Source organism: Syzygium oleosum, unplaced genomic scaffold, assembly GCF_021117445.2.
Source record: "Syzygium oleosum isolate NSW1041296 unplaced genomic scaffold, Sole_v2.1 Sole_v2.13, whole genome shotgun sequence".
Taxonomy (NCBI): Eukaryota; Viridiplantae; Streptophyta; class Magnoliopsida; order Myrtales; family Myrtaceae; genus Syzygium; species Syzygium oleosum.
Genome location: NW_026607497.1, coordinates 7,733,906 through 7,805,994, shown reverse-complemented (window position 1 = coordinate 7,805,994; position 72,089 = coordinate 7,733,906). Strand labels below are relative to the sequence as shown.

The following is a 72,089-nucleotide window of genomic DNA, read 5'->3' as shown; positions in this document are numbered from 1 at the left end:
GGAAGTTGTTGGTTGATTATTGTTGCTGGTTGAAGTTGTGGGTGTTGCATCTTCCTGCACTAGCAAATACAAGTACTGGTGTAAGAACAAGATGCACTAGCACAGCACTAGTGCAATTGTGGCTGTTGATGCATCCTGTTGGACCAACACAGCTCTCGGTGCAACTCTGGGTGCTGGTGTGTCTTCTTCCACCAACACTTGTATGAGCTGGTACAAGAACAAGATGCACCAGCAACTTAACTAGTGCAACAACATGCACCACGACTGGTGCGAGCCAATGGAAACATAGTTGAAACTGACTTGTTCTTTTTTTTAAACTCCTGCAACACGAGTGATCACTTTTTCATCGCGATTGACACTAAAATGATCACTTTCAGAAAAACTTGGCACTGAAACGATCACTATTTACAACTTATGACACTGAAATAGTTACTCGTGAATTGTCACCACCCCTTAATTTCTTCATGGTTTGTAGTAATGGTTGCAGCAAACCATTACATCTGATGCAAAAACCAAGCAAACCAATATATACAATACAGAACCAAGCAAAAAAAATTTGAAGTGCTCACAACCAATGAATTCCAACTCCAACCTTCCATTTCCACCATAGATTGGAACAAAACCTTTTGTTCCATACAATTTGCAGCAAACCAGTAACACACTTTACTTACAAATGACCCAATACAAGTAAATATTCCACATCTTCGACTATGGTAGACATACAAACTTCTTCTCATTACTCACTTCAAATTTGAATATACTACACAAGAGAACAACAACACAATCAATGCTCGATAATAATTTCTTTCAATTTTCAGCCTTGAAACTTCCCTCTTCAAATGGTCAATATTAAAGATGTTAAACCCTTCATTTGAGCTTGCATTGAGTCAACATCATCTAACTCGTCCATTAATGTAGGTTGAGGTTGATGTCGTCCTTCAAGTAGCTGCAAGATCACTTCTGTGGTTCGACAGGAGAATTTGTCATCAACCCATTTGAAATATTTGCACTTTGAGCCTTCTCTATACCTACCGCATCCATGGAATCTTCTCCCGGGATTTAACTGAGTCCAAGATGTTCTTCTCGGACTCGGTAACCCACAAAAACAGTAACACTCACCATCTAATTCTCTTTTTTTAATCGAATGTGAGCCGCTGCTGAAGCTTCCGCCCTCCATCTGCAAGCGCAAGTTGATAATTGGGGATTGAAGGTTCTGCTTTTCGCGGGTTAGGTATCCCGAATGTGAGCCGCTGCTGAGCTTCCGCCCTCCATCTTTCAATTTGGGGATTAGGGTTCTTATTTTGGGGAGAAGAAGCTAAATAAAACGGCGCCGTGTAGGTATGGTGAATAAAGCGGCGTCGTTTTATTGTTTGCACGCTGACTGTACTCTCCGGCGAGCCACGTCGGCTTCAAATACTAATAAAAAATTGCCATGTCAGATTTCCGACCAATCAGATCGGAATCGGCACTTAAAAGATCGTTTTTTAAATTTTTTGGCACTAAAGTGATCCAAATGAAACTTTTGGCACCAAAGTGGCCTCCGTACATAACTTTTGGCACCAATGCTGTTTTTACCCCCATGGAATAGGGACTGAGAAGTAGCGCGGGACTGATTGTAGTCAACTCCTATTCTGCCGAAACAGAAGCAACTAAGAGCAAAATCACCCTAGTCTAGCCCTGCTTTCTGTTACAATATAGTAATTGCCAAATTAAAAAAAAACAACATAAATGCTTTTTAATCTAATTTCTCTATTGGATGGATCTCCAAATCAGTCCAAATAATTATTCTCAAGTCATATGGCCAAGATAGTGGCAAATGGGGCTTTTGCCGCTAATTACCTCCATTGAATATAACGGGTTCTTTTCACATAAAAAAATAGATCTAATAAATTTACCAAAAGAAATATTAGAGATAATTGGAGATTTTATTTTATAATTTTGTTGATTATTCAAGATTGCACGTATATTGCACGAACATTGCACCATGCAATACTGTTCGTGCAATATACGTGCAATAAACGTGCAACTTATGTGCATATATTAACCTATCTTTTTTTTTCGCCCAGTATCATGCCTTCATTGGTCCTTCCGAGGAAATGCTCTCATAAGAAATATTAATTGAGTTTGTATATTCACAGCTGTATTCATCAATAACGCTAGATAGAGCATACATATATCTTTCTTTACCTAATTAATAGTTACTTCAGCACATCGGATGTTTTGGGAAATTTATAATCGAGGTATTATCGTAATGTTTTGGAAGAGGTGTGAAGTTTTGGAACTAGTCTTGTCAAAAAGGGGCTTCAATCAAACATGGACCGGTTGGATCATGCTTTGTGTTGTATCAGTTTACTACGAGCGCTTGGTTAATGAAAAGAAAGCACGCAACTTAATCCAACTAAAGGACATTCGTTGTTCTATTTGAGAGAACAAGTCGTCAAAAGACGGGGCAACCATCAACAGAAATACCCTTCGCTGTCGGGCAGGTCGCGAGCCCACAGTGCTCAGGATCGACATCAGGGTTGGAGCCCCACCAGTGCAGGTTCCGGTCCTCTATCCCGAAGGCGAAGTAAATGAAAACGGCCATGAACGCGACACCGGCATCTAGGGCAGCCGAGAGGATGTAATTGTATCTCTGCCACCATATTTTCCGGTACCTGAAAACGAAGAAGTTGAAGATCGTCCCCACTAGAATCCACGAGTTGTAGTTCAGAGCCGTCGCGGGAGGCATAGCAGCGGTGGCGCCAAGAAGGACCGGGAGATTGATGAGGGAAATCCATGACTGCTTGGGGAACGACTTGTGCAGCAACCACACCACAACTGGACCCAGCAAGCCGCCAAGGAAGAACCAATTAAGGGCCCCATAGTTCCCTTCGGAGCCAAAGATCCTCTTTGGACCCACCAAGCCCCAGATCACAGATGCGTCGAAGAAGACACGGTCGCCCGGGCATGTCCAAGGGCTGTTCGCTGGGAGGAGGTTCTTGTGGCAAATGTTGTGGATGGAGTCGAGGAGCCACCATGCCACGCCAAGGTTGATCGTACCAGCAATAATGGTTCCAATGAACTAGAACACACGAAAAGAAAAATACATGATTATTGGAATTGCTGTACTAATTTACAGGAAAGGCTGTCTCCATGGAAGCTGACTACTCATGCTCGGTTGGTACGAGGGATGGACGACATACCTGAACCAAAAACATTGACCTTGGAGGGATTTTCATGTAGTGGCCCAACTTGAAGTCACTAAGGAAGGATATTGCCTGAGCCATGCTCATGTAACCATAGGTCTTGAAGCAGACATTGGCGATCGGATGTCCGGGCAATATCACTCCCATTACGTACTCCGTGATGATATTGAGCCCCGGAGTCTGCAAAAACAATAGAATAGGCATCAGGGACTCTTTGAACAGAGAGTAACTCAGTCTGCTAAATCGATTAGATCATGGAAAACTAGATCAAGGCTTTCACCTGATTCGTGGTGGCTGTTATAATGCTGATTGGAAGGGTGAAAATGAAGGCGAGAGCAGCCGCAAAGAGCAGACCCCACCACGGCATTTGGACATCCTTTTTAAGAAGGGTACAAAGTATCAGAGAGACGATGATCGTCGCTGCGAGTAGCACGTGGAACCACCATTGCGGAATGTCTTTGTAGTTCCTCATCAGTTTCGTGTGAATATCCTCTTTTCCTTCCGAAGATGCTCGATAACGATCATATATCTCTCTAAACCGAAAATACTTACAAGTCATTAAATCATGCTATAAAAAAGAATTCCGATACAAGCAATTCATACCACACGTGGAAAGGAAAAACATCTACAAAAGCCAAGCTAATTACAGCATACATTATCTATGGAAGAGGATTTTTACCTTCCATAGAACAGGGCCACATGAGAGAGGGTCGAAGCAATAGTTGCGAATCCAAAGCCATATGTGAGCGCGAAGAACATGCTCAAATGAATCCTCCCTAGCTGCGCGTACTCTGCCTCATCTAATTGAAATTTCTTATTAACGATCAGCGAGATGTTATACTCTTGGCCTTGTGCGGTGAACAAATCCGACGAGAATATCGGGAACGTCTTGGCGTTGTACGAGTTCAACCGCCAGTAGGCGATCGGTATGACAACATACACTATCAGTGCAAAGCCAACAAAGACGTTCACTATGGCAAAGAAGGGGCATATCAGTGGACTGAACAAGAAGGAAGCCACTGCTGTCCAGTCCAAAGTGAGGGCTCCGACGCCGAGCCCGTTAAGGCCCGACCCGATCTGTTGTGCCGTGACGGAGTTAGGGAAGGCCCAGCAAACCCACGAGATGCTCGACAGGGACTGGAACAGGTACCCCGGGACCAAGTACCACAAGAAGCTAAAGACCATTGCAATCACAAAGAACTTGGCCCTCGAGACTTTGTATCCTGCCTTGTCTTCCTCCGTCTCCTTCTCGTGTAGCGTCCTGCAAATTTTTGCATATCATGAAAAGAGCTCTTTGAAATTGTATGGATTTTGGCAAATGTAACACACTCATCGGTGTGAAGCTCATTACCTGAAGAGGGAGATTTGAACGAGGGTGCTGGGCCACCACATATGCGCCGGCTCCACCACGTACTTCCTCAAAAGCCCGGCCCAACCGTACCCCAAAACCTGCCAAAATATGAAATATTAGAAAATTTCAGTTTAGCAAATATGTTTGAAAACTTGAAAATTCAAAAAAAAAAAAAGATTCACGATTAAATTCCCAAAGTTTTACGGGACTCGCAATTAAATATCATGAAAATTATATTAATATTATAATTGGTTTCCACGTCATTTATGAAAAGTTTTGTTCAGCATTGTTTTTGGACGAAGAGAGAATTAAAGAACAAGAACCTGAGTCGTTATGATGAGAATCCAGGCGGCGCCGAAGGAGATGCCCCGCCCGTAGAACGCCTTGATGATGTTGACGATCCCGACGGCGTAGGCTGTGCCGCCGCCGAAGGCGCTCCCGGCATTGGCAAAGATCGAGATCAGCACGTGTTCCTTCACGTTGAAGGGCCCCGGGTTGAGGGAGAACTCCCTGCCGCCGAGCCCCGGGAGGTGGAACTTGGCGGTCGGGAGGACGGAGGCCATGAGCCGCCCGAGCGGGAGGGTCGCCACCTGGACGGTGATCTGGGTTATGATGAGGGGCTCCCTCCGGTAGGAGAAGAACTGGTTGAGGAAGGAGAGGAGGGCGCAGGAGAAGAGGCCGAGCGTCCACATCCTGAACGTCCATACTGGCAGGTTCGGGTCATCCGTGATGGGCACCGTCAGCCGGACCTCCTCCACCGGCGAGAGCTCCGACATGTCGACGGGTGGGTCCTCCGGTGGCAGCTTGGGCGGCCCTTGGACATCCATCGCAGTCCCCATATTTTGGTGCTAGTGTTGTTGAAGAGAGGGTCGTTTGCGGAGTGAGAAAGTAGAGCAACTGAATCGGCTTTATAAAGCCTTGCTAGCAAAGAAAATAAAAGAAAAACATTCCCTTTTAACCATACTTTTTTCATCATTAAAAAACTTAATACTAAATTCCACGTGGAGTCCACACAGTCTTATTTTTTTCCGAATAAGTTAGGTAAGCAGTGATTTGGTTTGAGAATGAGAAATTTTGAGGAAGGTGGAATCCTAAGAAAAGCCATAATTCTGTCCTAATTTCGCTTAACATAGTCATTACCATCATCGTGAGCCTCATTTGTCATTTGATTCTCCTCGATGCCCATGGGGATGTGGGTATGGAGATTTCCCATTTTCATTTCCTAACATTTCACGTCACCACTCACCGGAGACATCAAAGGGTGACCATGGTACTTGCATTCTCAGCAAACAAATGAGTCGTGCCAGGCTAGCCGCTACTATCGAAAGTGACAGATTTCTTCTGCATTTTGGGGCACGGCGTTGTAATCGGGACCATTCTTTTGGTGTTGGCGGAGAAATTTCTTGTTTGGGAGCAACTCAACGAGATGAATACCATGAACTTCGCTCCATTAGCCCAATTTCGACAAAAATAATGAAACATAAAGAAATTTTGATTGGTCCTTGTCTTGGCTTTTATTGATGCGGATCCATTCACTAGAGAAGATGAGTCTCCTAAGTTGATGTGACGACGAAATTAGATTAAAGAGCATTTATATGTTTTTTTTATTTGGCAATTACTATATTGTAACAGAAAGCAATTACTATATTGTAACAGAAAGCAGCAGGCTGGACGAGGATGACTTTGCTCTTGGTCGTTTGTGTTTTAGCGGATTCCGGGGAGGGAGTTGACTACCATCTGCCTCGCTCTACTTCTCAATCCCTATTCCATGCTTTGTCTCCGCGTGTTTTCTTCCCCTTATGAACTTTCATGCACAATGAAATCTAATTTGTACATGAGACAGAAAGAAGGAATGGACTTAGATGGATTGATGCATCTTCAAGCATTCCATCAGGTGTATCGGGTCTCCACGACGTCTCGTCCGAATCTAGCGATGTGTGTGATGGGAAATTCAAAAATATTTAATCGGTCGACCTAATCTCCACGACGTCTCTCCCAAATCTAGCGATGCGCGTTGTAGGACACTTGTATATTGCACGTAAATTGCACTTTTATAGTTCGCATTTTGGTAACTTCGTGGCTACTAGCTTGTGATCTTAGATAGGTACGATCACCAAATAAAAAAAAACTCATTTTTCATGTCATCTGCAACTGCAGACCTAATACGGTTTTGAAGTAGAAAGACTTCCATACTCATTTACAATCTTAATCTTCGTTCAGTTGCTCGTAAGAGGAATATATCTGATGGAATGGTACCAAGTACATTGCAATTCAAGCTGTTATTCGCAATCTCTGGGTTTGCATTTGATCAATGATTTCGTCAAATGGCATGGTAGCACTACTGCTTTTGTTTTTTTTCCTTCTGGTATGCTCCTGAGACCTGGTGCTTGGAACTGTATTAGGAAGGCCGGCACAGATGAAGTCAACTGTTCTTTGTAATCGTAACATAGATCATCTCTTCCCGAAAGTCCGTGCTCTTGATTCAAGTACTATAAGTTTTTTGCCGACAACAATTTCGTTTGTTTCGGAATGTACATCGACGAAATGTGTCGCGTTGAAGAGAATCCAATCATTGCAAGCTATTTAACACACTTGAACCATTGAGCAGTAGTACTATTCTACTTTAGTTCACGAAGAATCTGCCATCATCTCCTGATCTGATTCATCCTCTCATACTTTGAGACAGATAGAGAGGGTCAAGTTAGGCTTCCACGGATCAACCTTCAGATTGTCGGCGCATGCAAAATTGAAAAAAATAAAGAAGACTTCGGGGAAAGAACACTAGACGTGCCAAAACTTGTGTACGGCGCTCACTTTAGTGCCAAATTTTTTTCGGATCACTTTAATGAGCAGGCGAAAACTTTTTAGCACTAAAGTGAGGACCGCTCTTAGTAATATACGAAACGAAAATTATAAGATGCGAGAAATGGATGAATACCGTGCTTTCCTTTAAGGTGGGACAAGAGCACTGGAGATCTTTTTGAGGATGATCCGCTCTGGCCTGAAGCCTGATCTTTTCACGTTTTCATGTGTCTTGACTTTATTCAGTAAATTGGTAGAACTAGAGCAAGGGGAGCAGATTCAAGCGCAGGCTGCTATCAAAACCGGGTTTTTATCAGATGTGACGATGGGAACTGCCCTGGTTAACATGTGCAGTAAATGTGGGAGCATTAGAAGAGCGAGTAAAGCTTTTGTGGAGATGTCTACCAGAACTTTGACATCATGGACTACCATACCATGATCACAAATTTTGCCCCTTCACGGTAAAACTCAGCAAGCCCGGCAACCCTTTGAGGACATGAGACTTGTGGGTGTCAGACCCAATCAAAATTCATTTTATGAGATAAGTATGCTAGAAGTCTTAAAACTTATCACGAAAGTATAATCAGTCCTAACACTTTCAAAAAAGTGCAATCAAGTCCTAAAATCTTTTCCTAACAAGATATGACATTGATCTTTTCCCCATCTTCAGCACAAGATGAATATTTCTTGAAGTGTATATATCAAAACAAGATATGATCTTGATTTTGTCCTCATCTTCAGCACAGGATACGATCTTTTCCTCATCTTCAGCACAAGTATGAATATCTCTTGAAGTGTATATATAAAGAGACTCACTTTGTAAAATAGTGTAAGGCAGGAAAGGATCAATACTAAAAACTACTCTTTCACATTTCTCACCTCTGCAATCTATTTATTTTCCTGCTATCTCTTTAATCACATTTTATCATATTCTCTGTCAAACTTGTTCGGGTGGTTTTGGGCATCTCTTACCAAAAGCTAGTTCAAAGGTGAGACTTTCCCTCATACTTGTAAACTGACTAACAACCCATTCCATAACCGATATGGAATAACCCCAATGATCTCCTCTTCACACATTAGGCTATGGGTCCGAGCAACGACAACCCCTATCTTTCTCACGTGGCAGTTGGGTCTAGACTTGTTGGTAACTTAAACTCTAATACCATGTGAGAGGAAAAATTAATTATTGTATTATTCAGTAGAGTTCAATATATATACATCAAAATAAACCTTAAAGGTCCTAAAGACCACTTTACCCTTCATACTTCTAACATTTGCCATGAAAATACAATCGAGTCCTAAAACTTTCAAAAAATGCAATTGAGTCCTAAAACTTGTCAAATTGATCCAAACAAGTTCTTCTGTTGATTACACTTTTTGAAAGTTTTAGGACTCAACTGCACTTTGTGATAAGTTTTAGGACTTAATTGCAGCTTTTAAAAGTTTTAGGACTCAATTATATTTTTGTAACAAATTTTAGGACTTCCAATGTACTTATCGCTACTTTTATTGGCATCCTCGCGGCTTGTGGTCATACTCTAATGGTAGATGAGGCCCTGACCTACTTTGAGATGATGCAGAAGGAATATAGAATTAAGCCTGTGATGGACCACTTTGAGTTGCTGGTTGACATGTTTGTGATGTCGGATAGGTTAGGCGCGGCGTTTGATTTAATCAAGAAAATGGAATATGAGCCGAATAAGTTTATCTGGTTGGCTTTAATTACTGGAGCTAGAATTCAAGGAAATCCGGAATTAGGGCTTTATGCAGCCGAGCAGTTAATCAAGCTAGAGCCAAGAGACACTGAGACTTGCGTATCATTATTGAGGATGTATGGAGCAGCAGAGAGGTGGATGGACATGTCGAATGTGGAAAAACTGATGAGGGAGGATCAGTCCTGTCCTGGTAATAATAATTTGGGGATGCGCATACTGTTGGAAGACTTGCTTGGCCAAGCAAAGACACTTGGATATGAATTTTTGGGGAGTTCAGAGCTAATGGATAACGAGGACGCAAATGGATCCTCTAGGAATTCACCAGATCGAAGAATCTACTCTTGCTTTTGGATTATCGAACACACCAACTGCGGCACGGGAAAAGTGTTAGAAAAATCCTAAACCTATTTCAGTTGAATCAATTTAGTTCTTAACCTTTTAATGGTGCCAATTTAATTATAAACATTTTGATGTAGTGCTAATTCAGTTCTTCCGGTTAATTTTGGCCCAATATTACTGACGTGGACATCGGTTGGCTTATGTGGTACAGCATTTGCTGACGTAGATAATTTTTACTAATGTTTTGATATTTTTTATTTTTTATTGTTATTTCTATTTTTTTCCTTTTTGTCTTTCTTTTCTTTTTGCCCTTTCCTTTTCCTTTTTTCCGGTGACCGATCCCCGGCCACAGGCAATGGCAAGGCGAGTTGGCCTTCCCTGGGCGAGGATCGCCGTCACCTGCCACAGGCGAGGCCTGGCCACACGAGGGCAAGCCCCGACGAGAGCTCCCCTTGCTAGATCTGGCTTGGGCAAGGCCAAATCCAAGAAATACATAAACTCGAGAGATAGATGAATTAAATAGATACACGAATCCAAGAGATACATGAATTAATGGGATACATAAACTAACGAGATACATGAACTGAAGAGATACATTTCGTTTTGCTCACATTCATTTATCTAATAATCCACCATAATTACAACGGTATGTAGATATTTAAAGCCTTGCATAACAATCTATTAGAAATATAAGGATGCTGGCTTTAGAATAACTCAGAAATGGCCATATGCTTCTCTTGGATAGAGTGACTGACTGAGAACCTAACCTGCACAAATTGTAATTAAACCTTTTTGTTTGTTCCACTTTTTGAACATGATTCTATTGTCCGTGCTTCAATATTATATCTATTTTTATATGTAAAAGCAAGCTACATATTTGATGGGAGATACTTAATGGCAAGATCCGCTTTTATATAGAACATATACAATTAGTAATTATACCATTTTCTTTTGGTAAATATATCAGATCTATTTTTTATATATGAAAAAAAAATCCTTTGTATTCAATGGAGGTAATTAGTGGCAAAAGCCCACTTTCCCACTATTTTAGCCATGTGGCTTGGTATAGAGTTGAGGAATGCGAACAGATGAAGGTAATTATTAGACCTTCTTGTTTTGGTGGATATTAGATCTATATTCTTATGTGAGAAAACAATTTACATATTTAATGAAGGCGTTTGATGGCAAAAATCATTTTCGTATTGAACCTATACAAGCAGAAATTAGACATTATTCCATTGGTAGATATTCGATCTACTTTTATACATAAAAAGAAACATGCATATAAAAATACTTTCTTACACGAGAATCAAACTTCTCCGAATAATATGCTTTTCATATTCAAAAAGAGAAGTTCTCGACGATGATTTAGTTGATATTACATCCCGGGGCCTTCCATGAACCAATTGGGAATTAATCGTTGTAATGGGTCATGGATTGTCCAACTTTTGAGCACATGTTCTTGCATGCAAAACAAAAACGTTCAAAATTAAGGATTGTAATTGTCTCTTGTTTGATTCATCAGCCTTCAAATGCTGAACATCGATGATTCTCTTATAAGAATTGGTGATTCTCTTTGCCTTTTGCGGGAGTTTCCTTCCACAGGAGGTTGGCATAGTTACCTAGCAATGAAATGGTACAAAATCATATGTGAGCTGGCTGAGGCTATGGTAAGCTATCTCCGTTAAGAAAATGATCAAAATCGACATCTGACAAATTGACCGCCAATCTTTTGTTGGTAAGATTGAATCAATTTCAAATGGGAATCGATACTTTCAAATTTCCTGTAATACCCATCATTAAATTTGAACGTTGTGTAGATTAAAATTTTTGAATTTTCTATAACGCGCATCACCAGATTTAGATAAACTGTCGTGGAGATCTGAACGATCGATTATAATTTTCAAATTTCCGATAACTCACATCACTAAATTTGGAGGAGACATCGTGGAACGCTTGTGGATATGCATAATCCATTTAGTCCAATCGTTCTTTTACAAATTAGATTTTATCATGCATGAAAATTTAGAGGGGAAGAAAACACACAAAGACAAAGCATAGAAGAGAGACTGAGAACTAAAATGGAGCTCATTGTGAATTGCTCTCTCCGCGAATTCTGCCAAAATAGAAGCAACTAAGCCTATGTTTATTTCACGAAAAATATAATTTGAAAAATATTTTTCTAAATAATGACCGTTTGTAAGGAAAGAGTAGGACCAACAAACATGTTACCTTTCAATTAACTTTAAATTCCTACAAAGTAATTATAGTTTCCATATTCGTGTGGTCAATTAAATTTTGGGTGTGTGTCTTTGCTATATATTATGGGTGACTTGTCGTAGATTAAAGTTCGCTTTTAATCTTTACATTCTCAAACTTTGTCGTCGATTAAATTTCGGCATAATTTGCGTATGTTTGGTTTGTTTGAAGTGCTAATCGTCGATTAAATTCTGACATAGTTTGCATACGTTTGACTCCGTTTGAAGTGTTTACGTTCTCAGACTTTGCCGTCGATTAAATTCTGATTAGTTTGTGTATGTTCAGTTCTGTTTTAAGTGAAGTTACCGATTCTCTTGTCTATTTGTGATATTTCCTGTCCGGAGTCGCCACTGAACATTTCTCCTTTTATCTAATACGATATGATTCCTATTCTTATTATAGGAAATATTAATTTCATTAAAAATTTTGGGCGATACCTTCGGGGTAGAATTTGCCTAATATGGAGAGGGGATCTCCATATACCCGCATCCCCATGGGCATCAGAATCGAGGCTAATGAGGATGACTATGATTAAGGGAAATTGGGACAGAATTATTGCTTTCGTAGGATATCACCTTTCTTAAAATTTCTCATTCTCATCCAAAAGTAATTGCTTACCAAACTTGTTAACAAAAAATAATGAAAAGTTTTTCATTTTCCAAATTTGGACTCCACCTGGAATTTAGTATCAAATTTTTTTAATGATAAGAAAAGAAATTGTTTTAAGGGAAATTCTTTATTATTATCTTTGCTAAAAAGGCTTTATATAGAGGATTCAGTTTGCTCCGCTTCCTCACTCCACACAAAACCTCTCTTCAACACTCGCACCAGCGATGGATGTACAAGGGCCGGCCAAGCTGCTGCCACCGGAGGATCCACCCATCGACGAGTCGGAGCTCTCTCCGGTGGAGGAGGTCCGGCTGACGGTGCCCAACACCGACGACCCGAACCTGCCGGTATGGACGTTCCGGATGTGGACGCTGGGCCTCGTCTCCTGCGCCCTCCTCTCCTTCCTCAACCAGTTCTTCTCCTACCGGAGGGAGCCCCTCGTCATAACCCAGATCACCGTCCAGGTGGCGACCCTCCCGCTTGGACGGCTCATGGCCTCGGTCCTCCCGACCGCCAAGTTCCGCCTCCCGGGGCTCGGCAGCAGGGAGTTCTCGCTCAACCCGGGGCCCTTCAACGTGAAGGAACACGTGCTGATCTCGATCTTCGCCAATGCCGGCTGCGCCTTCGGTAGCGGCTCGGCCTACGCCGTCGGGATCGTCAACATCATCAAGGCGTTCTACGGGCGGGGCATCTCCTTCGGCGCCGCCTGGATTCTCATCATCACTACTCAGGTTCTTGTTCCTTAATTCTCTCTTCGCCGTTTAGACAATGCCGAACAAAACTCTTTATGAATGACGTGAAATCTAATTATAATATTAATATAATTTTCATGATTTTTATTGCGAGTCTCGTAAAAATTTGGGAATTTATTCTTGAATCTCAATTGGCGATAGTTATTTTCTTAGTAATTTGGATACACAATAGATTTTTGTTAGATGTGATTCGGAAGAGTCATCATATCTATCAAATTATAGATCAAGTCTATCATATTTAGAGTTTTTTTTTTCAAATTTATGATTATTTTATTTATGCAAAAGACTCGAAAGATTCCAAAAGGTAGGACAATGTAATTTCTTTTCTTTCTTTTTTGTTTTCAAGTTTTCAAACATATTTGCTAAACTGAAATTTTCTAATTTTTCATATATATTTTGGCAGGTTTTGGGGTACGGTTGGGCCGGGCTCTTGAGGAAGTACGTGGTGGAGCCAGCGCATATGTGGTGGCCCAGCACCCTCGTTCAAATCTCCCTCTTCAGGTAAGGTGCTTCACACCGATGAGTGTGTTACATTTGCCAAAATCCATGCAATTTCACAGAGCTCTTTTCATGATATGCAAAAATTTGCAGGACGCTACACGAGAAGGAGACGGAGGAAGACAAGGCAGGATACAAAGTCTCAAGGGCCAAGTTCTTTATGATTGCAATGGTCATTAGCTTCCTGTGGTACTTGGTCCCGGGGTACTTGTTTCAGTCCCTGTCGAGCATCTCGTGGGTTTGCTGGGCCTTCCCTAACTCCGTCATGGCGCAACAGATCGGGTCGGGCCTTAACGGGCTCGGCGTCGGAGCCCTCACCTTGGACTGGTCAGCGGTGGCTTCCTTCTTGTTCAGTCCACTGATATGCCCCTTCTTTGCCATTCTGAATGTCTTTGTTGGCTTTGCACTGATCATGTATGTTGTCATACCGATCGCCTACTGGGGGTTGAACTCATACAATGCCAAGACGTTCCCGATATTCTCGTCGGATTTGTTCACGGCGCAAGGGCAAGAGTATAACATCACGCTGATCGTTAATAAGAACTTTCAACTGGATGAGGTGGAGTACGCGAAGCTTGGGAGGATTCATTTGAGCATGTTCTTCGCTCTCACGTATGGCTTTGGATTTGCAACTATTGCTTCTACCCTCTCTCATGTGGCCCTGTTCTATGGAAGGTAAAAATCCTCTTCCATAGATAATGTGTGTTGTAATTAGCTTGGCTTTTGTAGATGTTTTTCCTTTCCACGTGTGATATGAATTGCTTGTATCGGAATTCTTTTTATAGCATGATTTAATGACTTGTAAGAATTTTCGGTTTAGAGAGATATATGATCGTTATCGAGCATCTTCGGAAGGAAAAGAGGATATTCACACGAAACTGATGAGGAACTACAAAGACATTCCGCAATGGTGGTTCCACGTGCTACTTGTAGTGACGATCATCGTCTCTCTGATACTCTGTACCGTTCTTAAAAAGGATGTCCAAATGCCGTGGTGGGGTCTGCTCTTTGCGGCGGCTCTCGCCTTCATTTTCACCCTTCCAATCAGCATTATAACAGCCACCACGAATCAGGTGAAAGCCATAATCTAGTTTTCCATGATTTAATCGATTTAGCAGACTGGGCTGCTCTCTGTTCAAAGAGTCCCTAATGCCTATTCTATTGTTTTTGCAGACTCCGGGGCTCAATATCATCACGGAGTACATAATGGGAGTGATATTGCCCGGACATCCGATCGCCAATGTCTGTTTCAAGACTTATGGTTACATGAGCATGGCTCAGGCAATATCTTTCCTTAGTGACTTCAAGTTGGGCCACTACATGAAAATCCCTCCAAGGTCAATGTTTTTGGTTCAGGTATGTCGTCCATCCCTCGTACCAACCGAGCATGAATAGTCAGCTTCCATGGAGACAGCCTTTCCTGTAAATTAGTACAGCTATTCCAATAATCATGTATTTTTCTTTTCACCTGTTTTAGTTCATTGGAACCATTATTGCTGGTACGATCAACCTTGGTGTGGCATGGTGGCTCCTCGACTCCATCCACAACATTTGCCACAAGAACCTCCTCCCAGCGAACAGCCCTTGGACATGCCCTGGCGACCGTGTCTTCTTCGATGCATCTGTGATCTGGGGCTTAGTAGGCCCGAAGAGGATCTTTGGCTCTGAAGGAGTATATGGGGCCCTTAATTGGTTCTTCCTTGGCGGCTTGCTGGGTCCGGTTGCGGTGTGGTTGCTGCACAAGTCGTTCCCCAAGCAGTCGTGGATTCCCCTTGTCAATCTCCCGGTCCTTCTTGGCGCCACCGCTGGTATGCCTCCAGCGACGGCTCTGAACTACAACTCGTGGATTATCATGGGGACGATCTTCAACTTCTTTGTTTTTAGGTACCGGAAGAGGTGGTGGCAGAGGTACAATTACATCCTCTCGGCTGCCCTAGATGCTGGAGTTGCATTCATGGCTGTTTTCATTTACTTTGCCTTCGGGATAGAGGACCGGAACCTGCACTGGTGGGGCTCCAACCCAGATGTCGATCCCGAGCACTGCGGGCTCGCAACCTGCCCAACAAAGAAGGGTATTTCTGTAGATGGTTGCCCCGTCTTTTGACGAGTTATGCTCTTGAATAGAACTATGAATGTCCTTACAAACAGCTGCAGCATCCATCTCAATGCACAAATTCCTCCGTTGTTGCTCCCTTGCTAGCTGAACAGAATGCCAACCAGCAAGACCATCTTGATAATGCCAGGCTCTAGGGCTTTTCAATCCACCTTGTTTTTATCCTTTCCTTTGTTTAGGTATAGGGGCTTTTCCTTGAAATAGGTTTCCATGTGAACCAGGCAGTGTAAGCATTATTCTTTCTCAACAAAGCTTGTTTTCTGATTTGGACCCGAAGCCTGGCAATGTAAATAAATTTTCTTTAAAGTCCTAAGTTGAGGATAGTAAAGTGATTCATGTATTATATATATATATATATATATATATATATATATATATATAATTAAGATATGCACAATCAAAAAGAGGTATATGTTCAATATTGAGAGAGACAAATAATCAACATAATTATGAAATTATAAGAAAAATTTTCCTAGTTATCTTTAACAAGAGAAATCAAGGAATCATCAACAAAGAATAAACACAAAAGCACATGATAATCTCTCTTAAGCCTCCCATTGAACATGGACATCAGTTTATCTTGGTAGTCATTTCTTATTTCACCTTTTGGATCGAGGCACCAAACATCCTACAACACTAGGTAAGGAGAAAGAAGATCTCCTTTGCCTATTCTCCCTTGCCTAATTCCTCTAGTTGGATTAAATTGCGTGCTTTTTTTTAATCAATCGAGAGCTCATAGGAAATTGATCTAACTTATCTAATCGGTCCATGTTTGATTGAAGCCCCTTTTTGACAAGACTAGTTCCAAAATTTTGCACCTCTTCCAATACACTACAAGTAGTACCACGACTAAAAACTTCGCAAAACATCTGATGTTCTGAAGTAACTGGGGACTAGGTAAAGAAAAAATAAATAAATATAATGCATGATCTTGGCGTCATTGATGAACAGAGCTATGAATATACAAACTCAGTTATAATTTCTTATGAGATCATTTCTTCAGAAGGACCGACGAAGGCATGATATTGAGCGAAAATAGAAGGATATGTCAATATATGGTCTATGTGTTATAGTTCGCATTTTGGTAACTTCATGGCTACTTGCTTGTGATCTCAGATAGGTACCATCACCAAATGAAAGAACTCATTTTTCATGTCATCTGCGACTATAAACCTTATACGGTTTTGAGGTAGAAAGACTTCCATATTCATTTCCAATCTTAATCTTCGTTCAGTTGCTCGTTAGAGGAATGAACTCATGAGGCCTAAACAAATATGGTGCTTGGAACTGTATAAGGAAGGCCGGAACAGATGAAGTCGTTATTCTTCGTAGCCGACATCATTTCTTCTCGAAAGACTGCGCTCTTAATTCAAACATTATAAGTTTTGCCAACAGCAATTTCGACGATTTCAGAAGTAAGTCCAAATCCTATATCCTTATATCTTTTGAAACTTATTGGGCTATATATGCTGGGCCCAAAAATTAATGGCCCATGTTTAGAGAGCTTACCACTCACTCACGCTATAAGTACGAGGTAACGAAGCCCTAAGCTAATTGTACTTATCCCTCTCATTATGTACGCTAATCTAATGTGATCATCTAGGCATCGTCCCGATGGAAAACCCGTAAGGACTTGTTTTCCTTGCAGTGCGCACGTCCATTTTGCTCGAACGCCCTCAACCCGCACAGACCAACCTAGATGAAATCACACGCCATGACAAATAAAAAGGTTAATATCACGAAAAACTCCAAATTAATTTTTTGACTATAAAAAATACCAAATTTGTACACCTATAATAAATTTACACCAAACTAATCTTTTGACCATCAAAAATCCCGAAATAGTACATTAGTGACAAATTTACCATCCGTTAATTTCCGTTAAACTAATATATATGTGACAAACGGAGGGTAAAACCTCAAACTGATATACCCGTCAATTGTCATGTGTCATCCAACACAGTAATTTGACGGTGAAATTTAATGGAAACCAACGGAGGGTAAATTTGTCACTGGAGTAAATTTGTCACGGGTGTACTAGTTTGGAGTTTTTTGTGGTATTAATCTTTTTTATATTTTAGGCTTATAATTATTAGGGGTATGCAAAACTGACCGCCCAAATCGGGGAACACCCGGACGGACCGGTTTGGTCCTGTTCCCGGGAGCATCATTTCGATTCCTAAAAGTGGAATCGGTATCCGGGCGGTCCGGTTCCCGGTTCCCGGTTCCAAGGTGAATCGGACCGAACATACTATATATATATTTTTTTGTCATTATGTGTAGTCAGTATAGGGAATACAATTTCAATTTTAGAACATATGTGTAGTCGGCATAGGGAATATAATTCGTCGTTGCATTGGCTCGAATTGAACGTTTGTTTTTGTGATTATGTATAGTCAGCACGGAAAACACAATTCTAATTTGAAAACATATGGTATGAAGTAGTGGGAAAAAAAAAGTGATCGATTTCATTAAATCGGACCAGTTGTTCACCCCTAATAATTATTAATCGACATGTTAAGTTCAAATGTAAGCTCGCTGCTCCGCGTAGCGATAATCCTACAATTTCATTTAAATGACCTCAAATTCGAGGCACATGAAATGGGAGGGATAAGGACGACAACAGCGGATGAAATCGAAAGATACCAGCTCGAACCTACTCAAACCTGTCGCTCCCATACGAGAACAAGGAGGCAGATATGCACAGAGCGTCAGCTTCCTTCGAACGTCGTATTCGATCGCGAGAGAGAGAGGGAGTCGTAGAATGTTTGCTTCTCTTCCGACAGATGCCCGCGATGTCTCCTTTACATCTGTCAAAATCCTCTAAAATACTCAGGCGATTTTGCTACGTGTGTTGCGGGTTGATTGGCTCGACGAAGGGGTAGAAGTTAGGACACGTATGCGTCCGAAGGAGGAGGAACGACGATATCGAATTTCCCTTACCGTCTGCCAAATCATTGGGTTCCACGAAGGCGTCAAATCTTGGTAGAGCACCAGATTCTAGGGTCCTTAGTTATGTTTACGTGGCACTTTTACGAGTTTATCTTCTTTTCTAGCCAAATTCTTGGTTCGATTTCGTCGAGATTTCACCGAGATTGTTGAGGATTCTTCATTTGGACCGGGTGAGAAAGTATGGAGGAGACATCGCACCATCAGTAAGCACAAAATCAATCTGGCCCATATTAAGATATCATTTCCATGTTGCATTGAGAAAAGGGGGCTTTGTTGCTTGCTCAAGTGGTATAAGACTCAATTCTTCTAGAATTTCTTTCTTTTTTTTGGGGGTACGAAATCTTCTTGAATATATTTGAATATATCTGTTGATTATTTTAGAATTCTTTTGAGGAACATCGCGGGTGAAATTTTTTCTTCACTAAAGAAATGCATACTTTATCGATGACAAAGCCAGGATATAAATTAAGCAGGGCAAAACTCATCGAGGGAATATGTAGTCAATTTTTCCTTTTGCATGAAAATTTTCAACAAACTTACACACTTCACATGGATTTTGTTCTTGATCTTTTCTATAAATTTAAATAAGTGTATGTTTTAGTCATTCATATTTTTGCCCCTTGTATTTACAAGGTATATAAAAGAGCTTTTCGAGAGGAGTGAGGGGGGCAGGTAGGGCCTGCCCCCCTCACTCTGTGGCTCCAGTTAAGTAGGGCGCGCATGGAATCCATTCTGGAGCAAAATTTCTGCTCCAGAATGTATTCCGGAACAGAAATGTGTTTGTTAAAAAATTTTCGGAATGCATTCCGGAGGAATTTTTGCATTCTGGAGCAAAAACGCGTTTGGTAAAAATACATTCTTTTTTTTGGTTCCAGAATGAGTTTTTGCTTCCAGAATGTGTTTTGGGCCAAAAAAAAGAAGCTAGTTTTTGTAGCTTCTTGATTCCGGAATGCATTCTCCCTATTTTCTCACAAATTTTTTTTTTCAGAAAATGCATAAAAATTGAAAAATTCTAGAAAAATTCATAAAAATTTCCAGAAAATAAAAAAAAGTTAGATTTCGGGAAAATATGAAATTTGGTGAATTTTTTTTTAAAAAATAAAAAAAATAAAAAATTTCAAAACTTCACTGAATAGCTTAAAACACATGTGGCTACCCACTTTGAGTGAAATTTAAATTTTTTGAGGTGCCCAAAAAAAAATCAAAAATTTCAAAACTTCACAAAATGGCTTAAAATACCCGTGGCCACCTACTTTGAGTGAAATTTTAATTTTTTAAGGTGCCCAAAAAAAATAAAAATAAAAAAAAAATAAAAATTTTCAAAACTTCACAAAATGGCTTAAAATACCTGTGGCCACCCACTTTGAGTGAAATTTAATTTTTTTGAGGTGCCCAAAAAATTAAAAAATAAATAAAAAATTTTAAAACTTCACAGAATGGCTTAGAATATCTGTAGCCACCAACTTTGAGTAAAATTTAAATTTTTTGAGGTGCACAAAAAAATAAAAAAATTCAAAACTTCACAAAATGGCTTAGAATACCTGTGGCCATCCACTTTGAGTGAAATTTAATTTTTTTTAAGTGCCAAAATTTTTTTTTAAAAAAATCAAAACTTTACAGAATGGCTTATAATACATGTGGCCACCCACTTTGAGTAAAATTTAAATTTTTTTAGGTGCAAAAAAAATCAACAAATCAAAACAGATTTCTGTTCCAGAAATCAATTTCTGGAGCAGAATTAGTCATGTTTTACCAAACAGATTTCTCCTTCAGAAATCAATTTCTGGCAAGAATTCCAGAAATCAATTTCTGGCAAGAATTTGATTTCTGAAGCAGAATGGTTACCATTCGCACCCGTAGTTACCTACGATGACAACGCGCGCATGTTATGATTTTGAGGCCATAATACATGTGGCTTATAATACATGTGGCCACCCACTTTGAGTAAAATTTAAATTTTTTTAGGTGCAAAAAAAATCAACAAATCAAAACAGATTTCTGTTCCAGAAATCAATTTCTGGAGCAGAATTAGTCATGTTTTACCAAACAGATTTCTCCTTCAGAAATCAATTTCTGGCAAGAATTCCAGAAATCAATTTCTGGCAAGAATTTGATTTCTGAAGCAGAATGGTTACCATTCGCACCCGTAGTTACCTACGATGACAACGCGCGCATGTTATGATTTTGAGGCCATGCATGAAAATATAACTTTCCACGGAAAATGCGTATCCTGGAGTCCCTTATTCTTATGCCCTTTTAATCTTCAAATCTCTCGAAAATATGGAGGACGGGTGTGTAATGGTGAACTTTGTTTTGTGATGTCAGAGGATCGGTCAAAATGATTGGACATGTTTTGGACATGTTTGTCTAGTGAACTTGAGATGCAAGGGGATAATATCTAGCAAGTTACTTGACTAATCTAATCCATCCTGTCCACAAGTGATATAAATAGATTTACAAAGTCAGTTAAATTAAATGTGTCGTTATTTCTGTTAAAATGTGTCTCGAGTTTGAGCCTAATAGACGAAACCCGACCCAAGATAAATTAAAGGAAAATCTGGAAGTTGAATATCTGTGGATGTCCATCGTGAAAATCGATATTTCCTGTTCAATTTTGGAGTGCAAAGCCATGTTGAAATTCTGATCGTGAAAAATAGACTTAAAAAAAAAAAGGAAAGTGGATATTTGGATTTCAAGTTGCTGATTCGTTGAGTCCAACAAAAGTTCCAGTAGATTACGGAAATCAATTTCCATATAAACGTTGGTCAACAAAATAGGAAAGTGGACTTGGTTTCCTTCTCTAATTCAGCATGTGTCAATAAAGGAAATAACAGAAGTCCAACTTCTAGTGGGACTTGGCAAAGAGCAGTATATATTGTATATATATATATATATATATATATATGCGCATATACAAGTCAGGGGATGCTTCTTCACGTAGACTTGAAGTGCCGAAGTCTTGGTGGCAGTTGTTGATGCAGTTGATCGTGAGTCTTGAAGCGCCCTTTTCTAAGCGAGTGCTTGACAGTGGGTTCGCGGATTTGTTCGTGGAATTACACCAACAATTCAAGTATTAGTAGCGAGTAAATCTTGTGGTAAGATTTGTGTATAATTCCTTCGCGAGATTGAGAGATTATTTCGCGAGGAATTATGGGGCTAAAAACTGCGTGAGCTATTGAGTGTAATTGGAGCTTAGGAAACACCGAGAGTGTTTGAGTGACTCGAGTATGGTTGTAATCTCCGTTGTATCGCTTGATCTATAGTGGAATTTCGTTCTGCTCTCCTCGTGGACGTAGGTCACTACGACCGAACCGCGTAAATCTGGTGTCCAATTTATTTTCTTATTTTGTCAATTTTATTGTTTGATCGCTTGGTTTCCGCAACAATTTTTTTCTTCCTCTTTTCTTTTGGTCAAGTACGTGTCACTATTTCAATAACGTGAGATATATAATCATTTATCAAGCATCATCAAGGTTCATACTAGAATGCAATGTGCTCTATACTGTTTTAATATTTTTTCACGTCAGCGTCGGCAGTGCCACATATGCCGGCCAACATCCACGTTGGCAATATACGGCTAGAATTAGCAGAAGGATTGAATTGACACTATGTTAAAAAGGTTTATGATTAAATTGGCATCAATGCAATAGGAAAGTGAAATAATAAAACTATGTTATTATTGTCAAACTAAGACATCTCAAATGGAAAGTGAAATAATAAAATTAGTTAAAAGTATCTTGTTGTAATCTCACGTTGAAATGGCGAGAGTATTTGACATTATGCTCCAATAGATCCGTATGTGAATTGAGAAATCACAAAAATAAAATCTCCTACACGTACAATATTGTCATTGGATTTTTCTCCCTTGAAATCAACTTTTTTCTAATCTTTTCACCATTCATTGACAAATTGCTTTTTTGCCCTTTGCTTGATTGGAGATGCTAACCCCGAATTTCTTTTCTAACCTGCAAATCGTTGAAGTTCTGCGACCACAGTCTCGAAAAAGGACACGTGGCTGCGGTGGGTAAGATCGTTTTTTCTCGATATCCTTTTTTATTCTTTCATTTTAGTTGATATGTCACGTTGGACTCTCTTTGGGGGATGCAAAGCTAAAAAGGTCTCATAGGGAAGTTAGACCGGTGAAATTACACATGAACTTTAATAGTGCAAATTGGAAGTTGATGATTTTTTATGAGACAAAAAAAGAATTCAAAGAAGATTTGAGTCTAAACTTAAAGTTGGAGGTTTTTTTAAGAAATTAGGCATGCCGACAACATGTTTGATGATCCCATTTATTTTGGAATGTTGGTGTACATCAAGTGTCGCGTCGAAGAAAATCCAATCATAGCAAGACCTTGTATAGAACAATTGTACCATAACGGATGTTATTGTGCTAAAAGTGTAAAAATGATGTTGTCACAAATTTACATTTATTGCATTGTGAATTCAAAAAACTTGCATATTACAACTGGAGCATTTAAATTACAAGACTTTGTGAAAGTAACTTATATGATAATTGAATTTTGTTGCTACTCGGTACTATCTAATGAGAATCAAAAGAATAATATATTTATTTGGATGATGTGGATAGAAATTGGTGATTGTGCTTAGACTTGTCAAAATGAGTCACGACCCATTTTTTAACTCATATTTGAAGTGCCGAGTTGTTATAAAATATAATTATATTCACTAAATGGGTTTAAAATTGTAAAGTCCAAAATAATATGGATGTTAAATGAATTCATGACTGATTTAGACCCAACTCATCTTATGACTCTCTTTTCAACCTCTAGCCCTCACTTGATTTCTCTCTCGCTCACTTGTTCACTTCATGCTTTCACCTCAATTTGAGTATGAGTTTTTCTAGATTTAGTTAAATGTAAAATTATTTTAGTAATATTGGTCAGGTCGAGTATGAGTTGGGTTTGAGTTGGGCCGAGTATGGGTAACTAAATTTGTATTGTATGGAAATAAGTCAAAACGGGTTAAATTGGTCAATTTGGATCGTAACATTTTTTACCTGACCCAACAAACACGTTTGACGGGTCTAATTGTACTTATGCCTACTCGAAGCCGGTATCAAAGGTAAGTCCAATTCCTAAATTATTAAACCTCGTTAATATTGTTTGCCAACACATGCAGGGGCCCAAAAATGGATGGCCCGTGTTTAGTGAGCTACGCACTCACTCAAGCTACAATGGTAACAACCCCTTGCAAACCGCAAAGACATGGCCTAATGTCCCATAGCTCATATGACTTTTCCCTCTCATTCTATATTTATCTGATTTATGCATCAGGAGATCGTCCCGATGAAAATACCAGGAGGACCTTTTCACTTCGTGGTGCGTAGGTGCACACCATCCGAGGGACCTCAATCCCCAAGGTCCTAGATTAGAACGAAATCACGTATTGTGACACATTACATTATCGACGATTGATGAGATAGATACAAAATGAGTTCAAAAGACGGAGCTCTCCTTTGCATTTCTGGCGCCGGTCATCCTCTACACCTCGTAGCCACAACTCTTCTTTCCCCCGCCCGAACCCGTCACTTTCACACACCAAAACAGAGGGAGCGGATACGTACAAGAGAGGAGCATCGTGGGTTTTTCTTTGAATATCATATTCGATCAGGAGGAGTCGTGCAATGTTGGCTTCTCTTCCGACAGATGCCCACGATGCCTCCTTCACGTCAGTCAAAATCTCTAGAATTCTCGGTAATTTTACTTCGATGTGTCGCGTTTCGATTGGCTCGACGAAGGTAGAAGTTGGGACACGTATGCGTCTTGATAATTGGGTTCCCATGAAGGCATCAAATCTTGTTAGAGCAACCACACTTTGAATCTAATCTATAGCTATGTTTACGTGGCACTTTCACGAGTTTCCGTTCTTTTCTAACCAATTCTTGGTTCGATTTCCTCGAGATTGTTGAGGATTTTTTATAGAAAAATGATATAAACAGTCTCCGAAATTTGATCCAATATATAATGTAGTCCCTGAACTTTTAATTTGTTTAATATAATCCTTGAACTTCAACTTAATGTTCAATATAATCCCTGAATTTTTGATTTGTTCGATGTCATCCTTAAACTTTTGGTACATGTTCAATTTAGTTCTCAAACTATATATATAGTTCTTCCATTAATTCGAGTTCAAGGACTACATTAAACATTTTCATATAGTTCATGGACTATTTTGAATATGCACCAAAAGTTCAAAGACCATATTGAATAAATTAAAAGTTCATGGACCTCATCGAACATTAGGCAAAAGTTCATGGACTATATAGAACAAATTTAAAATTCATGGATCAAATTGCATATTAAGCCAAAGTTCATGAACTATTTGTTTCATTATCCCATTTTTTATTGGACCAGATGAGAACATCGTACGAACAATACGCATAATATCAATCTGGGCCATGCTGAAAGGTATTATTCCAAGGTTGTTTTAAACAAAAAGGGCACGGTTCCTTGTTAAAATTGGACAAGACCGAGTTCTTCTAGAAGTTCGTGATTTTCTTTGTTTTGGGCACGATAACTCCATGAATATATTTGATGATTATTTTAGAATTTTTATGAGGAATACCACCGATAAGAATTTTTCTTTACCCAAGATATATACACTTCAATCGGTGATGGGGCTAGAATTTAGATCGAAGGGGGCGGAATTCATCGACGGAGAATGTAGTCAAAATTTCGTTTTGCACGAAAACTTTCAATAAACTTACATATTGTAGAGTATTAGTCATTAGTGAGTTGAAAACACAAATCTCAATTTTAAATTTTATAAATTTTGTTCTTGAACTTTTCTATTAGTCTATATAGGCATTTGGCCAAGAAAATAATTTTAGCGATAACTATAAATTATAAGTATATGTATACTCTAGCGGCAAGTTTTCGTCTATATCTAAATGATACATGCATAACAATGTTTTACAAGAGGGCTCGCCCCTCCTCCCTCAATGGCTCCACTTAACTAGTTACCTACGACGACAATGCACCCTTGTTATGATTTTGAGGCCGTATGCGAAAATATAACTTTCCACGGATAGTGTATGTCTTGAGTACTCATTCTTCTGTATTTTAATATTTTAAGTTCGTTCAAAATACGAAGGAGGGCCTAGTGTGCTCATGTACTCAAAGGTGGCGAGCTTTGTTTTATGATGTCAAAATGATCATACATGTTTGTAAGGTGATCTCGAAATGTGGAGGGCATGTTATTTAGCAAAGTGACTAAAACCGATCAGATCCATCTTGTGGCTAGTGACATGAAAGAATTCGTAAAATGGCAGAAAGAGCTTATGGGCATTCAACTTATATTTCAATAGACTCGAAATGTGAAATTTAGATACCACAAGAATAAAATCCCATTAACCTCCGATATCGTTCTCGGATTTTCCTCCTTTTAAATTGACTTTGTTTTGAATCTTTTTCACTGTTCATCGACAAATTGCTTTGTGCCCTTTTGCTTGATTGGTGACGCTACTAAACACCACTTTTTGCTGGAATTTCCTTCACAAGGCACAGGTACAAAACACAATTATTCCGGTCATACTTTAGGAGTCTAGGCAAAACACCCTCCTCGCTATTTATTCTAATACTTCTCTCTCCATGTCGACCGGAAAATATCTGGGCTCAACTTGCACCACCATCCCCAAAATATCTTCGTACTATGGGCAACCACTTTTCTAACCTGCGAATCATTGAACTTCTCCGACCACGATCTGGGGACGGACACGTGGCCGTGACAGGTAAGATTGCTGTTTTCCGAGTTCCCTTTGCCCTTTTACTTTGTTTTTTAGCGGGGTCACGTCGAACTTTCTTTTTGTATTTGGGACTTGGGAGCCCCCAGCGAGATTTTTATATTGTCAAACGCAAGGCAACGACCGAGGCTACGTGTTCGATCCCTATTCCCTCGCGGGAGCCGCGTTGCTGGAAACCTAACTTCTCTTGCAGGGCCGGAGCCGATTTCGCGTGGTCGACCCTAGGAGCGACACGTGTGACGGGCCGTCCTGCCGCGAATTTTTTTGGCCTTTTACCCCCCACCTCCCCCGCCCGACGTTTCCCGAAACCGGAAGCGCGTTTTCTTCGAGGAAGAAAGTGGAAAAAATCTCGACCCATGTTTGCGAAATCGGCCCGAGTTATTGGTCGCCGCTGTTCATTTAACGGCGCACGAACATCGGCCGCCCGAGCCAAGTTGGAGTTGTGGGGGGCACGCGGCTCGGCTGATTCGCCAGCGCCGCTTAAGAGAGGGAGAGAGAGAGGGTACGGACTGCGGAGCGAGCTTTCTTTTTTTTTTTTTTTTTATATTTTTTACCAATACAAAAGGAAAAAATCTTCTCTCTTTTTTTTTTTTTCAAAATAGTGTCGGAAAGGCAATTTTTTTTTTGAAGAATCTAGGATTCATCAATTAGAGAAGGCATCTCGTCCATGTTATCACCGAACTAATTATACTTTTTAACTCTCTTCACATAATGATATGGACTTTGAATTTTGGAGAGACAGCAATAGATTTTGGTGGCGTCATTTTAGCTCGATCTCGATACTTAATATTGCCGGATATTGCCATTGCACAAGAATGGCATTTACCAACAAGCAAGCTCATACCAATATCGTTCGTGATAGTTATTGATAATAATTTGTCATTGGTTTTATAGAAAAATATATGGAGTTCAAGAAAATTTGGAGAGAGAGATATATGATTAGCAATTCATCCAGTGGAAAAGGAACTTAGTTATACAAATAAATAGATAGAAAGGCTATTCGATTGTGCAAGATTCAAACTTAATTCTTATGAGCTAAACGAGTCGAGTTGAGGTCTTTAACGGTAGACTCATCTTAAACTCAAATGACTTTATTTGACACCATCGAGTTAGACTATGCTAGCATGTGGCACACATAAATATCCATATGCAAAGTGAAAGAGAAAAGGTGAAAAAAACAAAGGTGAGACGACATATTCATTGAGATAGATGCAAAATTGAACTTAAAAATAGTAATTTGCCTTTTTTTTTTTTGGGGTGCAATCAATTCAACTTTTTTTTGGGCTCTAATCAATTCAACTTTTCTTTCCGGGTTCAAATTAATTTAACTTTTTTTTTGTTCGACGACAATTGATCATATGTATATCCATACATTATTAAATTCACTCCCATCTCGCTCGATGAAAGTGGGGGCACCTTCCCCAGCAACATTTTCGCCGTCTATAAAATCCCCTCCTCCCCCTTCTTTACTTGCCTCCTTCCTTCCTCTCTCTCTCTCTCTCTCTCTTCCTCTATCTCTCTTGCGTTTGTTCTCCTTCGCGAGCTCTCTTCCTCGCACAAGCTTTTCCCCACGTCTGCTCGCGCGAAGCACCATTCCACCTTCTCCGTCCTCCTCGTCCTCCCTCGCACCCGTCCCGTCCGTCTGCGATCTCCGCCGCGAGCCTCGACCCTCTCTCCTCGCCGCCTCCGCTGCTGCCGTTTCGCAGCTCGCATTGACACGATCGGACGAAGGTACGCGCTTCCTCTTCCTTCTGTGCACGAGCTCGATTCCTCGCCGCCCCGAGCAGTAGAAACCGATGCGTTCTGTAGTTCTGAATCGACCTTCGCGAGCGACGATGCGGTAGATCAAACCTGTGAAATTGGATTCGCTGGAGAAATATGAGGAGAGAGCGAGAATTTGATCGTTTGCATTGCGATGATCGGGCATACCTGCCGATGCGTGCTTGATTTTGGCATTGTGTATACATGATCGGTACGAATCGTGACCGGTAGAGTGTTTGTCTCACCACGTGTTCCTTTCTTTGCCCTTTTTTTTATTTTTTGTTTGAACTTATGATGCAGATGCCATTACTGTTCGAAGAGATCTTGCTTTGGAAGAAGCTATCGGCTTGATTTCGCTCTCCGGTGAGCCCTCTTTTCCGCTTTTCGATGTCTTTTTGGTCTAAGGAATGATGATTTTACTTTGCATTTGGAACCTTTGTACGTATGCGAGATAGGCAATTTGGTTTTCTCTTTCTAGTTCATGAACCTCCTTGCTTGAGATATTTCTAGGCAAGTAGTTTCGCAGCACATGCCTATTATAATTGGATTTTACGCCTAAAAAAAGCAGTGTGTGAGCTCTATCTCTCTCTTCTTCTTTTTTTTTTTTTATACATAAAGAAAACCTTATAGAGGATATGTTTGAGAATTTATAGGATTCATTGATCAGAGAAAGCATCTTGCGCAGCTGTTATACCATGCACAATACTAACGTTGTATCACCGAATCAATCAATGGATCGTTTTAGCTTTAATCTTGATACTTGATATTGCCATTGCACAAGATTTGACATATACCTAGAAGCCTATTTTCAAGCCGTGGGAACATAACGATGCCCTTATTTCTTCTGAAAACACAAGGTCATACTGATAATCCGTCACACATTCATGAACAGAAAGATATTTTAGTGTTTGTGACATGTATTGATATTATTTATGGAAGATGAATTTAAAGAAAAATTCGAGAGGGAGGTATTTGATTAGTCATTGATTTTATGGAAAATGAACTTAATTACAAAAATAAATAGTTAGAGAGAGATTGTGATTTTGCAAGTTTCAAACAAATTCATGTTAACTAGATGAGTCGGGTGGAGGCCTTTATGTGCGAACTTAACTCAAATTTGAATGAACTTATTTAACATCGTTGATTTTAAAAACACTAGTGTCACTGGCCGGTACTTGAGATAGAAATCATGCTGCCTTGAGACTTTGAATGACTCAATTCACCTTTTAGTAGAGAAAGCCTAAACTAGCCTTCCCCTCGAAATATTGCTCGCTCACTCACTTAATTGGCCTCGGATCGTAGAAAGAGAATTTTAGAGAGATGAGTATTTGAGAAAGAATAATGCTCTATTGCTTGTTGAATTGTTGGATGATAGAAATGAGGGAGAGCGAACCCCCTGTATATTCGTTAGCCCCTCTAATTACAATCGTAGGTGTGTCCTTGATTTAATGGTGAAGATCTAATATCCTAACCACCGTCTAGCCCATTTATTACAAGAATCCTTTGAAATACACTCATACATCACGAGGATTATTCTAGAATATCAATTATTAGAAGCTTCAAGCCTTGCCCGGTCATCTTGGTCATCTCCTCAGCCTAATGGGTCTTGAAAACCTCCGATGGGACATTCTCTCCCGCCCAATTGAGCGACGCGCTCGGTGCTCTCAACTTGGAGTTCTTGCTTGCCCTGTTGCATCCTTCCTTTAGATCATTGGCTCCTTCGATGGTTGGCGGTTCTTCCGTCCACGCCATTTAGTCTTTCCTTTCTCGACTTCACGATTGCATGGATCTTGAACACCAACTTGCTCCACAAGCGATTTTTCCCTCGGCTTGGCCAACTATAATGTTGTCCAGCAAGTCCCCTACTTCACGAAAAAAATAGATGGATCGACATCTCTCCAACTCCAACTTAACCTGTCCAAACTGTGGCCTCGCCCTCAACTTGGCCACAGACTCTTCAACTCTCACCCTTCCTTTCACGAGTCATATTGTGGATGATTTGGTTGTCGTCAACCCACGAACTATTGGCATGTTGGATTATGACAATAAGCTACTCAGTCCTTATGTCGATGAGGGCATCCTATTGAAGAATCCATACCCAAAACATGATCTTAATCATCAAGTGGATTTACCTCAGTAGTGAACTTACCCTTCCTATCTCTGATGCTTATATCCACATCCCGAACAATGCCAATGGCCGGCACATTGTTTGAATTGACCGCCTTGAATCGATATTGCTCGAGTCCAATTGAAGACCCAAACTCTTTGTTGCTTAACTAGACATTAACAAGTTTGATGTGCCCGTGTCAATCAAGGCATAGAGTTTTTATTGCCAACTTAACTTTCACCAATGGCAAACTCGATCTTAAAGGCTTGTACTTGAGTCTCCAAGAAGTTGAGTAGCTCTAACGCCCCAAGCTCCACTTCCTGATTCTCTTGTCTGGGCTCTTGAAGAGAATTGCCGAAAGTCTATTCTTCTTCGGGCAATCTCTACTAAGATGTAGGCCATCGCAGAAGAAACATTTGATTGGCTTCCTCTCTCGATCCTTGTATGCATCTTCTTGTGGCATCTTCCACTTGCCACTAGGAGGCCTTCCCGGTTCAATCATGAATTAGTTCGTCCTCTTCTACGTCATGGTGGGGATTCGCTGCCCCACCTTTTTACCTTAGACTTGGAACAATGAAGGATTCGGCCGCGGCTAAAGCCCAAGTGCTCTTGCACTCCAAGCTGGCCCTAGACTTAAGCGCATACATGTATATGATTAGAGGTAGGGGTGTGCAGAGGAATTGAGAACTACTTGGAACCGGACTGCACCGGTTCAGAAACGGCGGTTCTCATAGACAGTGTTCTGGTTGCCGATTCTAATTTATTGGAACTTGTGAGTAAGGGTGCGGTTCCCGGTTCCAGGCATGGAACTGCCCGCCCGAACCCAACTGATATATATATATATATTTCTTTTTTAAAGAAAATTCTAGCTCACTTTCAGTGAAAGTGAGTTTTTCTCACCTGCGTTTTGCCATTTACCTTACAGTCTTTCTTGCCCCCTTCACGGGTGTCTCCGTCGAGATTAATTTCTCCTACTTGGATGTTGCTTTTCTCGATGTGAGCCTCTCTTTGTTTCTCTCCCCTACCACTTACTCGCAAATGCATCTCTTAAAACATCTAGTCAAAGCTATTGAGCATTGATGCGTATATTTAATTTTGGTTGATTCAATCTGCAGCACTTGAGACTATGATGATAGATTTAAGCCGAAACAAATGGTTTTTCAAAGTCTATTTGGCTTTCTGTCAAATGATAAGCAAGAGATGTAAGCAAATGTCCAAATGGGAGCATTGATCTTAAAATCATAGTCGTGTTTGATAGGCAAGACCTACATGTAGATTTCTTTATTATTCTTACCTTTTCCCGTGCAAAGAAGTACTTACATAAAAATTAGGTTCACCATGGTATTGATTGACGAATATTGTAGGGATTGCGGACCGGTTCTGGTTTCAAATTTTCAGAACCTATCCTTAGTGCGATTCCTGGTTCCAGGATGGGAACCGCTTACCCGGACCACGCTCCCCCTAATTAGAGCCTTGGAGTCGGTCATGTCCAACAAGAGCTCGGTAAACTCACTCACACACTCACGAATATGACCCTTATGTGTGAACCTGTGTAGTTTGGCAAACTCTAGGAAGAGCTGCTCTTGAAAGGTGGAGACCAAGGTGGCCTAATGTTTGACCGGCTTGGCACCCCGCCTCTCATCGTCACACCTATGTTGCCCTTCAAAGCATAGCAACATCAGTTAAGTACATGATAGCAGTTCGTACCTTAGTTTCATTGTCCTCAATTCCCATGGGTTTGAACTTTGAAGTATTGTTCCATGCCCCACATGGAGTTGTCCACCTCCTTGGCAGACCGGTCTCTCTTGAACTCCTTTCACTTCGGAATGTCCACCTTCAGACTTAGCATCAGGGTGACTACACCGCTAGCCATGGCCGTCTTGCAAGTCTTGAGTTATTTTTTGGTTATCTCTAGCCTCTCGATGGTCTTCCATGAAGGACTTGAGAGCATCATTCCTCTCATGCAATGGGTCGACGAGTTGATTCAAGGCGCTTGAGAACTCGTCACGAAGCGTCTCTTTGATCCTATTGTCACCCCATCAAATCATCAGGCTCCGACCAAAAAAAAAAATTATAGGCCATTCTTCAAGTTGCCCACGGTTGACGGTACTTTGGTGAGCCTTTCTTCAAAGGCGCACGTGAGACCCTTTGAAGTAGCTCTAACTTTCCGATGATGGCCCTTCTCTACAGCCTTATCTCCTGAAGGAAACAGATTCCTAAACATAATACAAAAATTGCGGAAAAACGTGCCCATTCTACACTTGAATCACCGATCGTTCGAAGTACATTACGTAAAATGAACATACCTCTTTTACCACAGATTAAATGCACTTATCACAGCCTCGAGAGAGAGAACAATCCTTGAATTGTTGAACAAAGCCCCTTCTTCTTTGTCCTTTAGTGAGAATGAGTTTTCTGATGATGAAAAATGCAAACCCCACACACTCTTAACGTGTGTTCTCACTTTTGTTTCTAGACAATAACTGATAAGTGCAGTTACTTTCTTTTATGGGCTGGGTTAGCCCATCATGGGCGGCCCATCTTCACAAAGAAAATCCATCATCTCCCACTCGCATACATGTGGTGGGCTAAACATTAACTCTCTTTTCTTTGCAATATTCATACTAAGCAAATAATCCGTGCGACCAAAGATACTTGAGAGCTCGTTGCGATGCATACAGTTAGGAATACATAGCAGCTCAAAATTGGGTACAACGTTTTCCGAGTAGATATAGTATGCAGTCCCCTAGATCAATCAGTCATATTTATATCCCCTTTGATCTCTTTTAGTATCTCGTATATTGTATTCACAACTATGATTTACTTAAAATCATAATTGGTCGACCTGTGAATACAAACATAGAATGTGACATCATAATAAATTGATCTTCCTCTTTCCTTTAATCTCTCTATTTCATCCAGCCGCTTTCTAGAAATGCCCCATTAGATCGAATCATTCATGACCATTGGCAACATCCTAAGATAGCGAACACTGAATAGAAACTTTGAGAATAAGTTAGAGTCGTGAGGGCACTAAATGAGGAACTCATATTCTCAAGAGTCTCACACGGCATAAAGTTGAGATCAAAAACTTTTGCCACTCTTATTGGTCGTCTTATGCATACGTAGTATGAAATACGTATTACGGTATTAACTCCTTTCCCGTGGAGCGTATGTCTTTACATTCAATACCGTACAGATGATAGTTCAGACATACCTAATGTCTAAACTTGAGTTCACGTATCTACTCCTCTAAAGAATCCATTAGAACTCACATCTAGCATCAAAGACAGATAAAGTAAAATATGTGGGTTATTTTACTTTCGGACATAGTAAATGTTATGTCCTCATCTCGGCACTTAGCTAAGGCAACATTTTTATTTTAAGCTTGAGTTCTCGATTATCACCTAGATAATAAGCCTAAAAATTGTCTCATCTCTATTTATCGCACAGTAACTAGAGGCGATTAGCCGTGTAAGTGGGCTAATCTCATCTGTCAGACATACTTTCTCGATATAATGCACTAAGCATTAAGATGCATAAATATTAAATAAATTCATAGGCATTAATAATGAGAGAGCAACTTCATTAAATGTGAACACTCAGGGAAAAATACAATATTCAGTGACGTCACTTTCTACGCAGTCCCAGAGATTTTACATGACCATAGAAAACATCTCTTGGAATTGGCTTCGTCATAAGATCTGCTATCATTCTATGCGTAGATATGTACTGCAAGTTCACATCTTTTCGTGCAACCATATCCTTGACAAAGTTATACTTGGTATCTATATGTTTGGTCTTGCCATGATATTTCGGATCCTTGGTGTATGCTATCGCTGCTTGACTATCACTATTGACTAACAATGAGTTTTCAGCATCTGAGTAGCCTTCAAGTCGCAGATCCTTGCCTTGATAACTCAATAAATAATTAGCAGTACCCTTTAAATACCTCATGATTCTTTTTACGGCTTTCCAATGTGCTTGACCTGGATTGGATTGGTACCTACTTACCATCCCAACTGCAAAACATATGTCAGGTCTTGTACACATCATAGTGTACATTAAACTTCCAATAGAACTAACATAAGGAACACGTTTCATTTGTTCCTTCTCTTGTGGAGTCTTAGGACACAACCTATGGCTCAATCCTTCACCTTTTGCAATAGGAGTATCCATGGGTTTACAATCTTGCATACAAAATCGTTCAAGAACTTTATTTATATAAGTCTCTTGCGAAAGAGACAATAATCTCTTGGAACGATCTCTTGAAATCTTCTTAACTCCAAGAATATATGCAGCCTCACCCATATCTTTCATCTCAAAATTGGACGATAACCAACTCTTAATAGTATTAACCAACTCCATATTACTTCTGGCAATCAGTATATCATCAACATATAATGATAAAATCACAAATTGATCTTTGGATCTTTTGATATACACGCAATGATCTTCATCAATCATTGTAAAATCAAACGCCACTATGGCATTATGAAAACGTATATACCATTGTCTCGAAGATTGCTTAAGGCCATATATCGATCTTAGAAGTTGGCATTCTTTTTGTTCTTGGCCTTTCACAACGAAGCCAACTGGTTGCTCCATGTAAATTTCTTCTTCTAATTCTCCATTTAGAAAAGCAGTCTTTACATCCATTTGATGTAATTCAAGATCCATGCTTGTCACTATTGTCAGAATAAGGCGAATTGAGGTAAATCTCACTACAGGAGAAAGTTTCTTCATAATCAATTCCTTCCTGTTGATTATACCCTTTCGCCACTAGGCGAGCCTTATATCTTTCTATTGAGCCATCGGATTTGCGTTTTATTTTGAGAACCCATTTATTCCCAATAGCTTTGCGTCCTTCTGGAAGATCAACCAGTTCCCAAACATGGTTTGACTTCATTGACTCCATTTTTTCTTTCATTGCAATCATTCATTTTTCTTTGTTAGGGCAATTTAGAGCCTCATTTACATTCCTTGGCTCGTCTTCATTTTGTGGAGCGATCATGAAAGTTTCCCCTTCAATGTCAAAACATCGTCGGGGAATACTTTTGCGACTTGTTCGCCGTATGGGAGATTGTACACGTGGTATATCATTCTCCATTATGCTCCCACTTGAATTAGATAATGACGGAATCGTCTCATCAAAAGGTTGCAATTGAGATTGAGTCAAATTCAATTCTTCACTTCTCACATTGCTTCCACTTGGACGAACTTTATCGATTTCACTATCAGGATCCAAGGTTTCAAATAGTGAGTAGTTCTCACCTATTTCGCCCTTCTTAGGAAACTCATTCTCTAAGAATGTGACATCTCGTGATTCAAATTCAGTTATACTTCCACTTTCTTGCTCACCTATAAATATATATCCTTTTGAGATTTCCGAATACCTTATGAAGATACTTTTCTTACCTCTAGGACCTAATTTCCCATACTTATGAGAAGATTCATGTGTATAAGCGGCACAATCCCAAGGTTTCAGAAAACTCAAAACGGGTTTTCTACTTGTCCATAACTCATACGGAGTGGAAATAACTGATTTAGAAGGCACACGGTTAAGTATGTAGGCAAAGTTAATAAAGCGTCACCCCAAAAGGTGATTGGTAAGTTAGCTGCGCCATCATGGACCTAACCATTTCTAGTAGGGTTCTGTTTCTCCTTTCCGCAACACCATTTTGTTGAGGAATATAGGGAATAGACAACTGTCTTTCGATTCCCTTTTCATCACACAAATTTCTGAACTTATCAGATAGATATTCTCGACCTCGATCGGATCTCAATGCTTTTATTTTCTTGTCTAATTGATTTTCCACCAAGTTCATAAATATCTTGAAGCAACTAAAAGCCTCAGATTTATGAGAAATCAAATAGACATATCCGAATCGAGTATAATCATCGATAAATGTGATAAAATAAACAGCCCCATGTTTAGCCCACGCATTCATTGGACCACAAATGTCAGAATGGATTAACTGCAAAGGAAATTCAGCTCTTGTTCCTTTTCCAAATGGTTTCCTTGTTGTTTTCCCAGCTAGGCAGTGTTCACAAGCGGGCAAATCGATTTTTTCAATATTGCCCATTAAGCTTTCTTTGGCTAATCTATCCATTCGTTGTTGGCCTATATGGCCAAGCCTAGCATGCCATATGTTCACATCATTATCACACGAAGTAGAAGACATGAAGTGGGAATAACAAACATTGACATTTACAGAATCAACATCCAGTACAATAAAACCATCTAGAAAATAACCACAACCATAATAACTCGTACCTAAATACAAGTCTACACCATTGTTACGGAAGTTCAAATTAAAACCAAGTCGAATCAACACTAAAATGCATACTAAGTTCCGACGAATTTCCGAGCATATAATACATCATGTAGGAACAAAGTGCGTCCACCACGCATAATTAACTGGCAGGTACCAATTCCTTTAACCTCAGCTCTGGAGTTGTTCCCTACATAAATCCATTTAGTTCCCGTTGAAACTCGTTAGAATTCTACGAAGGCTTCTCTATCCTTCGCTACATGGTCTGTTGCTCTCGAATCTGCAGTCCACAAATGATTTGATTCAGTTAGAAATATAGAACTTGATACATAAACAAAGTTCTCAATAATACAAGATGAATTAACCTTCTTTGGCTCGCGATAATCGCGAGCAAAATGGCCTTTCTTGCTACAGTTGTAGCACTTCACTCTTGACATCTTTTTCTCATGAGGATGCTTTCCTCTTTGGTGTTGTTCATCTCTTGGTTTCTTCCCCGAAGAACTCGCTCTCTTACCTCTCCACCTTCTGAACGAATCAGGACGCTTGCGCTTAGAGCTCGAAGGCCCTTGTGAGCTAGAACCTGCATAGTAAATGTCAATTACCGGCTTATCTGCAAGGAGGCGGTCCTCCTCTAGCTCTAAGTGGTGCACTGCATCTTCAAAGGTTTTGATGTTCTCATTGTGTGTTAGGTGCAACTTCATATGCTCCCAACTTTGAGGCAAAGAACGAATCACTGCTTGCACTTGCTGCTCATCAGTCATAACATGGTCAGCATCCTTCAGCTCATTAATCATGTTTGACATTTTCCTTAAATGTTATTTCATGGACTAACCATATGGCTTCTTATATGAGTCAAATCTTATAGTGAGCTGTCTAAGCTTGGTTACAGATGTATGACCAAACCTTGCTGCCAATGCTTCCCACATCTCCTTAGCATTTTCAAAACGCCTAAACTCTCGCATGACATCATTTTCCATGCTACTCAGCAACGTGATGCGAGCAAGGGAGTTCTTCCTTTTACATACAGCAAATGCATCCTTATCTCTCTTATGTTGTGCAGTGTTTCCGTCTTTAGGCTCTACCATAACCAGGTTAAGAGCTTCAAGAGCCTCTTGCTCTTCCAACACATATTGGATTTTCATATGCCAAATTTCATAATTATCATCGTTAAGCTTCTCTCATTTGTTCAATTCAGCAACTATATTCTTTGATGCTGAAGTCATGGTATCTGAACATTTCAGACATATACGCACGAATTATTAATGCCACTCATTTATGCATCAATTTTACACAAACTGATTATATTAATGAATAATTTCACATAGGCTTTAGATTCAAAAGTTCACTATGTTCCCAATCATCATAAAAAATCCTAATGTGAAATTACCGTTAATGTAATCATTAAAGTAAAATTACGTTCTTTAAAGTTACTGAAACTTTTAGAACTCTCACTCAACTCCTTATGATACTAATAAGATAAATATTAAAACAGAATAGTACTATAAACTATTCACAACATGAATATCCATCAACATTCATTTACCTAATACTATGTACATAAGGAATGAATCCATCTAAGGAAATAAACATAAACACTAACATAAAAAGAACTATCCACCCAAGATATTTAACACCAACCTATAGTGAACATATCCATAAGAGCTTACGAAAAATAGATAAACACAATCAGGTGGTGATCTGCTTTCTATACACCGGAAATGACTCATGAAAATCCTCAGGAAATTCTATTTTCTTTGGCATCCAAATGGAGGCACCCGGAAAACCCCTAGATTCGGGCAACGTATTGCGCCGAGACCGATTCAATGCAAGGGTTGACGTCCTCCTTGCCCCGACCCGTATGTACTCTATCATGAATTGCTCCACAATCATCTTATAGCTCGGACCTTCTAAGGTGTCCCAAACCCTATCAATCATTCTTCCCAACTCATCAGGAATGGTGCATTTGAGGGCTCCGACCATCACATACCCTGGCATTACAAAACCGTTCCAAATGATATCTTGTATCATTTGGTTGACCTTGATGATGTGTGTCATCATGTCATCATCACATCCCACCAGAAAGAGCCGCCTTGATTCTTAGTTTCTCAAGCTTCTTCTTTTAAGCTGCCGTTCTAGGGATAATAGGGGTTCGATATCTTCGTACCATTATTCCTGCAACAAATGCAGAAAAAATGAAAGGATTACTTATAATCCAAGGTACAACATTTCAAGAAACACATTCTACCCCTTCTGCCTTTTTTTTTTTTTCGCCGGTCAACGGTGGTCAACGCCGGTCAATGGTCAACGGGTCAAGTCTATGGGTCGGGTGGACTATCGGGTCAAGTCGGATCAGGGTCGGGTCGGGTCTGAAAAACCCGGTTGGGCAACCGCATGGCTGACGTCAGCGTGACGTCAACCACGCCACACACGCCCTCATGGCGCGTGCGGTGCACGCGCGCGGGGAGGAACCGCCATGCACGTGCCACGCACGTGTCGGCGAGACCGCCACTTGCGGCGGTGCGTGTGGGCGCGTGCGGCTCCCCCCGGCGGAGTGCCACCCGTCATTTTGCTCGTATCGACGAGCACTACGACCCTATGCCTTCAAAAATAAAATTTATCGCACGGAATTTCGAGAAACGATCCCTGAACAGTACGGTCGGTGTCGGTTTTCGTACCCGAGCGTTTGTCGGCGCCGTTTCACGAATTCCGGCCATTATTCCGTGTTATGCACACTAGCAACGATCAGGAAACAAGAAAACTAGCTCTGATACCAATGAAGGAAACATATTCCTAAACATAATACAAAAATTGCGGAAAAACGTGCCCATTCTACGCTTGAATCACCGATCGTTCGAAGTATATTACGTGAAATGAACATACCTCTTTTACCACAGATTAAATGCACTTATCCCAGCCTCGAGAGAGAGAACAATCCTTGAATTGTTGAACAAAGCCCCTTCTTCTTTGTCCTTTAGTGAGAATGAGTTTTCTGATGATGAAAAATGCAAACTCCACACACTCTTACGTGTGTTCTCACTTTTGTTTCTAGACAATAACTACCAAGTGCAGTTACTTTCTTTCATGGGCTGGGTTAGCCCATCATGGGCGGCCCATCTTCACAAAGAAAATCCATCATCTCCAATAGTAGGAAGAGCTATAACATCCGCATTCACTTGATCACTTGGTGTCCACTTCCAACTCTCAATCACACTATTTTACAAATTGCTCTAATACCACTTGTCACGGGCCGACATTTGAGATTGCGTCCATGTGGCACTTAGGCTCCGGATGACCTGTTCCCTCCTTAGAAGAGTTGTCTAAGGTTAGCCTTCCCTTCGTGGAGTCGTCTAAGCTTAGCTTTTCCTCTGGAGTATCGCTCACTCGCTCACCCTAGATCATAATGTTTGTGAGAGAATGCTCTATTGCTAGTTGGATGACATAAACGAGGGGAAAGGGACCCTATATATACTTAAGCCCCTTTAAAGACAACCATAAATCTCCCCTTGATCTAATTATGGAGATCCAATCTTTCTAACCATCATCTACCCCTATTATTACAAGAATCATCTAGTATAAATACAACATATGTTTTCCCTATTGCCCCTAGGAATATTCAGTGATATACATGTAAGCTATAGATCCCGAGAAACTTCAAGGCTTGCCTGGTCATCTTAGCCATCTCCTCGGACTGCAAAACCTGTGACACTCGCATGTAATACACATAATAAACCTATATGCAAAGTGAAAGAGGAAAGGAGACAAAGTGAGATGAGATGCTGTATTGAGATAGGAAGATCGGATCAAAATATTGGAAAAACTACACGTGGTTATTCTGGAATCAACTTTTAATTTTTTTTTTCAAAAGGTAGTAGATGCAAACTGAACTTTATGGCCGTAATAATCGATTATTTAATTAGCAGGCGACAAGGGTCGTTTGTCCAATAATTCGTTTTGTTCATTACTAGTGCAAAAAAAGCCAAGGCGAAGAAGCCATCTAAGGGCAAGGCTAAACAATGCGCGCGCCGCAGTTTTGTCACCGAATCAAATCACTTTATTGGGTTTAGTACGTCACAAATGATGTAATTTTCGCACAGTAGTTGTTTGAATGCTATAATTTTTTTTTTCAATCACATAAATGCCATAATTTTCATAAGGCTCTTACTTATGTATCATAACTTTGTTTTTTTTTTCCAATTACTTGAGTCTATAACTTTTCAATCGATCATTTGAATATCATAACTTTTTAAATCGTTTGCTGCATGTAATGTCGGATTTTTGACACTTCGGTAACCGTTTTTTAAAACTTATGGCACTTAAGCAATCAATTGACAGTTATGACACTCAAGTAAATGATTTTTAGAAGTCATGGCACTAAGTGATTGAAAAAGAAGTTATGATGCTTATGTAAGCGCCTTACGAAAGTCGATACTTGTGGTAACCTTACCCTTACTTTTTTGAGGATTATTATAGAATTTGAAACCCTAGAAATTAGAGAGAGAAAAACAAGATGCAAAACTTTAGGCCAAAAATACTTCATTAATATTTTCTATTTCTATATCTTTTTAGTTGATAAACCAAGTGCATTCGATAATCATTCTTAAAAAAGAAGAAGCATTTCAAGTCTCAAAGTGTTGTGTACTCATAACAGGAAAAATAATATGTCAAGAAGTCATTTATTTCATTATTTATTGGTTACTTGACAAGACTCAAGACATTGGTTTTGTAAAATTCTTTATTTTGTCCGGATTATTGTTAAGTCATCGTCACTGTAACAAAAAATTTACACATTCATCGTTGGATGAACAACATGCATACTTGAGTTAATTTCGTAAGCAAATTCTTTTATTCGTCAATAATCCAATGGTCTGGGTGTCGGTTATTATTTACCATCGACCTAATGAATTTCCTTTTTTAAAGTAATATCAAGCAGGATCTATAAAATCGATATATTAAGATGTGAACATATACTGATTTTCATGTCTGATTTCAACTTGAATTTTTTTAAGCAGTGTTTCGGGGAGACTTTGTTAATAAATTAATGAAGAAAAATGTACGATCTTCATATTTACTTATTTTAATTCAACTTCTTGTTGGGGTTCAATCCAATTCAACTTTTTTTTTTTATCTCAATGACAAATAATCATATTTATATTATACATTAAATAACATTTTGGCCATCTATTATAAATCCCCTCTTCCTCCTCCTCCTCCTCCTCGTTCCTCTCTCTCTCGCTCTAGCTTTCGTTCTCCTTCGCGAGCTTTCTTCCTCTGACCAGCTTTCGCATGTCTCCTCGCACGAAGCGCCATTCCACCTCCTCCGTTCATCTTCTCTCCCGCCTCGCGCGTCCTCCCCGATTGCCCTCCCCTCCTCCGTTCGCGATCTCGCCTCAAGCCCTCAAGCCCGCGCGAAATCTATCTACACCCCCTCCGCTCCGCCGTGTTTCGGGCCCGCATTGATGGTCGCAACAGCGACGGTAGGGTTCCTCTTTCCTTCTGTGCATGAGCTCGATTTCTCGCCGCCGAGCGATAGCAATCGATACGTACCGTCGCAAGATCAATCTTCACGAGGAGCGATGAAGTGGATCGGACCGCAATTCTCCATTTTTTTTTTGGAGAAATATAGGAAGAGAACGAGGATTTGATCATTTGTGTCGTGATTATCAGGCATCTTTTGTTCATGTGTGCTTGATCTTAGCATGATATGTACATAATCGATGTGAATTCTGACCGGAGTGTTTGTCTCACCACGAGTTTCTCTTTTTTTTTTCTTTCTTTTTAAACTTCTGATGCAGATGCCATAACTGTTCGAGGAGAGCTTGCTATTTGAAGCTATCGGGCTGATTTTGATCTCTGGTGAGAACTGGATTTTCTTTGGTTTTCGTTTTATCTTTTCCCGCATTTCGCTATCTTTTACAGTCTTCACAAACCAAATTTGTCTGGTAAATTCTTTCCCTTTGTTCTGTTAATGGAAATTTTTGGCTAGACTACTCACTGTTCCTATAGTCTTGATGTTAATTCAGGACTTCTGTTTATGGAATAATGATTTTATATGCTTTTGGAACCTTTGTATGCACGAGAAATTGGAGCCTCCTTGTTTAGATTCTCCTCTAGCTTAGAACCTCCTCGTTTGAGATTTCTAATCAAGTAGTTTTGCATCGTATATCTACTATAAATGGAATTTATGCCTGAAAAAACAGTGTGTGGAATGAAAGTCTCTACATGACCAAGTCACAGTTCATTTCATAGCGAAGATATAAAAGGGACGCATGAAATAATAACATGAACATCAACCGATAATTCATTGTTCTGGTACATGAGTTGTTCAATGTATAAGGTACTTGAAATTATGGTGAATGCTTGCAGCTTGACATTTCTTGTATCTGTACATATCTAGGTGTTAATATAAATACGCATATGCTGTAATATTTTATGTGCTTCGTTGGTTGGTATGGTCCACAATGAAAGAAAATAATGAGATGAGACTTAGTTTTTGCATCTTGAGACTGTTAACCTGAAGAAAATGATCACACCTGATTTCAATGATCGTCAAGACAATATGAAATTTCCCTCCTTTTAAAGTTGAAAGAGTGAAAACGAAGATAAAAAAAATTACTAAGGTAAATTAAATTATATTTAAAGTTGGAGGGTCATAATTAATAAATAAAGATGATTGGAGATTATAAATAGGAGGATGGTCATGCATAAGACTACTGGGATTAAAAGAGCAATTGTTAGAAGAAAGAAAAAAAGCATCCCTCTTCCATGGCCGTATAAAACCATTGTCATTCTCTGCCTTTAACATTAGCACATGCCAAATATTTTCAACAAATTGGTGTTAGAACCTTGGTAAATCTGTCCTAAGTAGCTGGGAGTATTGAAAAGAGTAAGAAAAGAGATTTGCCAAAAAGCTAGCAGAAAGAGGAACAACATTAGGGCCTTCTTACAAAAAGGTTTTGGTTGATTGTCCCAATGTCTGAGAAGTGAGAAGTAATTCTTTCCAACTATAAGAGTTGGAGTGTTCAGACCCACACAAATTGTACCAAGTATTGGTACTAAAGAACCAAATACTATACCCACTAGAGGAAGAAAAATGGTGGAGCAAAGGCTCTAGAGAATATGCAAAGGGGCTTGCACCTTGAGATATTGAATGAACAAAATTTGGTAATCTCTCCACAAGTTTGAGTGATGCTTGAGTTAATCTCTTGAAATTATGTAAATTTGTTATCTTTTGTCATAGTATATTGTATGGGTAATCTGAAAGATAAGTTTCTTCAGAGACTCTTGTTGATGTCCAAATGGCATACTAAAAGATGAGGAGGGTGAGAAATTGGACAAGGAGGAAGTTGTTGAGCTCCATGACACCAATGATAGAGAGGTCTTTCAAAGTAAAAAGGGTAATGGCACACCAAGGGGCCGGAACTTTTTCTCAATGTTCAATATGGTCCTCCCTTTTTTTGTTGAATTGAGTATCTAGTCTTTCCAAAATTGGCTGAATTTCAAAGTTCTATGAAGTTAAGCGCCATATGACATAGAACGTGGTTGACTGTGTCATGTTTTCCTAACTCAGCAGAGAAAAGCCTTTTTTTGTTTGTTTTTCTTCTTCTTACTTGCTTCAGCTATGACTAGTGACCACCACCACTGTCATTGCTATGCCTAACCACTGTGCCTTACCGCCATCACCTCTCTCTCTCTCTCTCTCTCTCTCTCTATATATATATATAATGCCAAGGTCTCCTCTATCTTAGTGCCTGTATCTATCTCTGGCCGACTTTCAACGATGGTTGCTACCCAAAATCTGAGGTTGTGGCCCCCTCAAACCTGTCAAAGACAATGATGGTGGTCATGGCTGAGTTTTGGTGGTGATGTTTGTGCTGTTGCTGGTGGTGGCGGTGGTAGTAGAGTTCTATGCAGCTGTTTGTGCAAGTGGTATCCGCCGCAGCGGCTATAGCTTTGTCTAATACTCTAGTGGTGCTTGTGCTAGTGATGGTGGCCGTTTTGAGTCCATGGTGATGGTGTTTTACGGTAGCAATGAGTGGTGGTGAAGGTGCATCGTGGTGGGGGAAGTAGCACTGGTTTTGTTTATGTTACTGGAAGATGTGTGTCTGTGCGTGTTTGCGTACGAGAGAGAGAGAGAGAGAGAGAGAGAGAGAGAGAGAGAGAGAGAGAGAGAGAGAGAGAGAGAGAGAGAGAGAGTGACGTCAGTTAGTGCGGTTAAGACTGAACATGACATTGGTCAATTTTAGAAAGTTCAGGTACTTGATTAAATAAAGAAAAAAAAGTTGAGGTAGCACATTGAATTTCGGGCAAAATTTTGAGCCCTTGTGGTTTCATTACCCAAATATGTAGATGAGATAACTGAAATATAAAAGTTGGAATGGCAACACTATATTCAAATCCTACTCTCTTTTGATATCCTATCAGCATTTATAAATTGTAAACCAATTAGGTAGCAAATCTTCATCGAAGTTCAAGACTCCTGCTTTGTTAAAGAAATAGAAAGAATAGAGGTGAAGCATGCTCAAGGTTGAATAATTAAGAAGCTATCTTATGCATGCAATGCAGAACATTATTCTGCATTTTGCAGAGAAGCCATTCCATGATATTCCTGTATTTCAAGAATTTGGCGTGGAGATTGTTGCAATTGAAAGAGATGAAGCATTTTATCTGAAAATGTGGAAAAAAATTTAGTTTATGGGGGAGGGTTGAAAAAATTATTAAACTTGATATTAATGATTATCATATATAAATGGAACTTCCTTCCTATTGAAGTTTGAGGAGTGAAAATTATAATTTAGTATATCTAATTTCATGATTATATAAGTTAGAGTTCTAATAAATAGACAGAGATGATTGCAGTCTATGAATAGGGGTATTGTATTGGATGCTGTTCAAAGGAATAAATAGTAAGTTTTAGAAACAAAGGCAATGCTCTCCCATTAGAGTTTGACACCACCATCATTTCCTCTTCCTCTTATCTTTAGTTGCCCATCAACCCAAATAATCCCAGGGTTAATGTTGCAAAGCTTCTTTTCATGTAGGACTGAATTGTATTGCGTTTTGTTTGCAGTTTGTAGTATATCGAATTTTTGATCACATTATTCCCCTTTCTGATAAGTAATGCTTTTCTCACTTAATTTTTTAAAAAAATGACTTTTGCCTCTGCGATTGTATGGTTAATAGAAAAATATTGTTACTTGAGCATCGCATTTTATATCCTATTTATATTAAGAGACAGCACTTGTGGCCGAGCCTTGAGATTTCTCTCCTCTTTTTCTCTTTTCAACAAAACATAGCATTTGAGATCGTGTGTTCCCAATGCGCATTACCTACCACCTCATTTATAATCAACTTCCATACTTTTTTGCTCTCTCAAAATGTTGTTTAATGTTTAAGAGGTTTTATCGTTTAAATATCATAACATGTCTTTGTCTCCCAGCTTAAGTTTTTAAAAATTGTTAACGAGTCCTACAAAATTCTACTACCCTATTTAAGTGTGAAGACTCATGAATTAAACCCCGTCCCCTCTCCATCTATGGTTTCTAATGAGTAAAGAACAGGATTACTGCAGTTTGCATTGTCCACTTAGTGGAAATTACCCAGTGTGTTACCCATAATGGAGTTATCTAGAGTGCTAACCCAGGCATTGTTCATTAAATGACGAGTGTCGCACATATATGTACTCTCTCCTTAAATATGGTTGCTTGCCTTCCAGAGGATTTGTGTATTAGGAGTGTAGCCTCTGGGCCAATACCCTCAGAGATTGGAGGAAAGCATCTGGGCCTGTCAGTTTGTTGATCTTCAACTTGTAAATGGGCAGTACCTGCTAATAGATGCCATAATTGTTGATCTGAAATCTTCGAGATAAGGATACCTTTATAATTAGTGTACTCAGAAATTGATTTACGGAACTGGTCTTGCCTCGTTCAGGAGCTTTGACTTCCACTCCATCTCACGGTTATTCATTTTGACTTTAATATAGCAAGTGTTAAATATAAAAGCAATCCTCTTCCACTAGAGTTTGATACCACCATCATTTCCTCTGTTCCTCTAGCTTTAGTTGCCCATCCACCCAAACAATCCCAGAGTTAATGTTGGAAAGCTTCTTTTTATGTGGGACTGAATTGTAATGCATGTTGCTTGCATTTTGCAGTTTATCAACTTTTGATCACATTATTCCCCATTCTGATAAGTAATACTTTTCTCACCTATGATTTTCTAAGAAATGTCTTTTCCACTGTGATTGTGTGGCTAATTGAAAAATATCATTGTTTTTGCATTGCATCTTATATTCTATTTATAGTAAGAGACAGCACTTGTGACTGTGCCTTGACATTTCTCTCTTTTCTTTTTCTCTATTCAACAAAAACATTGTGTTTGAGATCGTGTGTTTCCTATGCCCTTTACCTGCTACCTCATTTATAATCAGCTTTCACTCTTTTTGCTCTCTCAAAATATCATTTCATGTTAATGAAGGGGTATCGTGATATCATGTCTTTGTCTACCGGCTTAAGTTTTTAAAATTGGTTATTAGTCCCACATAATTCTACAAACCCTATTTAAGTGTGAAAACTCATGAAATAAACACCTTCCTCTCTTCATCTATAGTTTGTAGAGAGATATGTAAAGAACAGGATTACTGCAGTTTGCGTTGTACCCTTAGTGGAAATTACCTGATATGTTACCCACTATGGAGTTATTTAGAGTGCTTACCTAGGCATCATCCACATAATGACGAGTTTCGCAAGTACATGTATTCACTCCTTGAATATGGTTGCTTGCCTTCCAGAGGATTAGTGTGTTAGAAAGAGTGTAGCCACTGGGCCAATAAGCTCAGAGATTAGAGGGGAAACATCTGGGCTTGTCAGTTTGTTGACCTTCGACTTGTAAATGGGCAATCCCTGCTTATAGATGCCTTAATTGTTGACCTGAAATTTTTTGAGATAATGATACCTTTATAATTAGTGTACTCAGAAATTGATTTCAGTAACTGGTCTTGCCTCTCTCAGTAGCTTTGACTTCCACTCCATCTCATGGTTACTCATTTTGACTTTTAAAACTGGGCTCTTATTCTTTAAGTTGGAACGGTGCTCTTGTGGCTTCCGGTGTCGGAAACTCACTGGCAAGTTATGATTGCTCATATTGCCTGTTTCTTACATTATAATGCGAAACTCAACGATTATAATACCAATGTGGTCATACAAATGAAAGCATTGTTGCATATGTAAATTGCAAATCAATTCATTTTGGGTTTTTCATGTATGTGGAGTTGTTAGTGGCATCACGCTTTGTGTTTGTAGTTTGCAGAGATGATACATTGTACGGAGAGATCTCTTTGCTTGAGTACTGCTTGGGTATCTTTGGTGGACAGCTAAGTTGTTGAGCTTTTGTTTGAAGGTGCGAAGGGCTCCGCTCTCTCTAGATGCCTTAATCGTTGATCTGAAAGCTTTGAGATAATGATACCTTTATAACTAGTGTACTCAGAAATTGATTGAAGTAACTGGTCTTGCCTCATTCAGGAGCTTTGACTTCCATCTCATGGTTGCTCATTTTGACTTTCAAAACTGGGCTTAATTCATTAAGTTGGAACTGAGGTCTTGTGGCTTCCGGCACTGGTAAGTAATAATTGCTAATATTTCTTGTTTCTTACATTATAATGCGAAATTCAATTATCATAATACCAATGTGGTCATACAAATGAAAGCATTGTTGCATATGTAATTGCAAATCAATTCATTCTGGGTTTTTCAATGTCTGTGGAGTTGTTACTGGCATCATGCTTTGTGTTTGTAGTTTGTAGAGATGATACATTGTACGAAAAGATCTCTTTACTGAAGTACTGCTTAGGTATCTATGATCGACAGCTGAGTTGTTGAGCTTTCGTTGAATGATGTGAAGGACTTTGCTCTCTCTAATTGACAGCTCCACGTTGTTAAGCTTTTGTTTGATGATAATATGGAAATATCATGCGAGTTAATCCCTTTGGGATGTGGGAACATTCAAATTACCATTCATCACTGAGCCTATGGAGATCTCATTTGGCTTCCTTGATCTTCCGCATCATGTCTTCTTCTTGGCATTTTTTGCCCATTTGCGCCACTGTTTTCTATGATTTCCTCTCTCTGTACATTTGATAGAATGGCTTTCTCATGAGGATTTATATTTGTGTATTTTATCCTATTGTCTACCTAACTGGCAATTTTTTACTTAATTTAGGCATAATCTTACTCTATTAGATAACCAGGAAATAAGCAGGGAACATGTCTTCTTGATTCCCTTCAGTATGCCAAGAAAGTTTGACTTACATTGAAGCCCGTGCATTGTTGTCTTCGTGAAGTTGTTATTTGAAATGCTTCTATATGCTTATCTTTTGGCCAAATATTATTTGCATATGAACATTCAAAATGCTAGCTTTTCATTGACATAATATTTCATTGCAATTGGAGATCTTCAAAACTAGAATTCACAAGAGAAAGTCCACCTTTTTTCTTAATGCTGCTGATTTTACCTTTACATAAGTCCTTGTCATGATCCCACAATTCTACACTTTATTCCATTGATAATTTCAAACTAGAGCTTGTTTGCTTGATAATTTGTGATATACCACATCTCAGTTATAGAAGCTTAACTTTGGTGAGCCGGCCTGGTGTTGAATATAACTGAGTGACATCCGTTGCAGTCCATGCTTCCTTGCTAGTGCAGCTGTAGTCTGCTGCATATATGAAGAGAGATTTTCTTATAGTTAGACATGTCAAAATAAAAAGTCTTATTTGCCGAAATTGATGCATTTTTGGAGGATTACGTACCCCAAGTTTGTGGCTCGTGCTGTAGTTTCGTAGTTTTGTTGCTGTGGTTGGCTAAGTTGGAGATGAACAGGTACATGAGAGTCCTCTCCGATTCCTAATCCATTTGTCAGAAGATTTCTGTTTGTTCCATTCACATCTCTCGTTCCATAAACCTGGAATGAAAAGTTTTCTATCTAAGGCTAAATATAGGGCTCTGACAACATGATACTATTGATTGGTTCTAGATTCTCAACTGGACAGCAGATATTTCATCTCTTATTATCCAAATCAATACCTTCTTATACAATTCCACGTTTTCTTGACGAACGAGGTTTACCTTCTTATACAACTCCACATTTTCCTGATGAATGAGACTTCCCTGAAGAGAGAGTGGTATTTAGATAATTGAACAAATATGGAAGTGACCACGAATATATGTGATTCAGCGTAAACCTTTCTGTTGAGTTCTTGTATTTCATCCATTAGTATTTCGTCCTGCAATCCACAGACCTCATATTTATCATCTTTTGCACTAGAAACTATGAGAACAAGCATTTAATTGGGGATAGGACTTCAAACCTTTTTCATTCGGACACCACGAAGACTCATTTCCAGTTGGTTCTCCAAATTCTGTAGATCTTTGACGGTTAATCCCGAGAGCTCTTCTCCCATCAGTTGCCTATTTTATGTTGGTTGTTTACAATTAAAATTTGTATACAAGGTTCAACAAATCTGCTAGAATAACACAAATGCAAGAGAGAGAATTTTTCTTCTAGATGCCTCTCTTTTTACTGAAAAATCTTACCTGTCTACAGTGCAGTGAACCATTCAAAAACACTCCTTTATTAACTGTTATGTTGGATAATTTGTTTGTCACATATGTTGTCAGGAAAAGCCATAGCACAAATGGTTAAGCATGTGGTTGACACTCTAACAGGGCAAGGATTCAAATCCCTACCCTGCAATTAACCCAGTTAGATTTTTTCATGGTCAAATCTGTTTCAAAGTGAAACTGATTCACTAGTTTGACATTTCTTGATCCTGGTCAAACCCAGCCGTTTACCAGTTCTACGTTCTCACATTATAATGGCATGAACCAGAAATTCAACCAGTGCTCTGTCTTGCTGGTTGAATTGGCCACAAGTCTGGTTTAAACCATCGGTATGTAGAGAATACAAAGAGGCCTTGAACAAGAGAAATGGTAGGATATTAGCTGACTAGGTTGATGGGCTAAAACTACTCTAACAGGATGCAATTCCCTTTTTTCAATGGTCACTGACCTATCATGTCCTATTTCAATTAGGAATGAAGTTCCTATCTTTTGGTTACCGTCAAGATTACAATGAAGGCAAGCCTAGACATGAGTTGTTGGCTCTTTTGTTTTTTTGATCTTATTTCTATTTCCTTAATTGTCTAATCTTAACTGAAAATTTCCTTGGTAGATTAACTTAGTGGGTAATAAATGTACCTATGATTTTCTTGCAAGCTTTGCAGTTGTTGCCTCAATGCTGCTGCTTCCCTTTGCCAAAGCTAGAGAATGGATGCATCATACGCGTTAGTTACATGGCAAAATATGTGTGACAAACATGCCTAAGCTTATGTAGTTCACATTACTGTGTACATAGCTGTAAAAATAAAATGATGATGGCTTCATCGAATCACAATGGTATTACAGGATAATGATGGCGATGTTTTAAACTGTTATGAAATTACTGGTCAAATATGAAGGAAATACTTGGTGAAGACTTTCGCTGTGGCAGCATATGTGTTACGTAGGATATGAATACTTCGATGCGTCAAGTTTGTTAAGTTTTTGCAAGATTTTTGATAATTCGAAGTTGAAATTTTTTAGAACATAGTAACACATGCCATTGATTCTGACTGATATATACATAGTGCAACACTTCTGCATGGCATGAGTTGTCTTGTGTAGCATTTTGTTGATCTAGTTGGTATAGAAATGCATACAATTCCATGGGTTTTTGATAGATGATGATGCTACTAGTATTTAATCCAACTGCCCAAAGTTACTGCCAGCAATCAACCCCTATGCTGACTGTGGCAAACTATAAGGAAAAGATGAGCATAAAGCTCTATATGACACTTAAAATGCAAGAAACCCTTGTCACTGTGCTTGTTCACTTAGCTGCTTCTGAAATGACAAATACAGAGTAGGAACACGATAAGGATGATTCTATAGGGATTGCTTTTAAAGTTTGATAATAACTATCAATGCCAGGAGTTTTTATGTACTTCAGGTCGTGTCTGAAATAGATATTGGCATCCACACCAATCTTAAGTTACATTAAATAACTTTGAATATCATTGTAATCAACCTTTATAAGTTGCCTTGGACCATTGTAAAATTTGTCAATTGAAGTTTCTTTGGCTTTTCATCCTCAATGTGTAATCATCCCCTCTGCTCCACTATTCATGTACTGGGCTCTATTTTTCAAGTTAGAGAGGAGTTATGGGCTTGAAGTGGATTGGACTAGATAGTCAAAAGAAAACGGATTTCCATAATGATACCCTGTCCATTTGTTGGTTGAATTAAGGGGTAATATTGAAGACCTTTTTATCGTATAGTTTGGGGAATTCATTCTGTAAAGTATATTTCATTAGGCTCAAATCACTTGTAAATGATTTGTATGATGGCTCAATTATGATATGTTGCTTCAGAATTGACAATACCTCTGTTATGTGCACCGGTTCCACTGATACACAATAAATCTAGTTGATCTTATAATTCACTTTCAACTGTCGAAATTTCATGCTGCAAATACATTTGTTCTAGCTGTCTAGCTGTCAGTTTTAGATAACTTTCTAGCAATAGATTCCTATAAAATATATTTGGAACATCCGTGCATCTTGTGGTCATTCTACATATGCATACAAGCAACTGCATGATCTTTAGTACATGTACAGGTCCTAAAACTGGATAAAGGTTGGGGCAATAATAGGGGTCTTACGTTGGGATACCTTCAAGTAAGTTAACAGCCTGCGTGGTTTAGTTTCAGTTCGTTTACCGACTTTTTTAGGCTCTAACAGCTGGTAATTTATGGCAAAGATCTTTTTCTGGCTGATATGGCGAGATCCTAGAAAGCAGACAAGAAGATTTAAGTAGGCTGCTGTTAATGAAAATTCTAAGCTTATCTACAGATCAGTTGTCCTTTGAAATAATTGTTCTGGATAGATCATACTACACAAGATCCTCTCAAGTAATAGTTAGATTACAAAGGTAACGCATTTACATTTTTCTGTATACAATTCAATTCAGATAATAAAGGTAATTATTGGTTAAATTATTCTATATGCAGATCAATAACTGAAATATAATCTGTATAGCATGACTTCTATGTTAATATCTCTCAATATCATAACCCTGTGAGGCTTGTCAACAGATTTGGTCTACTTAGCGCCTCTTGTTCTTCTTCCTTCCCCTCTTTGCTATGCTTGACTCTTTTCCTTAGTTTTTCTCTGAGTTTACTACTTGATTTCATGCAGCTTCATGGTCCTTTTTCATCTATCCGACTATATTTGGGGATTGATAGTTGTAACTACAATTTCCTTTTTTTATACTCTGTTGGCCCTTCCTATCTCAGCTGTCGCTAATCATTTAAAGATCTGGCTCTTGAAATGCAGCAGAGTTGTGCTACACAATACCCGACCATCCTACAGAAATGAATGTGTGGTGCTGTGGTATTGTATTGTTTGAAACTACGATTAATGGGTAAAAGAATACCTTAACTTCAGAGGTTGGATTTCCCAGCTGATGGTGATCCCCTTTTGATTTGTTGTATCTCTCAATTATTGATTTCATGCTGGAGCAGCAGATACAATCATGTCAGAAATGCAATCTTGCCAGAAACAGCATAGCAAAAATTAAGTGGAGATGCTGAATGTGATGTGCTAATGAGGAACAGTTGCTCAGTTTGGTTTAATATACTTTTAACTGCTCAGTAACAGGTTCTCTTCTCCAATTATTTTTTTGTGCTTAGGTACATTCATAGGATGTCCGACCAACAGGTCATTGGAGTCAATTTGAGACAGCAGGTTATTAATGTCTGTCAATTATAGCTCGATAACGATGTGTGGAGGAGAAAAAAGTTGAAGATAAGTACATCCTTTTGTCTTTACTTATAGTATCTGAATTCAGTCTTGTGAATTTCCCGTATGCTCTTGTATTCTTGCCTATCCTTGAAGACTTTGACATAAAACAAAAAAAATTCAAAATAAAGTATCTTAGTACATCCCCTTTGAATTTTTGCTCATATTCCTCAGGACACTGCATTCAAAGACATGCATACCGAGATGAACTTTTAAAATACATGCATTCAAAGCTTTTATGGGTGTCATCGATTTCTCACTATTGCAAATCAGTTGTGAAGAGAACTAAATACCAGTGTTTTCAGAACTGGACCTATTTGCCCATGTGGTCGGTTCAACCGGTGGAACCGCTAGTTTAATTTTTCTGTACTTTAAAAAGAGTTGCTGACGTACGTCATATGTGGAAGCTTATCTATGTGGTTAAAAGCACTTCAAATTAGTAGATTTGATCCTTGGTACGCTGCAATCACTTTTTATGCTTTGGCTTGTCAGTAAGCAGTAAGTATTCTTGTCTCACATTAAAAAAGTAAGAGCGATCTGTGGCCCAGTGGCAATGACTAGCATATGCGCTTGAGGTTACTGTTTCAAACCTGGAGCATGCAGCTTGTTGCTTTTTTAACAAAAGACCAGTTCTGACCCAGTCCTGACCCAGTTCAATTGAAGTGGGTCAACATTTGTTCAGTCCAGTCCGCTATTGGACCATTAGCAGTTTTACTAGCTTGAACCATGACAGACAATGAAACGGTTCCTCCCTGCTCTAACTGGTTGAACAGGTCAGACTGGCCTGGTTTTGAAACACTGCTGGAAAGAGTTTAGATGCATGTTTGCATTTGCTAATGGCTGACGGTTAATGATTACTGTATGGAATAAATCAGTTATGTCATTTGAAATAGGGAGAACTATGCCTAAAATTGTGCTGAAGTGAGGATGGCAGGAACCATTTGCTATTTGTAGAATGGATAGCTAATTGAAACTATGCCTAAATTGTGCTGTACTTGCTAATTGAAACCATAGAGAATCTTTGGGAATAAAAATTTTGATCTTGTTGTGGACATGGATGATATTAAAGGAGTGGATGATCATAAATGCTCGGTGTCTGCTGGTGCTTAATATCAAGACATTTGGTTTACAAATTGCCTATAGAAACCAGAATCAGTGGATTGCAATGTATTGGTGCTTTGAAGAGTAAATGCTCTCAAGAGAGAGAACATGACACCGTTATCACCTCTATACAGAGTGGAGTGTATGTCCTTGGAATGACTTAAGTTGGTGGTACTTTTTGCATTTCTGCACTCTATCAATCACCCCTTTACTTCCCAAATTATGAAAAAGTTAATCTGTGTGGTAATATAACAAATGTAACAATTATCAAATGCTGAATGAATCTCTGAATTCTTGCACCTTCATAAGAGGCAGTTATGACTAGCTTTCTCTTCACTTCCCATCATATGACAAGATCCACCAGGCTTTGGGTATTATTAGCATACGATCTTGGTTGGTGCGATTATAAGGGTGGGGATATGTGCAGCAGGTGTTAAGAGAGGATGCTTTCATACTTTTATTTCCTCCATAAATAGTTAAGAGGTTATCTTCCAGATGGTTTTGCATCTGTGCCTTGGAGATAGTAAATACTTGAATGTCATAAAGTTGAGAACTGCAATGATTAATCTATTGAAAGAATTTGCCATTATTAGGAATAGTCACTGTGAAAGTGAGCTTATATTGATGGTGCAGCGTTAGAGAAAAACTTAATTAGGTGTGCGATGTCCAGTGCAAACTGCAGCACTCACCAGTCACCACAGATAAAACTAAGAACAAAGGAAGAGTATGCATAACAGGCAACATATGCATTGGGCACCTTTTACTAGGATGCATTAACCTCTTTGGACTGTATAGAAGCTTTCAGCAGCTCCATTATATCACTTTGGGGATGCAATCCATAGAGGGGAGTCAAATCTTTAGTCTCCTAACATCTTGTTTGCCTAATGCTGACAATGGAGTCATGGCTGGCAAATCTACTTCTCCTCGCCTTGTTTCTGAGTAATCTTCACCTTACATGTGTGTTTAGTTCATGCCTACTTTCACTTGTCAACAAACAACTTTTCAAGAAAACCACATAAATGTTAACAACCTGAATGAGGTTACTGTTGCAATGTGACCAACATCTTATCCTGACGTGCCATTAACGATAATCTCTTTTTCAAATGCTTTTCTGCATTGTAATGCATGCCTTCATCTACGCTCTCCTCAACTGAAATATGAGGCCTAATCTGAGCTGCAATTGATGATTATTCCTTTAAATGTTTTTCCTGTGCTATATCTTTCAATAGACTGCATGACAGACCAAGCCATTAGATCATCAACTTCGATACCACTTCAGCTTTTGATGGAAATCGATTATCTTGGGTTGGGAAGTCAAATTGCCAAGGATTTTGACACCAGGTTTTCTCAAAGTCTGCAAAAGGTTTCTAGTGGAAATCCAACAACTCAAAATAGAGTCAATGCCAAGCCTTAACATTCTGACCGATTATAGGTAGAAATGATAACTTTTTGACGGTTTTACTAAGATTCTACACCCTGTGAGCAGAAGGAAGGAGGTGGAACACCATGTTGATGGAAGCCCTCTTTCCACAGCCTGTGGGCAGCTGCCAATTTCTTGAATCAGAACTCTATACTTAGAACCATCATGCAGAGCAAGATATGCATCTTTAAATCACTTTAAAGCTTAGATCAATGAATGGAAAGAAAAAGGGGATCAAGGCAGTTCATTTTCACTTCGGTTAGTTTATTGTGGTCTGGTCATGGCTTGGGACAAGTGCTATTGTAGTCTTCTCCTACGGTAGCTGCAGATTCTGTACCAAACTATGTTCAGAGGGCAACACAGCCGACTTGTTTTCGAATAAGGTCAAAAACAAACCCGGGTTGGTTATCTGTTTTACTTTTATAAGGCAACCAATGTGCAGGTGTTGACTTATTATGGTGTTGCATCTGGTCATGATAGTTGAAATGTCCACACTCTGGTAGGTGGTTTACGTTCTGCTTCTATTGGGAGACAACAGGTGCATCTTTTCTTGGGTTTTGTGCCATTGTGGCATATTGCAAGTTCTATACCAGGAAAAAAAATCACATCATTAAATTATTTTACAGTGCTGATGGTAACAATTTTCGTCATTTTGGTTAAATTGAAAACACAGGTTCTCAGGGTGGAGGTGTGTTTTGCTTGCATTTAGAAGAGATTGCTCTTTGATAGTGGTTCGTGCCTGTGATGTGACAATTCCACCCATTGAAAGTTCACCTTGACAGAAGCAATGGGAAGTTCAAATCACGCACTGAAAAGAAATGTCAAGGCATGGCTACCTTCCAGTTGGAGTAAATTTCTGACATCTACTCTTCTTTTCTACTTCTTCTTTTGTGGTAGTAATTGGTGCAAACCTTTACGTTCAGGGTAATATTTTCCAAATTCTATCTCATTACTAAGTCCAATGCGGGCTTGACGTGTTCTACAACTCTAGTTGACCAGTGATTTTAATGTCATTGGAGTAGGTCTGTCCTGATGCTAATGATTTTATGGAGTAGGTTACAATTTTGGGGGAGTTAGTCTTACTAGATATTATGGTGTTTTAGTTAACTGGGTATAGTGTTGGTATATAATTGTTACTGTGTTGGTTAGTAGTTATTATGCTCACAAGGATTTCCATCATTATGGAAATTTGATAGTTGGTTGTTGATAATGCATTACATGGCACTGCATCTATCTTGCTACTAAATGTAGTGTATACAATGTGAAGAAGCAACAAGTCTGGGAAAATGAGCACAAACAAATGGGCTTGTGCACTTTAACGCTTATGACATTTGAGTGGTCTTTGAACTGGAAGAAGCTCTTTGGCTTGTTTGGGAAAAAGGAGGGGAGGTGGAAAATGAAATTGGGTTTGAAAATTGGGGAAAGTTTGAATATTTTGGGAAGCAACTATGAGAGTGATAAGTTAGGGAAAACTTTGCAAAGCGGTTTGCATTTGTGAAGTTTTGAGTTAAGCAGATAAGTAGCTGCGTTTAATTTTGGGCCTTGAAAAGATAGGCTAAGGGCTCAAAGAGGTCAAAATAACTTTTACCAAATTCAAACTTTTAGTCAAATGGCTTTGAGAGTCTAAAGCTAGTATTTAAAGTCTTTCCAATCTCTGCCTAAGCTCGTCAGAACCTAAATCCAAATGCTTTTGTGATGCTATCTGTCGACTGTGTCAAATGTTAGACATGATAAAGGCTTAGTTGGTAAAGATCAGTCTAGCTGTAGTTGTGCTTGAGCCTCACCGGCTCTTCGCCAGTTGAACAAGAAGGGAAGAAGGGGAGGAACAGGAAGGAAAAAAATTGACTTTTGAATGCCCAGTAGTGACATGTTGATGTTGGACGTCACACTTACCATTTAAGGTTCAAGGAAGTATAAGACATTGCAAATAGTATCCTCATGAGAGTTGGGACATACCTAAGCTCCATTTATGTAGGGTGCATTTAGTAAAACATTGCAAATAGGATCCTCACATTTCATACAATCTCTACAATCACTTTCTCTTCAGTCCCTTTTGCTAAACTACGACATGACATATGTAACCAAGAAAGCTAAAACAATGACTTCCCTTCACAGCCTAGGTGCTCGTTTTTATGCACTGAACCTAGATGATGGAATTCCCTGGGCCCTATTCACTCTGTTCCTCTGCTTGAAAGGCAAGTTGAATTAGTAAGGTGTTCCATCGATTCACACAAAAGAACTTCTAACTGGCCATTTCATCCCATTGAAGCTATCGATCCAAATCCAATCTAGATGCATCAACTTATGGTTGGTTCTATTTTGCTCTCTCCAATCATTCTACTAAGGCATTTGATTCTATGTCACTCAATAGAGGGGAAAATCCAAGACGATTAAATTTAGGACCTATACTTCAATTAGAGGCACAAAGAAGACCAGTACAATAGCACAAAAGTATCCATCACACATAATACAGTGTCAAGCATTTGATAACGAAGGTGTAGAAGCTCTTTACACCTTAGAAAGAGGCGTTTAGGCCATCTTCTTTGCTTAGTGTAATTACTAGTCTGGGAGAAGGGATGCTCTGTTTTTAGAAGGCTATCTATGTAAACAACATGAAAAGTTAGAGAATGAAATTAGGCTGGATTCTGAGGCGACAGAAACTCAATATGTATGATTTAGAGGTCGAATTACTCATTCATTTACAGGTGTTATGATTGTATAAAAAATATGGATCTATGAAAAGTGGTTTGTTGAGCAAGACATGTTTTGTTTGAGTGGCACGTCATATTTTTCCTTTTTCTTTTAAATAAGGTTTTGTACTGATCTGAATAATTGATCGTTCCACCGAGGGTTAAGGATTGGCTGTGTTCTAGTTCTGGCCATGAAACAGTCAATTCTATGTAGGAATTGAACAGATTGGGTTTAATAGCCCTGGAGCTAGTTGCTAACATGATTTAGAAGAAGTAAAAAGTTTAAACAAAAAAATCACCGACTCTGATGAGAAGTCCTCATCGACCACTTAACGCATGAACACCAGCAGTTGTTGTTATCTAAAAATGGCTACTAAAGAGTCTGACAAGCTAAGTAAAAATCTAACCAGAGCAGGTTGTGATGAAAATTCAAGCACCTCAAATTTGATTGATGTCTTGCCGAGTCATTTGCAGGACATCGACCAAAATTGGAATTCTCTTCACCTCAAGAAAGGGAGACAAATATATGGTAATCAAATAATGAGAACAAACAACAGGTCATCAACATACATTTGGTGCGAGTTTGAAGGGCAGGTGTATGATATGTAAATGACATGCATGTACCTTCTCTTGAAGTAGAGATTCTGATTCTCTTCTCTCAATTGAGTTCCCCTATCATTAAGATATAAGAGTTTGAAAATGTGAAAGTAAAACTTTTTATTGGGCTATATTTTCTTCTATCACTAGTTGGCTGAAGTTCTCATTATTAGGAAAAATCCCTATGGTGCTTTGAGAATGACAAAACATTCTAAGTAAACTAGCATATGCTAGTGTGTAGAAGATATTACCTCTACTTACACAGATTTATATGCAGATGGTGTTAGTAATAGGACGCTTAAGAGTGTAGAACTATATTTGCTCTAGAGAAGGTGAACAAGCTATCGAACGTGAGCTATGTTGAAGACTAGATGGACCTTGCAAATTGAGAATTAGTTATTGGAGGAATATGTTGATGTTTGGGATTGTGAACAAACCAGATGATGTATGATTGTCAAAAGGATTTGGATTGACCATCGGAAGGTGAATGAACTAGAGGACATGAAGATGTCAATAAACTTAGATGGACCTTGCCAATGGTTAACAACCTAGAGGGCATGTGATCATGGAAGAGTTTGGGTAGACCAAGTAGAAGGTGAACATTCTATAGAACATAAGGACGTCAATATGCTTGAATGAATTTAAATGGAGGAGGAGAACAAGCCTGGGTATATAAAAGCTTGGATGGACTTGACTGCAGACGGTGCTGTTGCTAAGAGTTGTGATTCTGCTATGAGCCTCTATAATCCTGGAGGGAAGATCCAGACTCTTTATCAATTTGATTTGAATTCAATTAATGTTTTTTAGTAGGTTGTTGGATTCCACAAAAAGTGGACTTGAAAAGAACAATTTACCATTTTTGGGCAGGCACCCTAGAATGATAGAATGCTGGCGAAGCAGAACTGACTATTTTGAGAAATTGTCGCTTCAGAGCTGTAGAGTGACATTTTGCGATTGCAGATAGTAGAATTAACGGCTACTCATGGGATTTGAATTTCAAGTGGTCATTTGAGATTTCATGGCTATAAATATAACCCAAGAGATATAATACACTTGAGTGTTCATCTTCTTGTTGTCCTTGTGTGTAGAAGTAGTGTACATATGATTGTATTTGTCTGAAACAAAAATAAGATAAGAAAGTGTTCGGTGTCGTTAGGATTGCTTGTGTTATGTAAAGGGAGATCTATAAGTAGAAGGAAGTATCTTCAAATGTTGTGGCATCTCAAGGATAAATAGTGAACTCCACCTCTGATTTGCTGTTAGAACTGGGAGAGTGGAGTAGAAGATTACTGTTTCTGTATACACGATTGTTTTTGGAACACCAATGCATGTTCTATACACAGTCCAATACTTTTAGTGAATTTTTTTTTTGAATTTCCTTAGATAACCAATTCACCCCTTATTAGTTGTTTTTGTCTAATCCATTTATTATCCTCGAACATGCCTATGATTGGTGGGTTATAAATCATGGATATTACTCACAAACAAACTTAACTAAATAAAAATGTGTGTAATGTGCATAACTTCTAATTCACCAATCAAAAGATTGATTAGAGAAAAAGTGGCCATTTTGCATTGGCCTTTTCCTAGTGATCAAGGGAAAGAAAGTTAGAAATAAGAAAGATTCATGGAAGCTAGTTATTATGGGAAAGAAAGGCAGATATAAGAGAGAACTTATTGAGCTTCCCTCCTGCATTTTGGTCTCTGTCATTATTCTTTTTTATCCTAATAATTAAGGGCACAGGTGTGGAGAACCTTATCCAGAGCAGATTATACACGATTGGTGGGATTTGAACAAGTGACATCCAATTCATGAAGAAAAAATCTTCCAACACTCTTAACTAATTGCGCCAACCTTGAGGGGTTGTTCTTTTTCATTGTTCTCGTCTTTAAAATGATTCTCTAACAAAAATAAATCAATTAAAATTGGGTTAGTGATTTTATTGAAATTCATCTATTGATTTGTTTGGTAGGTCCTCTCTCTCTCTCTCTTCCTGGATGTAAATGTGCTCTCTAGAAAGTTGGCCAAGTTAAATAGATACGTATAGTGCCACATTTGTTATGGACTTATTTTTTTCCATGTAATAACTGGAGATCTATCCCTTCCTTCTCTTTGTCCCACCAATTTGAGCGACTCTACGATTTTCAGTGAAGTCCGTAAATAAGCGTTTTTTGATCCATTCCTTCCCTCCTCGTTAAGTGAGGATTCATGCAAGTTGATCAATATGTAGATGGTAAATATGTTTATGATGTATCCTCTCGATCAATATTCGAGAGAGCCAATAGTTTGCACGTATGAGGAATGACATATGCAAAGGCCAAAGGTGTCGAGGTTGCCTATCTATTGGTGTGAAGGAGAAAACAATGGTTATATTAATGAGTTCTAGAAAAAATTATATGCTTATACAATTAATGTTACCATGTCTAAAGTACATTCATGACAAGAAAAATCTTTATATATATAACAATGCCGAAAAGTTATAAGCATAAAATCGATAGAAAATTACGTGGTTGAGATGAGATTGTTTATAAGATTTGTGGATGCTTTCGAAGGCATATCAAAACAAATGAGCGGGTAAGAGAAATTGTCCGTAGACTCCAACCAAAGATAAGGTGATAGAAAGATGCGGATGCTATTGAAGCAGTGATCTTCACGAGTTATTTTGTGAGTAATGACAGTTTTGCCTTATCTATCGTTCTCGAATAATTTTTATGAAAAAAAAAAAAACAGGGGAAGAAGTAGTGCAACATCAAGCTCATTAAAAGGGTAAAAATTTTCAAATGAAAAATAGACATTTCAATGAAAATACTTTTCATGATGAAGAAGATGCAATTTGGAAATGACTCCTCTCAAATTGGTCGAACATTAGAATCCCCCAACTCAATTGAGGGGGCTACTATCACAGCTTATGTAGTCAATTATGCGGATGCTATTGAAGCAGTGATCTTCATGAGTTGTTTTGTGAGTAATGACAGTTTTGCCTTATCCATCTTTCTCGAATAATTTTTATGAAAAAAAAAAACAGGGGGAGAAGTAGTGCAACATCAAGCTAATTAAAAGGGTAAAAATTTTCAAATGAAAAATAGACATTTCAATGAAAATACTTTTCATCATGGAGAAGATGCAATTTGGAAATGACTCCTCTCAAATTGATCGAACATTAGAATACCCCAACTCAATTGAGGGGGCTATCATCACAGCTTATGTAGTCAATTCTTTTGTAAATATGAATCTTGTTATTAGCCAATTCTAAAAATATAAATTTTGGCAAAAGAATTCGATGTTCAGAAGAAGTTTTCCTTGAACTAAATTAGATAGTGAAAGCCATGGAAAATCAGGTGGAGGATATTTTGTCAAAAACCCTTTTTTCACCCTAATATCGCAATTTTCCGGTTAAAAAGTAACTTTACAATTATAAATCTAAGATCTTCCTCTCTAAGTTTTGTGCTTTCCGTGTGCACGCTAGTTTTAGTCAATTGTGAATTGACTTGCACAAATTTATTCAACTTCTAGGACATCTTTCAGTAGAGATGGCATTGGTGACGATCATAATAATTCGAAGTTGTAGGCTCTTTGACGATAATTTTCAAGCTTCTTGACTAACTATGGTGTGAAGGCTAGATGCAATGACTACTCGGCTCGACACTCCTACGTCGAATAGAAACAAAACTCGGCAAAGAGAAGAGAACATGCTTGCAGTCAACAATTCAGCATGTTTTGTCAATTTTACAATAGCCAAGCTTTATAGCCGGACCTCTTACAACAGTTCAGTATGTTTTGGCTATTTGATTATTGAAGAATTTACTTCATATGTAAATTAAGTTTACTATTACCCTCAAGGAAAATTAGTTACTTTTCAATATTAGGGAGACATATCCTTTCAAGCTCGCATGAGAAGACTACATGGAGTTAATGGAAAAATTATTGAACAAAAGATTTTTGTGGATTGGTCATGATCATCATTCATTTTTCTGGGATCAAAAGTCTGAACTGTGAGAAGAAGCGTCTTTTGAGGGCAATGAAACCCTAGGACCATGTTTTCATTGTCACCAAGAAATTTAATCACCACAACGAAAAGGAAATTGAAGATTAGGGTTTTGAGTCAAATGATGAATCTTTTAATAAAGACAACTTCCATGATGAGGAAGAGATCATTCTCAGAACAATCTTTTACAGTTGATATAGATTTAGAAAATAATTAATATTGAGTACATAATTGCCAAACCTAAGTCATATATTTCTCCAAAGTCTTGCTATTAGCTGAGAAAGAGGTTGTATGGTTCGTTTGATTATCCTGAATAGATTGGGGAAGTCAAGTGTGAAAATTAATCGTTACTCCAGGAAAGAAAATTTCAGTGATCTTGAAGTTGTGTTATCAAAATTCAAGATGTTTCCAAGGAGTTTGCTGAGTAGGAGAATTTGATATTTTAAACTCGAAATCGAGTTTAATGAAATTGTATGATGCGAGAGTTTATCATGATAAGTTGAGTTCCGATGCAAATTTTTGATATTAAATATTCCAAAATGGATTTTAGAATGCAAGATGTGTTGTTGTAAGCTATCTAAAAAATGAACGGTGTGAGAATAATTGAAACCCAGATTCTTGTTGGTGGGTTGAATGTAGTTTCTTAAGATTTGAAATCTTTCCCATCCATCATATAAGTACATGCATTTGTGACGCATCGGAGGTTAAGGCACAATAAGTCGAGGAGATGATTGAACAAGCCTCGAAACTTTTAGGGTTTAGGGTTCCATGAATGCTCTAAAATATTCTCAAGAATATCATGGGCAATGTATACTTGTATTCTAGTGAAATCTTCTAATTGATAGGGGTAGATGATTGATGGAGAAGTTGGATCTTTATTGTTAGATCAATAGAAGATTTGCGTTTGCAAAGTTGCTTATGTATAGAGAAGGGTCTTCTCCTACTCATTTATCATTCTACATCCAACACAATAAGAAGTAATAGAGCATTTTATCCCAAAACACTCCTCTCTCTAAAGTTTCTCTCTATAGTCCTTGTGTGCCAAGCGAGTGAGTGAAAGATCAATTGAAGAGAAGGCTGAGCTTAGGAGACTATAGTAAGGGGTGAACGAGTTAAATGAAGACTTAGTGCACAAGTCACGATGTCAAGGATCGGCCTGTGATAACTAATACCAGAGCTAGTAGTAGTGGATAAACTGTTTGAGAGAGTTGGTAATACATACCAAGTGATTAAGAGTGTTGGAATCAAATGCTACCACCATTGGTTCTATTGGAGACAAGGCTCAAGAGAAGGGTTCTCATGCCAACAAGACTAGAATGAGGGATATCATGTCCTCGTTTGAGGAGAATCTTGTCGAGGTGTTGTTGATCGTGGGTATATTGAAGGATGTATATGGGGACTTGATGGAGAGAATTGAGCAGGTTAAGGAGATGCTTTGCGATGAGTTCTCGACCACCTATAATCAACTTGTTGGCTCGTTGCATGAGAGGAATGTGTCGGGTGGTCTTGGACATACTTTCCCTCATACTTTGAAATTGACCATCCGTCCATTGTCTAACTGATGTGGGATAACCCCAACAATCTCTCCCTCTCACAACGAGTAATGGGTTAGAGCAGCAACAACTCATGTCTCATGTGTAACTGTTAGGTCCAGACTTGTTGGTAACTTGAGCTTTTATTAGTGTTGAGTAGTTTTTGACCTCTCTCATCCCAAAAACTAGCTCAAAAGATAAGGCTTTCTCTTACACTTATAAATTGACCACCAACCCCTTCCATAATCGATGTGGGGTAACTCTAACAGAATGATTTTCAAGTTTTTGGTGGAGGACCTTCAAGGCGAGCAAAGGATAGTTAAAGAGGAACTCAAGGCTTACGAGACGGCTAAAGCCAGCGAGATAATCATCATTATCCCGAGTCCAAAGGTGGACGTTTTGAAGCCAAAGGAGTTCAAGGTAGATTGGTTTGCCAATGAGTTGGGCAACTTCTTATGGGGGATGAAACAATATTTCACTAACGTGGGTATCAAGGATAAGGAGACTAAGATATGATCTGTTGCAATGTATTTAACTGATATTGCTATGTTTTGGTGGCGATGTAGGTGCGACAATCAGAGGCGGGGTGCCAAGCTGATCAAGTATTGGACCGCCTTTGTCAAGTATTGCCAGGATGATGTCATGAAGTAAGTTATGACATCTCACTTAAAAGGGCGACATTTGTGAGTATGTGCGAGAGTTTACCTAGCTCTTGTTGGAGATTATGATCATGACCGAATCCAAGGCTCTATATTAATGGATGCGCTCAAGTTTTGAGCGAGGTTGGAATTACAACGCTGAGGAGTGCAAGAGCTGTCTAGGGCTCTAGCTGCGACCAAGTCCTTCATTGATCTCCATTGGATCGACTCTTCTAACTCTGAGGGAAAAGTTGGGGGAGTGGATCACCACCACAAAGAAAAAAAGGAAAATGAAGATGTCCATGACCAAAGGGACAAATGTGAAAAGCCTCTTAAGTGACTAGTGGAAGAATCCACAAGAAGAATTGTTCGAGGATCGGAAGAGGAAGTCGATCGAATGCCTCTTTTACGATAGGCCTCACCATGCTCGATATTGCGAAGAAGAATAAGCTTTCGGCAATGTGCTCCATGGAGGAGGAGGAGTTGAGGCAAGAGAAGCGGAAAGTGCAGATTGTGACATTGAACCTACACAACTCCTTAAAGACTCAAATACCACCCAAGAAGCCTTCAAGATCGAGTTTGCTATTCGTGGAGCCAACCCAAAATCATTTCAAGGCAGTCCACTCATACAATGTAGCGGCCGTGGGCTTTGCTTGAGACATGGATACGAGCAACGATGATTCAAAGTGGAAATCTTTAACAAGGTGGATGCCATAATCGACATGAGGATCGATTATTGAGAGTTGCCATCCATAATGCTGATGATTCGTGGGTTGACGTCAGCCAAGATTATCTCCCTGATATGACTCGTGGAGGGAAAATTGAGAGTTGAAAAGCTCGTGTCAAGGACAAGACCCCAAACTTTGAAAAGTCCAAAGGTGGAGTTGGAGCGGTCCAAGCTATTGGGAAAATCCCTTAGGATATTTTGAAGATAACAAAATAATTAAAGACTATTAATGTGTTTGTTGGTTGAGTAAATCAGGTGAAAGATGCAAAAGCCGTTATGTAGATGTTGTCCTGACAAGACATTTGAAGGTTGTGACTTCTCAATCATGGGGAACAAGGCATTGGGCGTAAAGGTGTCTACAAGTTGGAGGTACCTGAGTAGAATGTGAATAAGCTTAGAACGAGGAGTTTGGTAAAGTTTGAATGTACCATGAATAGGTGAATAGCGAGGTAGAGCCATGATCGCTTATATGCTTGGAGAGACCAGAAGATAGATGCAAGAGTGAAGTTGATATACTTTGCAAATAACGAAGATATCCAAAGTAGGAAGTGAAAGGCTAGCGATAACTGGATGGACCTTTATGGAGGTGAACAAGTCATGAAGAATGAAAAGTTTGTGGAGACTTGGAGATGCCAAACAAGGTGAACAGTTTATATAGTTTTAGATCACTGAGATATTGAAGAAGATCAATGGATAGTAGTTCATAAGTCGAATTGAAGCAAATAGCTTGATATACTCATGAATTGCTGATAAAAGCAACTGCCTCTATCAATTGTGAAGAACATGTTCAAATCGTGTATGTGTGATTTGGATAAAAAGACCAAAATATTTCTTTGACTTAATTTGCAGATCATAAGATAATCCAGAAAATTATTCAAGAAAGAATTTGATCAATTATTAATCATTTGGTGATAAAGATTATTTCCTACTAGGGCAACTCTATTCGCGGAAGTAACAAGATTATTAGAAGATTTGATTGTATGGGTAACCAGATCTCTGGTGATTTGATAGCTTATCTCCAATGGCTAGTTTGAAGATTGACAACTATAAGAAGATCGATACAAGCCGAAGTAGATACACAAGAGCTACGAAATAGAGAAAGCTTTATATTTTGATGCATATTGTGAGCGAGTTACAAGATGCTCACACTGATTGTAATCTCTTTTGAGAAGAGTACAAGTATTATAGTAGTGCTTAAGATTGGTGGTGTGATCTACCAAACTTCAGGTAGAGTTAGCTTCGAGTAGAAGCATAAGCAGGCTATTCTTGTATTTACTCAAGGATTACTAGAGGAATGCAGCCTATTGATGGCTGTTAGTTTGGAAGAGTAAACGTAGACTTAATCTATGTCAAACCACTATAAAGATCTGCGTGCATCTAATCTCTACCTATGCGCTTATTTATTTAACTGTTTGATAGAAGCATCACACTTGATATTAGCAACTTACTCTTTCATCTATCAAACTGTTCTTGATTCTATTTATTCCGCAAAAAGTTACCGAGTTTCATTAAATAACCTATTCACCCTGCCTCTAAGTTATATCCCTAGCCACAACACAAGTTAACTCAAGAAGGGATGCCTATAAATGTGCTTTTTCCTAAAGCGAGGGACTTGACAATCAACTTCAAGTTGGCCAAGTCAAGGGAGGAATCGCTAGTGGAACAAGTTAAGGTTCAAGAGTCATGCCACCGTGAACTCGACAAAAGAAAGACTAAACGACGTGGGACACAGAAGAATCACTAACCTACGATGAAGCAAATAATCCAAGGAATGATTTGATCAGGAAAGCAAAAGGACTGTGAATCGAGAGCATCGAGGCTGTCAATCAATTGGGTAGGAGAGAATGTCATGGACCGGATGTTTTCAAGGCAAAATAGGCTGATGAAATGGCCGAAATGACTGAGCAAACCTTAAAACGTCTAGGCATCTAAGGTTTCATGTGTATTTTAAAAATGTTCTCGAGAGAATATCGGTAATGTACAGTTGTATTCTAGAGATTTCTTATAATTAATGAGGATAGATGGGAGATTGGAATATTGGATTTCTACGAATAGATCAATGGGAGATCAACGTTTGCAATTATAGGGGTTTATTATTTGCATCATCCCACATCTAACACAATAAGAATCAATAGAGCATTCTCTTTCAAAACACTTCTCTCTTTGAAATTACTATCATGGATCCAGGGTAGGCGAAATGAGCAAGTGAAGGATCAATCAAGGGGAAGATTAAGGTTAGGTGGCTCTAGTAATGTATGACCAAGTCAAAGGAAGCCTCACTGGCGTACAGTTGCGATCTCAAGTGTCGGCACATGACACATAGTCCATGCTAAAAGTGCCAACTCGCAACATTAAAACCTATTAATATAATTGGGGTTTTGTTGAAGATTGCCCTATGATATTTATTAAGCATACTTTATCAAAATATTGCAATTTTCAAGAGAATAGTTATGAATAACATGAGGACAATCAGTGCATTCAAAACTGTAAAATCTTTCCAATTGATTTTTTAACGGGTACCCTTTTAAGTATTGAGTATATAACTGATGGAACACATACGTATGATTTACAAAGTCCATATAACTAATTCACAGAACACAAACGTATGATTAGATACTCAAGAAAAGAAAATCATGAAATACAGCATTTAAGTCCTCGTAAGGTGTCTCAAAAAGAAACCTAGGATGGGATGAGGACAGATTGTCGAAGGAATCTTTCCATGTATAGTAATTGCTGAAAGCTATGAACACTAAGTGATCTTTACGTACTCCCAACCCATGCCCTCCAATCACACGCCAGTGGTCCTCTCAGTCGTATTACAGATATTTTACACTTCTTAAACATTATTTAAGGTAATTGGTCGGCTGACACCAACCTTGGAGTAAACCCATTCATGGTGTAAGTTATGAAGATCATTATAAACAAATGATATTCATCAACATGGCCTCCTTGACACATCGATTCTAGGACCTACACAATTAGGTTGAGGAGTTTGAGGTCTTAGGAATTTGAGTAAGCCAGAAAAAACCACTGTCTAGGGTGTTGAAAACCTTTAATCCTTTGTCTAAGAAGTGATAAGACTAACCAAGAACTAAGTATCCTCTTTAGCTACTGTCCTATCAAAACTTACTTTAAAAAAAACTATACTCACAATTTGTGAAATTAAATCTATACATCTCCAATCACACTGCATCTTTCTAAATGACTGTTGTTCCATGTAATATCGAGATTACGGAGAGACCGAGTCTAGCATCTCTAACTCATGCCAACATGTCTAGCTATTCAAGAGCAAAAATCAGTGATGTGTTGTGGCTTGAATTTAATGAAATTGATTTCGATGATAACGAAGGAACTCATGAGCACACAGACGCGATGACATAAAAAATAGAGGTCACTATCTTCATGATCGATCATACAATAACTTTCGAATGAGTGGATGGAGCTATCGACCAAGCTTATGCTCGTATTTTTCATTTTAACCTTTTCAATGGCTCTAGATTAGAGACTCTGTTGATTTTCCTGGAAAACCAATAAAACCCAACGACCCTAGATTAGGAAGGGTAAAATTTGGGGAAAGAAATGATTGGAGGACGGCTACATCCGGTATGCATTCAACATTTTCCTTCATAATATCTTCCAATAAGTGGAGAAAACCCAACCTGTTTCTCTCTTAAAGATGATAAACTAGGGCAAAGGTCACTCACACTCAGCATGCACCCACCTAACAATATCAAAAGGCAATGTTTATACCAAGCAGTAGGCAATACAAACTACGCTCTCTCACTATCTTTCCCAATTTTCCTTGTCTTTCATAAAATATCATTGCAAAAAAGAAAAGAGAGAAAAATGGGAATAGGAAACTTTTTCCATTGTTATATAACTCTGTGAAATGAATGCAAACAGAATTTGAGACCAACTACGACCTTACATTCTCTTTTTGGTTCTCAATGCTATTGTCTTCTAGACGAGAAGTTAGGCCCTTGTCCTTTTCCTTCCCTTTGTTTCACCTTATATTCGTGCCTTCGCGTTCTTTGTAATGCTTCGGATATTTCGAGGACTTAAGTTAGAGTTTCTATCGTCATTATTAAGATTGGTCAAACTATGAATTTGTGATGACTTCGACTTTAACATTTTCGTTCATTTGGACATCTATGTATGACTTTGATCTTTTTCGCATGTTATTATAATTATAATACTTTTTTTTTGGGTTTTTCGCCATCGTATTATGTTAAAGGGATTGCTACATAGTTCACAAATTCCTTTCTCTATCCCTTTGACTTCAATGTTGCTTGGTCTTGGCATATCCCTTAGAGAACATTACCAGCATTAAGTTAGCAACTATATTCATCCGACGAATACCACCCTATGATACATATCTAATCACCCTCGACTAGTGATTAGTTAAATCATGGTTGAGTACTTATTCACATTACACATGGATCAAATGCATCACGTCTCTTGTACGAACGCACTGCTAAAATTGAGCTTTCCATTATCGTCTTCTTTAAAAGTTTAAGTTGTTATTAGAGAACACCATGGATCACATTGTTCCCTAGACATTGCTAAAATTTACAGAATCTAGATCTTTCAACATATTCTAACCTTTTCATGCACTTGAGGATACTAGAAACAAATAACTCATCGCCTAAAACCATATATGACTACAATAACAAAGGTTTCTTTTTGCTTCCTCTCGTGATATTTTTCTTTGATAGGTCCGGGTCCGGGTCATTGAGAATGTACCGCCACTAGGCCAAGTCCTTGATCCTGGCTATTCCGAGGATGTCAATGTCGATAGGCCAATGACCGGAAAGTTTTTCTTAATTTTTTGCAAATCATGAGCATAAGGGTACGAGGTTTTCTTTCAGTGTGACTACGCAAGGAACATTCTCTCTCCATCCTAATCCTGCAAACCTACAAAGTTTAATTTTTACTGAAGGACTCTTCCTTTTCAGGACTGATCATGAACCTATACACTGTCAAAAAAAAAAAACGAACTTGGATTTTAGCTCGTATAGCTATGAACTGCTCAAAAAAGGCTTGCCTTGCCACAATAAATAATGTTGGCCGTACTAAAGATTCCGTGCAGTGCATGTCCATATTGTAACTTTCAATACCTACATATATTGCCTTGAATTAGACAATCTAAGCTAGCACATAAGTAGAACTAGAAATTTAGTAATATCTATTTACACAAGGCTGAACTGGCAAAAGGCTAATGAAAGTAAATTCATTGTTGGTGAGTTTTCAACTTGTTTTTACTGGTTTTTACTTGGTCTGCAGGAGAGAGGGGACAAGGGACTAGCATTGAATGATTCGTCATTGCTACTTTCACCTGAACTGGGATCTGGATTTGTCTTAAAGTAGATGGAATTTTGTGAATGATCTTTTACAGTTGACGGCAGTACCTTGTTACTTCGAGAACTTAGGCACTTTTTCTTAATCGGTATTTTTCTCCTTGTTAGGACTTGAAGACTAGATTTACGAAGATGGACAAATGGCATCATAGAGTGATTTCTTTCAGCTCGAGGTCCCAAGTCGAGATACTAGCTAGACAGTGTTTGATGGAGTGAAAATCCGCTAAGGCTCGACTCCGTTATGCTTTGTGTAAGTGTCATGGGCGTGCAGAATCACGGTCTGTGACATAAGCATTTAATTAGAATTCGAGTAACTAGGTATCACCTCATTGGATGACATCTAAATCTAGCATTCGACTCTGAAAACTGAAATTCCTGAACCTAAAAAAGTCCAAACATCAAACAAACTATAGATGCACTACTAATGTCCCCAAATATCGGCTACATTGTTCCAAAGTACCTAAGCTTCTTCTTCGATAGCCTTGACAGAGATTCACCAATTCAGATGGAGTATCTACTCTCTCTCCCTTTATTGCACCAATCCATGATCTGTGAGCTTGCACCTATGCATCAACCATGTATTGAAGTTCTCTGACCACAATTCCTCCTAATAAAAACCTGCGACGCATTCATATTCACTGTCTTCGCACACATCTGCTCGAACAG

At 38.9% G+C, this 72,089-nt stretch overlaps 2 protein-coding genes and 2 long non-coding RNA genes across 16 annotated transcripts; 3 read left to right on the top strand and 1 right to left on the bottom strand.

Annotated features, from left to right (window-relative positions):
• Nucleotides 1-2,287: 2,287 nt before the first annotated feature.
• On the bottom strand, nt 2,288-5,407 carry LOC115675927 (oligopeptide transporter 4-like). The gene is made up of 6 exons (XM_030598742.2): nt 4,863-5,407; nt 4,540-4,637; nt 3,868-4,449; nt 3,469-3,721; nt 3,186-3,368; nt 2,288-3,064 (listed from the first exon to the last, which is right to left on the bottom strand). The coding sequence occupies exons 1-6, from the start codon at nt 5,376-5,378 to the stop codon at nt 2,438-2,440; spliced, it is 2,259 nt and encodes a 752-aa protein (XP_030454602.1). The 5' UTR covers nt 5,379-5,407; the 3' UTR covers nt 2,288-2,437.
• A 7,044-nt stretch (nt 5,408-12,451) lies between these two features.
• LOC115675910 (oligopeptide transporter 4-like) lies at nt 12,452-15,973 on the top strand. The gene is made up of 6 exons (XM_030598720.2): nt 12,452-12,994; nt 13,419-13,516; nt 13,607-14,188; nt 14,334-14,586; nt 14,687-14,869; nt 14,991-15,973. The coding sequence occupies exons 1-6, from the start codon at nt 12,488-12,490 to the stop codon at nt 15,615-15,617; spliced, it is 2,250 nt and encodes a 749-aa protein (XP_030454580.1). The 5' UTR covers nt 12,452-12,487; the 3' UTR covers nt 15,618-15,973.
• Nucleotides 15,974-27,948: 11,975 nt separating this feature from the next.
• Nucleotides 27,949-71,491, top strand: LOC115675889 (uncharacterized). 13 transcript variants are annotated; one of them, XR_008817810.1, is made up of 8 exons: nt 27,961-28,315; nt 28,405-28,467; nt 42,279-42,339; nt 43,762-43,880; nt 47,784-47,880; nt 48,003-48,098; nt 52,194-56,434; nt 56,570-61,361. It is a non-coding gene; the product is annotated as an uncharacterized LOC115675889 (long non-coding RNA). The 13 variants fall into 13 exon arrangements; XR_008817809.1 differs by lacking the exon at nt 43,762-43,880 and adding an exon at nt 31,576-31,714; XR_008817813.1 differs by lacking the exon at nt 47,784-47,880 and adding an exon at nt 31,576-31,714.
• On the top strand, nt 44,239-44,867 carry LOC130139719 (uncharacterized). Its single transcript, XR_008817815.1, has 2 exons — nt 44,239-44,596; nt 44,674-44,867. It is a non-coding gene; the product is annotated as an uncharacterized LOC130139719 (long non-coding RNA).
• Nucleotides 71,492-72,089: the final 598 nt, after the last annotated feature.

Bases quoted from the DNA above. Each gene is read 5' to 3' on its own strand.
- LOC115675927 (XM_030598742.2), bottom strand. From the start codon at position 5,378: ATGGGGACTGCGATGGATGTCCAAGGGCCGCCCAAGCTGCCACCGGAG. The intron at 3,722-3,867 runs GTAAAAATCCTC...TTTTCGGTTTAG, and splicing joins GTGGCCCTGTTCTATGGAAG to AGAGATATATGATCGTTATC. The intron at 3,369-3,468 runs GTGAAAGCCTTG...TTGTTTTTGCAG, and splicing joins TAACAGCCACCACGAATCAG to ACTCCGGGGCTCAATATCAT.
- LOC115675910 (XM_030598720.2), top strand. From the start codon at position 12,488: ATGGATGTACAAGGGCCGGCCAAGCTGCTGCCACCGGAGGATCCACCC. The intron at 13,517-13,606 runs GTAAGGTGCTTC...AAAAATTTGCAG, and splicing joins GTTCAAATCTCCCTCTTCAG to GACGCTACACGAGAAGGAGA. The intron at 14,189-14,333 runs GTAAAAATCCTC...TTTTCGGTTTAG, and splicing joins GTGGCCCTGTTCTATGGAAG to AGAGATATATGATCGTTATC.